This window comes from Hemicordylus capensis, chromosome 2 (assembly GCF_027244095.1).
Source record: "Hemicordylus capensis ecotype Gifberg chromosome 2, rHemCap1.1.pri, whole genome shotgun sequence".
Taxonomy (NCBI): domain Eukaryota; kingdom Metazoa; phylum Chordata; class Lepidosauria; order Squamata; family Cordylidae; genus Hemicordylus; species Hemicordylus capensis.
This window is the reverse complement of record NC_069658.1, coordinates 144,253,327-144,324,878: the sequence shown is the minus strand read 5'-3', so window position 1 is coordinate 144,324,878 and position 71,552 is coordinate 144,253,327. Positions and strand designations below refer to the sequence as shown.

General features: G+C 45.6%; 1 protein-coding gene and 1 long non-coding RNA gene across 6 annotated transcripts; one reads left to right on the top strand and one right to left on the bottom strand.

The window, feature by feature from the left end:
- Positions 1-13,347: 13,347 nt before the first annotated feature.
- On the bottom strand, positions 13,348-44,792 carry LOC128341573 (uncharacterized). Its single transcript, XR_008314461.1, has 3 exons — positions 44,694-44,792; positions 20,107-20,716; positions 13,348-16,288 (listed from the first exon to the last, which is right to left on the bottom strand). It is a non-coding gene; the product is annotated as an uncharacterized LOC128341573 (long non-coding RNA).
- Positions 44,793-46,118: 1,326 nt separating this feature from the next.
- LOC128341572 (uncharacterized) lies at positions 46,119-60,380 on the top strand. Of its 5 annotated transcripts, XM_053287850.1 has the most exons (12): positions 46,150-46,173; positions 55,640-55,851; positions 55,998-56,035; positions 56,313-56,429; positions 56,677-56,756; positions 57,121-57,211; positions 57,513-57,599; positions 58,092-58,202; positions 59,122-59,178; positions 59,381-59,410; positions 59,505-59,579; positions 59,987-60,380. In XM_053287850.1, exons 1-9 carry the CDS (start codon positions 46,151-46,153, stop codon positions 59,161-59,163), a joined length of 801 nt encoding a protein of 266 aa, XP_053143825.1. In that variant the 5' UTR covers position 46,150; the 3' UTR covers positions 59,164-59,178; positions 59,381-59,410; positions 59,505-59,579; positions 59,987-60,380. The 5 variants fall into 5 exon arrangements, with proteins under 5 accessions (XP_053143827.1, XP_053143825.1, XP_053143826.1 ...); XM_053287852.1 differs by lacking the exon at positions 59,381-59,410 and having other exon boundaries at positions 46,119-46,609; XM_053287851.1 differs by lacking the exon at positions 59,381-59,410 and having other exon boundaries at positions 58,098-58,202.
- The last annotated feature ends 11,172 nt before the right edge of the window (positions 60,381-71,552 follow it).

Below are 71,552 nucleotides of genomic sequence, written 5' to 3'. Positions count from 1 at the left end.
GACCTGTTTCAGGCCACAGATGGATCTTAGTCAGAGGAAGCTATACCAAGCAGATATTCAGTCCCATTGAATCCATGTACTGTTTATAATTTACAAATATACTAAAGGCAATACAATTCTAATGGAAGACAGACGTGTATCTTATGGGGGGGGGAGTAAGAAATGGTGATAAAGATGAGAAATCTACATGGAAAAGGAGAAGTGGGGGAGACAGCTGAAAAGCAACTCAAGAGTCAGGATGAGGAATGATGGACACAGAGACCCAGGGGAAGCCAGCAAAACAAAGTACTGTAGCAAAAGCAGACAGACCAGGGAATGGGAAATGGGAGATTAGCTGAGGTCAAAGACAGAGAGAAGGAATAGCTAAACTTCTTCCTCTGTTAGGCCTGGTGAGTGTCGACTCTTCTTCCAAGAAAACCAGAGCTGTTTACGTTTTTATGTGAAGTAGGATGTAGGCTTGTGCATTTTGATTCGGGTACAAAATGTTTTGTGCTCGAAAATGGCAATTTCGGAGGTTTTGTAACCAAAACAAAACCAAGAATTAAAAGACAGAGATTTTTGTTTCGAAATCGAAATGACTGTGTTTCGGACAGAATGCTTTGTTCTTTGGAAAAGCATTGCAATTCAAATTGACTTATCTGACTTTCTCCACTCCAGCTGAGGCACTGTTGTTTTTTTGTTTCCAAATCGAAGTGACTGTGTTTTGTCTCTCCACTCCAGCTGAGGCACTGAGTGATTAGCAGAAGATAAGATATGCAAAAACTGTTGAGCATGAATAGTTTAGTTAAGTGTTGTATTCAGTGTGATTGAAATGCAAACTGACCTTGCAAAGGGATTTGGAAGACAGCATTTTGAGACAGAAATACCCAAATATCTTTGGGAGCTCAGTGCAATTTCAAAGCTCTTGCTAAAAGCTGTGGTATAAATTGTGTGGAGAAGCTTTTTGAGAAGCTGGTTAGGAAAGTTCTGAAATTACGCAGGTTTTTCTTTCCAAAGGTTTAGAAAGAATCTCTTGACTTGTTCAGGGCTCTTTTGAAGAGCTATTTTGTTTTTCTTCTGATTTTTATGAGTTATAGTGGTGTCTAAGTTTTGTTGCTCAAGTTGAGCAGTCTAATGTAATTTAGGCCACAATGTAATTTGGTGGGACATGATGTCTAAGCCAGGGGTTCACAACTTTTGCCATTGCAGGGAAAGGTCATCCACATGGGACTACAAGAGACAAAAGGAGGGGGAAGGGGAATACACCTGTCAGTCTATTGACATCCCCAGGAATCTTAGTTGCTTCTCTCTTTCTTGTAACCATGATCCATGGTTTTGCACTTTCTTAAATGCAGTGATGATAAATCTCAACAATTCTGAACAGTAGGCTGATTTGTTTGGGCTACGGCTCACTCCACTTCAGTTAAATGAACATTTGAAGCTGTTCCATAGTACCAAGGCAGTTTGATTTAATTTTTTTACATTTTATATCCCGTTCTTCCTGCAAGGAGCCCAAAGCAGTGTACTACATACTTAGGTTTCTCCTCACAACAACCCTGTGAAGTAGGTTAGGCTGAGAGAAGTGAATGGCCCAGAGTCACCCAGCTAGTATCATGGCTGAATGGGGATTTGAACTTGGGTCTCCCCGCTCCTAGTCCAGCACTCTAACCACTACACCATGCTAGCTCATTGGTCTATCTTGCTATCTCAAATGACCAGTGGTCACTGTTCCATGGTGAGGGAGTGTTTTTATTGAAAGATTGCTTGAATCCACAAATGGGTTGTGCTGCTGTGCTAGTGCCACAGGGACAGGCTCGCTCCCGCTGCAAAATTCTCAGATAACTGCGCCAAAAAATTAAGTGTTGTAGTTGTTCATCATTCTCTTCACTCTTTCAACTTGTTTATGTGGGGCTTCAGGGGCAAAACAGTGCGTTGGGTGGCAGTGCCCCAAGGGTGGTGCACCCAGATTCCAAATAGGGCAAAGGGCTGGTTTCTTAGGAATTTTTGAGGTTTACACATCTTTAAGATTTCCCCCCATAGGGAATAATGGAGGTTTCAGCAGCCCCATAACTCCACCTGGGGGGCACTGGGATGGACCAAAGTGAGTGGTGGTGTAGTGCACAGAGGGTGCCAACCAACCCCCTGGATTGCTAACCCATTGGGGTACTGGGCTTTGTTGATTCTGAGGTGTTGTGTTTAGATTCTGTGGTAGCAAATGAGATTTTTAATGAAAAACCATGAATCCACTCATATGCTACCAGAGAATCTACACTCAGAACACATCAGAAGCAACAGAACCCAGCACCCCATGGGTTAGCAACCCATGTGGGTGGTTGGCACCCCATGTGCATTACACCACCACTCGCTCCTGTCCACCCCAGTGCCCCCCGGGGTGCAGTTATGGGTCTGCATAAACCTCCATTATTCCCTATGGGGGAAAACCTTAAAGACGCATAAACTTCAACAATTCCTAAGGAATCAGCCCTTTGCCCTATTCCTTTGGAATCTGGGTTGTGGCAGGCACCCCTTGGGGCACTGCCACCCAACCCACTGTTTTTCCCCTCAGGCCCCCTTTCTGCCCCAAATCTGCCCCAAAGACATGTCAACTTCAGAAATTCTTTAAAAATCAGTCCTGTTCCAAATTCCTTTGGAATCTGGGTTGCAGCAGGCACCCATTGTGGCACTACCACCTGACCCATTCTTCTGCCCCCAAATCCCCCTTTCTGCCCCAAATCCACCCAAAACAACATCATCACACATCAACAACAGCAGAGCTTTGCAAAGAACCAGGCAGATTTCCAAAGGTCATGCATATCCACATCCACCCCCCCCCCCGAAATGCAATTGATCTACACACAACAGTGTGAAACAACAACAATGAAATGCACACTGCCCCACTGGCCAATGAGGGTAAATGCACACACCTCACTGGCCAATGAGGTAAATATTACCCTCAAATTTCCTTAAAAAGAATAAGGGGGCAATTGCCAGCAGATCAGCCCATGCTTTCACTGGCCAATCTGCAGGCTGGAAGGGCCAGAGATTCAAACAGATGTCAAAACTCAAAATGGAGACCGAAGGAGAAAGACTTTTCCTGACTACAAAATGGAGTTCTGAAACAGCCGAAACAACAAAACGTTTTGTATCTGAAACAGGGACGTTTTGTTTTGGCTACAACATTTTCTGTTTTGAGCATTGGGCATTTTGTTTTGGCTACAAAACAGCCGAAATGGCCTGTTTTGTGCACAAAACATTTTGTATCCAAAACGAAACGCACATCCCTACTGCATACAGATGAAGCAGGGAAGGCATGTGCGTGTGAGTGTGTGTGCACATGTGCACACACATTTATGCACCTGACAATAAATTAAGCTCCTTTAAGGCTTCCCCTACTAGGGCTGTTGTTCAAAGGGAGATCTTCAAAAGAACTCTGAGTGCAGGCTGATCCAAGCAGAAACCAACAGGCTGCTGTGTCATGAAAAAAAAAAAGCCATTACTCTGACATTTTGGGCACAGGTGCATCACTAAGCACCACTGAAGCTCAGATCAGCAAAGTTTGCAAATCCTATTGGTGTAAAGCTTCTTCGTATGGATTATTGAGTCAAGCTGGATACTTTGTGATTTTGTCGGGTAGACGGATGAGCAGCTGGTAGCTTTTTTGTAGCATGATCCAACGACTATTTACTCCAAAGTCCTACTTTGTTCTGTATGTGTAAGATTGCCACCTGAGACTGTTTGCAGTCTTGACACAAACTTGCTCTCAAAAATTCTCCTTTTCTGGTCTACATTTTGATGCTGCAGAGTCTGTGAATATGTTTTATCCACATTAGACTATAAGAATTGATTTCCATATCTGATTCTTGACATAATTTGCTAGTTGGTGTGTAATATTGTTGTTTAGTACTTTGGACACTATTTAATGGCATGCAATGATTGCCTGGCAGCATCTGATAGATGGCAGGCAATGGTATTTAGTGTTTGACAGTGCTTGACAGTTTATGAGATGTGATGCCTGACAAAGCAATTGAGATGCCAATAAGTCTAAAGCACTCTAATTTTGGGTCAAAATCAGAATTTGGATGATGAAATTAGAAAACCCACTGCATTCTGAATATTTGTAAATACTTGTTTTGGCTCTAGCAGATTCTCTCCTCTTCTGTGGGATGCCATATTGCAACCCAGAGAGGTGCTCAGTAAGGCCTGGTTCAGATGTAACATGGAACCATGGCTCCAATGGACTTGCGGTTCCATGCCCCCTCCTCCACTCTCCCATCCACGTTTGGATTTTGGGGAGAGCTGCCTCTCTGCAGTCAGCAAGATTGCGGAGAGGCGGTGGAGCTGGCTGTGTGGGCTTCCTTCTTGACAGGAGGACAGCCTGCACAGCCAATCGGGCTGGAGTGAGGAGGAGCTTCCTCCCTCAACCCCAGTTCCATTGGGCTCAAACTGCCCAATGGACTCAAACTGCCAGCTTTCGAATGCAATGCTGGTGCCGCAGAATTGGAGTTAAGGGGGCTGAAACTCCACTCTGACCAAAGGTTCAGAGTGCAATTTGGGAAGGGAAACTGTGGGTCCCTTTTCATCCTTAACTCCAGTTTCCTGAATTCAGATGTGCGGTTTAGGAAATGGAGGTGAAGGGCTCTCCAGTTTCCCTGTACACCTGAATTCGGGGCCACTGTGAATCCATTGATGAAGCAAGTAATGAAGCACCTGTGATTGATCTTGCCTGTTTCACCCCTGGTCCTTTCAACCACCTTCTTCCCCCACCTACTGTGCAGCACACCTGGAGTACTTGTTGCTCTGGCAGGTGAGTAGATGAAAGGGCTAAGGGGTGGTGGAAGCCACAGTTGCTTTGTCTCCTGTTTAATCAGCAGATTTAAAAGTCAAGGGCAAATTTCCAGGATGCTCTTCTATTCTGGATCTGCAACTGAATATGCAGGTGGTTATATAGGATCAATATGTGGAATTCAGTTTTCTTTAGCTCCCTCCATCCCTCCCAAGCATGCAATCTCTCTCTCTCTTTTATCAGCTGCTTGTGAAATAAGCACCCTGCTCTCTGGCAAAAGACCTTAAGAGCTCTGCTGGATCCAACCAATCATCCATTTAGCCCAGTGTTCTGTTTCCAACAATGGCCAGCCAGATGCTTCTGGGATTCATCCAAGGAGTTCAAAAGTGGAGCAAGAAGCCAACAGCCCCTTCTATTCTCTCCCGCAATATCTGGTCTTCAGAGAGAATATATTCCTGAACATGAAGGTCCAATTTAGTTGTCGTGAAGGATAATTGCTTATAGCCCCCATCTTGTAAATTTGCTGAATCTGTTTTTAAAGCCATCTTAAGCTAGTGACCATCAGTGCATCTTGTAGCAATGAATTCCTCAGCCTCCCCAGTTGCCTGAAGCACACAGTCTTCCCTGTCCTGAGCTCCTATGTGAGATGTTCTTCTACCCCTTCCTTTTCTCTTGTGGCCTGCTCCTTTCCAGCTCTCCCAGCACACAGTGTACTCATGTTTTCTTTCAGAAGTAGTCTATGTTGGAAAGTAGGCTGCATGAGGAAGCCCCACAAATAGGAATAGCTGGGCTCGTTATATCGCACCCATCACAGTTATATGCCTTGCTAAGGGTCAGCAGTGTGGAATGGACTAAAGGCTTATAGTGATCTCCTTTGTGCATGCACAGCCATTCAAGAGGAATGATCATGCCAGTGGTGTGTGAAGCAGCCCTTGGACAACTCACTCTTCATAGATCTAAGTATGCCTATTAGAATACAGACTAAATTATTTACAGTCATTGCACAGTAAGAACATTTTCAATGGTGAGATTTCTGGATAGATGTCCTCAGCCTGCATGGAATACCATTACCCAGGGCACTGTATTATATATGCACCAATTTTTCTCATTTCAGACTTCTGATTAAAGACATATATGATATATATATGTTTATGCTTCAGATTAATACTTGTGCTTGCCTTTTCAGTGTTTGGACTGTTCTGTCTATTCAGTGTCTCCCGCCTTTCAAATTCAAAAGAAAGGGGGGGGGGATCTAATTATCTTGGCTTAGAGTGGCTTTCACTTTATTAACGAAACTGTAAATTTATTGAATGCTGGGGCATGAGCCCTGATCACATGTTATGTTCATCTGTAAAATGAGTGTACACTCACATGTTCAACACTTGTACAACAAGTGTACTGTACCAGTACATAGGTACATTTATTTACATGTTATGCTAAGCACAGGTATAGCATATCTTTCCAATCAGTACTGTGCGTTTGGTGGGGTCTATACCCTGGTTCACTTTTAAAATGGAAGTAGGGACAGTCATTCGCCAAAAACAAACAAACCCATGTACCTTTGTACAGACATCTGTAGACCTGAACAACATAATGTCTGGATATGGCTATATCATCTTGAGAACCTGATATGCCCCTGACACACAACAATTAGTCATCTTAGAAGGAGATGGGCATCCTTAGTTTCAGCAACAGATGCATCCACCTGGTTCATTGGGTGCAGATGGATATTGTGTGGTAAATCTGCATCAGTAAGAACATAAAAATAGTGTTCCCAGAGTATAACCCTGCTAACTGAGCAAGGAGACACCTTTTAAAGTGGCAATTCTCTTAAATTTAGCAGGGGGAGAGCAACTCCAGTGGCTGTTGCTGGTATCAGCCTTATGTTTCTTTTTAGATTGTGAGCCCTTTGGGGACAGGGGCCATCTTATTAATGTATTTATTTTTCTATGTAAATGGCTTTGAGAACATTGGCTGAAGAGTGGTGTATAAATATCCATAGTAGTATAATGAGATTCCACATTCTCTTTCCAGCAACAGTCAGCCACTCCTGGGACATCAAACACACAGCAAAAAGATAGTAATGTTCTCCTTTATCATCTAGTTTTTGAAGGTATATTGCCCCTAAACAGAGAGATTCAATTTAATCATCATGACTGATAAGTCTATTGAAGGTTAACTTCCAATAATCTGTCTGATCTTTCTTTTATCTAAATTTTAATTGTTTTTTTTTTAAATTATGTTCTGTGTTGCTTTCAAAATTCTTGTAAACCACCTAGAGACATTTTAAGTCGGTAGTATGAAAATGGATGAACTAATGCCTATTACTACATATTGTGGTAGTGAACTCCAGGGCGGCGGGGGCGGTTATTATACTGGGTTAATCAGAACATCTATATCAGCTGCACTCAGGTCCCTTCTGGGTTCAGAGACCAACCCAGGGAGTTGCACGTCAGTTTCTAGAGCAGGCAGGCAACATTAGGAACACAGAAAGCTGCCATATACTGAGTCAGACCATAGGTCCATCTAGCTCAGTATTGTCTACACAGACTGGCAGCAGCTTCTCCAAGGTGGCAGGCAAGACCCCTGCTAACTTGGCAAAGAGGCACCTTTTAACGTGGTGATTCTCTTTATTTAGCAGGGGGAGAGTAACTGGCTCTATTCACACCCAGTGCAGTACCTCCAGTGACTGTTGCTGGTATCTATCGTATGTTTCTTTTAGATTGTGAGCCCTTTGGGGACAGGGAGCCATCTTATTTATTTATTATTTGTCTGTGTAAACCGCCCTGAGACATTTTTGGAAGGGAGGTATAGAAATTGAATATAATAATAATAATAATAATAATAATAATAATAATAATAATAATAATAATAATACAGCAAGTGCCGCCTTTGTAAAGAAGCAGATGAAACCGTGGACCACCTAATCAGCTGTTGTAAAAAGATCGCACAGACTGACTACAAACAAAGGCATGACAAGGTAGCAGGGATGATCACTGGAACATCTGCAAAAAATACAAGCTACCTGTAGCCAAAGATTGGTGGGACCATAAAATTGAAAAAGTGGTAGAAAATGAAGATGTAAAAATATTATGGGACTTCCGACTACAAACAGACAAACATCTGCCACACAATACACCAGATATAACTGTAGTCGAGAAGAAAGAAAAACAAGTCAAAATAATTGACATAGCAATACCACGGGATAGCAGAATAGAAGAAGAAGAAGAAAAGAAAAAATCACCAAATACAAAGATCTACAAATTGAAATTGAAAGGCTGTGGCAGAAAAAGACCCAAATAATCCCAGTGGTATTTGGCGCCCTGGGTGCAATCCCAAAAGACCTTGAAGAGCACCTCAACACCATAGGGGCCACAGCAATCACCACCAGCCAATTACAAAAAGCAACTTTACTGGGAACAGCCTATCTTCTGCGACGATATCTATAACAACAGCAACAACATTGACAATAAAATTCAGCCATCCCAGGTCCTTGGGAAGGACTTGATGTCTGGATAAAACAAACCAGTCAATAACACCTGTCTGACTGCATAAACAAGAAATAATATAATTAATAATATTATCTCTCTCAGCCCTATCTTGGAGATGCCAGGGAGGGAACTTTGAACTTAGATGCTCTTCCCAGAGCGGTGCTCTTCCCAGAGAGGCTCCATCCCACGAGGGGAATATCTTACAGTGCTCACACTTCTAGTTTCCCATGCATATGCAACCAGGACAAACCCTGCTTAGCTAAGGGGACAATTCGTGCTTACTACCACAAGACCTGCTCTCCTGGGGCTGGGCAGATGTGAGTATGTAGTCAGGTCAGGCAGATAGTCACATTATCAAGGGTGACAATATGTGGGGAAGTCAGAGCCAAGGCCATGTGCAGAGCTACTCACTGAGGCACATTTCTCTGTCGGAGAAACCAAACCGGAAGCTAAGCTATATATGCCCAAACAGGCCCATATCGATGCTGCCTGGCCTGGCTGGGATACAGAGCAGCAGCAGGAACCATTCCAGCCATTTACTGAGTAGCACTGCAGTGCAATAAAGATAAGGCCAGTCACTGCTTCTGCCTGAGAAAGCTGACCTTGTGGCACTGGAAGTAAAGAGCCAGGATCAGGCTCTTGAAAACCCTAGTCCAGAACCCTTTCCCTGGTGTCTGCTGGTATGGAAGTCTGTTTCATGGGAGGTTTTCCCTTACTGGATGGAAGCACCCATGAATCAGCCTTGCTCGTACAACCTTCAAGGCCTGATCTGATAGCAGCCAGAGGACTATTTTAAAAAGCAGAAAGACATATCTGCCAATTTGTCTCTATTTTCCCATTCACCTATGGGGGGGGGGAGGGGAGACCTTGGCTGCTGCAGCTTTCCTGCTTGGCTTGGCCTTTTATGCTTTCTCCCCACAGGCATTGCTCCCCTCCCTGTTTATGCTGCCACTTGGAGAGTTTGCACTTGTGAACACACATGACTGTTATTCCCTTCTTGAGGAGAAAAGCACTGAGTGCCCGACCTGTCATCCTGTGCCCTTGCCCTACGGTTTGCTAGGTTTGCGGAGCAAGGGATGGAGTGGGAATTGTTGGTGCCCTGATTGGCGGTGTGGCTCAACAGGCTGGCCAGTCTAGGAGGGGCATAGCAGCATCCTTGTAGCCTGGCAACCTCAGGGCTACATGGCTGACAGGAAGGGCGTGGACCATTTTCTGAGAGGCTGTCAGTGAGAAATTCCAAAAGCATGGAGCAGCCACATTCTCAGGCAGGTCTGCACCACTGCCTCTATGACTGCGGTTTGGAAATGGGCATGAAACTACAGTTATAGCTGAGTCAGCAGTGAGGCATAACACCTCAGCAGCAAAAACGTATTTGTCAGCAGTGAAGCATAGAGAAAACTGTAGGTTCCAATTGGAGTTTGGCAAGGTAAAATGCAGTTAGCTTTCAGCCTGGAACTGCAGTTTCATATGTTTGGCCATACTGCAGTTACAACCTCGGCCAGCTATAACTGCGGTTATCCTGTACGTCTGAACCCGGCCAGAGTGTGCTGAAAGGGTTTGGCTCCAGGAAAACCTGTCTGCCATATATCTGCCAGAGGCATAGGAGCAGGAGGCACCATTTTTAAATATAGGAAACAACCCCTTAAAAGGGATGCACTTCTAAAATGTTGTCCTGTAGAACACAGTTCCAATAAGCATACAATATTAGGTTAAGGAGGTCTCAAAAGCATTCCTATTATGGATGGAGGAAAATCTTAAAGGTCTGCCGCCAACCATTCCTGTAAGATCTTTGGAGACTTCGGAATCTTTTCCAGAAAACTAAATTGTAGATTCTTAAATCAAGAGAGTAATAATAATTATTTATTAACATATCACTGACTGCTAACAGCACATGTGGATAGACACAGAACCTCTGCAGACTCCTGCTAAGGTGCAGGTGGCATTTGCGGATGTTGGGAAGAATCACAAGGCATGCCTGACAATGTTAGTTTTGGGAGGGGACACCTGGAGCTCCCCCAACAACTAGCAGAGAAGCACATACATTGCAGCCACAGAATGCTTGAACAAATGTTCCCAAAGGAGGTCATTCTCCTCTTGTCAATCAACAGGACACAGCCAATAACATTGGAAATTTTTTTTAGTGGTGGGAGGTTGAGAAAGAATTGGGAGAAGGGGATGAAGTAGGGAGGAAAGGAGGGAGCAAGAAACATCATTTATAGTGGGTGATTGTTGACGTTAAGAGTTCCACAAAATAAAATAATAAAAAAGAGGTGAAAGGGAGAGAAAATACCAAACTCAAAAACAAAAAGAAACAATCTTAAAGAACAAAAGAAACAAGTTGTTCTAGTAAGAACTAATCTGCCTATTTTCCTTTCACTATCCCTACAACTAGACTAAATTTGGTTTGAATCGGTTAAGTGGTCCACAAGTTAGACCTCTTGCACCTCAAACATTCCACCATCTCAGACTGGGGTGAATGACATCATTACAGACTACATCATTGAGGTGTCCCTTTGTGTCACTCACTACAACTATACCAGATTTGGTTCAAATCAGTTAGATAGTCCACAGGTTAGTCCACTTGCACCTCCAACATTTACATGTCTGCCATCTTGAATCTGGGTGGATGACATTATTGATTGATTGATTGATTTGATATGATTTGTATACCGTCCCTCCAAAATGGCTCAGGGCAGTTTCCAATTAAAAATTATCACAGACTACACCATTGCGGTGTCCCTAGAACTGTAGCAAATTTGGTTCAAATCAGTAAAGTGGTTCTCAAGTTAGCCCACTTGTTTGTCAAAAGTTTATGTGTCCGCCATCTTCATTCATTCATTCATTCATTCGACTTCTATACTGCCCTTCCAAAAATGGCTCAGGGCGGTTTACACAGAGAAATAATAAATACACAAGATGTATTCCTGTCCCCAAAGGGCTCACAATCTAAAAAGAAAAACCAAGATAGACACCAGCAACAGTCACTGGAGGTACCGTGCTAGGGGTGGATAGGGCCAGTTACTCTCCCCCTGCTAAATAAAGAGAATCACCACATTAAAAGGTGCCTCTTTGCTAAGTTAGCAGGGGGTGGATGGCTATTCCTGGGTAACTGTAGCAAATTTGGTTCAAATCGGTTAGGTGATTCACAAGTTAGCCCACTTGCACCTCAAATGTTTACACATACATCATCTTTAATTGGGGTGGATGACCTCATCACAAACTATGCTGTTGACGTGTCCCTTTGTGTCCTTACAACTGTACCTGATTTGGTTGTATTGGTTCAGGCACTGCAGAGTTGATACCGGGTGGGGGGAGAGACACACATGGACACATGGAATGCCGGGTGATCTCATAAGCCTACTGGGAAGTAGGGTAAAAAGTGAAAGCAAGAAAATACACTGTTTCAGAGAGAGAGAGCTGTTCTGACATGACTCTCCCAGCCTTATATTTCACCTTCTTTATGCCCATCGGTGCTAATGTGTTCCTTGCTTCCTCACCAATACAGCATGAGACTTCAGATCTGACATAACATTTTCATCATGAGTACCACTGATTTGTTTAAAAAATAGGTGCAGTACAACACATAAAAAGAGAGGTCCTGCCCAATGGGCTTACAATCCAATTTAGACAACAAAGTACCAGGTATAACATGGAAGGAGAAGATCAAAACATAACTAGTCATTGGCTGGCTAAAATACATTAGTCTTAAAGTGTTTTCTTACAAAGAGGAAGGGAAGCAGTAAAATGACTATTGGCTGGCAAAGTGTTCCATAGATAAGGAGCGCAACGAGTAAAAGGCACAAAGATATGAAATAGAGGGAAAGAAATGAGGTTTGACAAGCCATAAAGAACTATAAGAGTGCAAAAACCGGGAAGGAGGAAATAGAGAAATCAGAGATGAAAGTTAAGTAGGAGTGAGAGAATGAATAGATATGAAGGTAAATAGCAGAATCTGAAAAGGAATATGAAGAGGAAAAGGTAGCCCATGAAGAGAAATCAGAAGTGCAGATGCATCCATTTGTGGGCAGAAAAAATAAGCTGGGAAGCAGAACCTGTGTTCCCTCTAAGGTGTGTGCGTGCTCACACATTTTTTTTAATATCCGCTTAGTTGATTTTGGATCCCGCTCAGGCTGAATCAGGCGGGTCCCACTCTGAATATACATGCACACACACTGCCTTGATACTGCTGCCCAGAAGAAAACTCATTCCACACACAGCTAAAAAAATTAGAGAGAACACTGAGCAGAACACAAAACAGAAACAAGAATTTTAAGATGGTGTGAACCTCTAGAAGGCGGCTGCAGAAGCAATGCTGGTCAGGGAAAGTGAAAGGAAGGTTGGCCTAGACCAAACAGCTCTTGAACCGATGCACTTCCTGGTATGAAGAGGGGCTGTCAGCACAGGGAAATGGGGTTGCCGCTCTGGCCTCCATAAGGAGTGCCCCTGCCTTTGAGTTTTGTAACTCAAGCAAAGTGTTTCCATGTACAGAATGTTCTGTGGGAAGTGTGGAGGATTGGTTAAGATAAGCTTTTGTATTGTGATGGTGCCTATTCATTATCCTATACTTTATCTTTTGTCAGTGCAGTGACCCAGAACCATTATTAGGGAATTAACAAGGCATTTTGCTTAGGTGAAAAGAGCTCTCATCTTTTCAAAAAGAGGTGGGGAGGGGGACCCTTGGAAAATGCCCTCTTCCCTAGAAAGCTCATTAACATGAAAAGAACCAGTTATTATATAACTGGATAAATAATATTCCTTGTTCCTTTGATCACTATCAAATTGCTCTGTGTTTTGTTCAACAAGGACTTGTCAGCAGGCTGTGCTTTGATGCACTGTCATGTAAAATGAATGTTTTTTATTTTATTTTTTTGAGCTCTGAACTTAAATTGACATCTCAGTAAAATGGAATTGCTGGAAGAATTAAGAGATTTGGCTCTACATGATAAAGTGAAGACCTAGGGTTTGTTTATTTGTTTGTTTTGCACACTTTCCTGAAGGTCAAACTGCTTCCAGTGTTTTTCTTTCTTTTTCCAGTTAAGAAATACATCATTGTCCCCAGACCCCAGCCCAAGAAGACACGTAGACTTATTATGGGTAAAAAGGGCCACAACTTTATTAACAGAAACAACAGACATGGCGGACTGGAACGCCAGGTGATTAATCACCCTTAGAGAACAGTGCGGGCCACTAGGCCTGGGTTAGGACTCTGACGTCCTACCCAGCGCCTTACTGGGCGACACACCCTGGCTCTGGAAACAGGCAGGTACGCCTCATCCAATTCCTTCAAAGCCAACCCCCACTTTAGAAGAGGGGATCTGGATACTTCAAGGTCTTCACCCACCCCGGACTGCACAGCCCAAAGGTTGGTGAAGTCCTGCAGCAGGTTTCATGGCAATCCATTCTCCCCGTGCCGCACAGGCCACAAAGGAGCAATTGACCAGTCAACCTTTTAAATATCCAAGGGTGCTCACCGATGTTCTATCCCTCAACTTACCCCCCAACCCGCACTGTTACTGCCAATGTGGCCGGCCTAACTCTAACTAAACACCTGGGTACAGAACGGAGTAGGCGGAAAAAAACCCAACTGTGGCCAATGCGTTGGGAGCAAAAAATTCCTACTCAGCCCCCTCGGGCGACCAGTCACTAGACCCGCTCTGCACCAGGGAAGGGAGGGAGAGGAATGCCCAGGCCGAACTGAGGAGCCTGGGGTGTGGAACGGCCGATCACGGCCGAAACCACACCCACAAAACTAAAGGGGCCAATCAGCCCGCTTCTTGGGTCTCATGCAGGGCAGGGCTTGGGACAAACTCCCTCCCCTCTGCACGAGGCCAAGGGGAGGGGGATTTCATTAATATTCCTTCCCACCCGCTAGTTTTAAAACCTCACTTTTAGGTTTTACTTGGTCAATGATTTCCCACACCTATCAGAAACTGATTCCCATAATATTTAAGTAGGTTCCACAATCTATCACTAATATTGCTGTTATGTCTGTGTGAGCATGGAGAAAAGTGACTAATTTTTTTTGAATCAACACAAATGTTTCAGACTCCAAAGATGCTATCATCTAGTCTCCTTCCTGGCAATGGTGGGGCTTTCCAGATCTCACCCCACTTGGTGTGTCTTACATGAGACTGGAGAGGGTCTTCTTTATGCCAGGAAAGGGCCTGAGTGATGAGAGGTTCTGGATATTGCTGGATGTTTGTGGTGTATACAGGGTGATCGGGGGGATCTTGGGAAATACATCAGATGTCCAGCCCCTCTAAATTCACCACTCACATGCAGCTGCCTCCAAGGCCTGCCTAAACCCAATGCTCTTCTGAGTATGAATAGAACATCTCTACAACCACTCCGCTTCAATTAACCAGCAAAAAAACATGGGACAGCCCCACTCATGCTGTGCTGGGTGCCAAGCGTAGAGAGACCTCTAGAGATAATGATGAGTGAAATAGAGCCTAGAGGCCTCTCCTCATCTTTATTCTTTGCTAATGCTCTTCCTTTTCAAAGGTAGAATCTTGCCTGCAAGAATAACTTCTTGGCTTCAGCTCACAGGTTCTAGTCTTGTCCCTACTGGACCATGGTTCAAATTCAGCACGGCAGGTATGGTGGCATAAAAGAGGACAAGCCATTAAATATGCTGAGCTTCATGAATGCATTGGCACTCTGCAGGAAGGCCTCGTAATACATTTTGATCTCTTTCTGCCCCATGTAAGGAGAAAGAAATACTTTCCCCCCACTGATAAAATAGTCCTGGGAAAGTGTTGATTCAAATAAGGAATTATGAGATAAAGCATTAAAGTTAAACTCTGGAATATTTTCCATGATATGGCTGAACATAAACTTCCTTAGTTCTTGGGTATGTGGATAGTGTCAGTGGGATATGTATTCTTGCTAGCCTTTTTAGTTTAGAAGAAAAGATGGCAGAGGGATGTTTTAGAGGTTTACAAAATTATTTGCCAACTGGCTAGACACTCTCTTCTGCCCAGGGGTGTAGATAATTTGGATGGGGCAGTCTAGAAATGTGATTGACTGATATAGATAGATAGATAGATAGATAGATAGATAGATAGATAGATGACAAATATCACCAGCCCTCACCAGCTGATATCATCATTTACTGATTGACAAATATTTGCATATCAGATATTTATAGGATATCTGATATATTTCTGATCTGTTCCTTATATATCTGATATAGCTACTAATATATCTGTCACCTGATATCTGATATATCCCTTATATATCAGATATGGGATATCATATATTTTTATCAGATATTTGTATCAGATATCAGATATTTGCTGATATATTTGCTGGTATCAAATATATTTGCTGATATCAAATATCACCAGCTTTCTTTAGCTGAGCAACAGCTTGCTCTCTGCTCTCCACTAGCTGCTTCTTGAAGAAGGTGCGGGGCCAGGGGGACCAAGGGTTCGTCTCCACTTTTTGTCCCTGAGCCCACTACAACCTTGCTATGCCCTTGCTTTTGCCTCTTTCATAATAACAGAGTTTTGGGTTGGGATCACTCAGTGATGACTTAATTTTATATTTATTTATTTATTTATTATTTTAAAAACATTTCTATACTGCCCAAAACTTGCATCTCTGGGCAGTTTACAATTAAAATCATTTAAAAGCCAAGATTAAAACTATTAAAACTATAAATCTAATTAAAAGCCTGGGTGAATAAATGTGTCTTCAGAGCCTTTTTAAAAGTTGCCAGAGATGGGGAGACTCTTATAATGTGGAGGCTCTTATAATCGGAGGAGTGTCCGATTGCATTGGGGTTTTGTGGGTGGTAAGCACCCAGAGGTGCCTACCAAAAGGCACCCCACTTTTGTGCCCCTAGGTGCTCCACAATTGGGGATAATGGGCTGGTTCAATGGCACCCTTAACTAATATTTTGTTGGACAACCTTTAGAGGCAGTCACTGCAAACAAGTGATTCCTGTAGCTCTCAATGAGACTTCTGCACCTTCAACAGGTAGTTTGGCCCACTCTTCCTGAGCAAACTGCTCCAGCTGTGTCATTATACCCTATGAGAAAAATAATTAAAAATACTTCAAATATTCATAAAAAATTGTAGGAGTGTCTGATTGCTTCAGGGTTTGGGTGGTTGTTAGCATCCATGGGTGCTCCACAATAGGGAATAATGGGCTGGCTTGAGTCCCATTATACCCTATGAGGAAAAAATTCAAAAATTCATTTAAAAAATTGTACAAGTGTCAGATTGCTTTGGGAATTGGGTGGTAAGTACCCATGGGTGCCAGCTACCACCCCACCCACTTTTGGAGGTTTGAACCAGTTCAAACTGGTTTGAAACAGTTCAAATTCAAACCAAACCAGGAGGGGTTCATGCAAAACCAAAACCAAACCCAAACCTCCCCCTCCCAGTTTGAACCTGGTTCGAATTCGAACCAAACCAGGCAAACCGGTTTTGTGCACATCCTATACCATAAAAGCCTTAAGCATGCGGGCGTGCTGCCCGTGTCTTTTTGGGCCGTTCTGGAGCGCGGAGCGCATGCCCAGATCAGCCCAAAAAGATACGGCTGCCCAGACACTGGCGGCCATGTTGGAGCCCGAGAAGCGGCGGCCTAGGAGAAGCGGCCGCTGCCAACGGGAGCAGAGTGTTGGTGAGGCGGCGGCAGAGCCGCGGCCTCGGACAGAGGTGGTGGTGGCCACGGCCTCGGACAGAGGTGGCGGTGGCCGCGGCGGGGTGACTGGCCCCGATGGCGGCGGCGGCGGAAGTACGGGCGAGGTGGCAGCGCTCTGGCCCCATCAGGCCCCTTTTCTCTACGCTGCGGTGGGCGGGGGTAAGTGAATGGGCTGATTTTGATGGCGGCGGCCGCCGCCGTGGGAGTACAGGCGAGGCGGCGGCACTCTGGCCCCGTCAGGCCCCTTTTCTCTGCGCTGCGGAGGGCGGGGGTAAGTGCATGGGCCGATTTGGCCCTTAAACGTGGGGGGGGGGGTTTGGATGAAAAAGCAGCTGGGAGGGTGTGCGGCCGGTCGGCGGTGGCGGCCGCGGGGGGAAATACATGGGCTAGCGCCCGTTATTATAACGGGCTTCAAATTACTAGTCCCTAATAACACAAATGAAAACAGCATGGACAAAAATGATGGGACCCTTAACAAATATTTGGTTGGACAACCTTTAGAGACAATCGCTGCAAACAAGCGATTCCTGTAGCTCTCATTGAGACTTCTGCACCTGTCAACAGGTAGTTTGGCCCACTCTTCCTGAGCAAACTGCTCAGCTGTGTCAGGTTTGAAGAGTGCCTTTTCCAGACTGCATGTTTCAGTTCTTTCCATAGATGTTCGATAGGATTCAAATCAGGGCTCGTGGAAGGCCACTTCAGAATAGTCCAATGTTTTGTTCTTAGCCATTCTTGGGTGCTTCTAGCTGTGTGTTTTGGGTCATTATCCTGTTGGAGGATCCATGACCTGCGACTGAGACAGAGCTTTCTGACACTGGGCAGTACGTTTCACTCCAGAATGTCTTGATAGTCTTGAGATTTGATTGTTCCCTTCACAGACTCAAGGCACCCCATGCCAGATGCAGCAAAGCAGCCCCAAAACATTACCGAGCCTCCTCCATGTTTCACAGTAGGTATGGTGTTCTGTTCTTTGAAAGCTTTATTTTTTTTTGTCTGTGGACATAGAGCTGATGTGACTTATTTATTTATTTATTTATTTATTTATTTATTCGGTTTTTAAACCGCCCTTCCGAAATGGCTCAGGGCGGTTTGCCAAAAAGCTCCAGTTTTGTCTCATCTATCCAAAGGATATTCTCCCAGAAACATTGTGGTTTGTCAATATGCATGTTAGCAAATTCCAGTCTGGCTTTTAAATGTTTTTCTTTTAACAGTGGAGTCCTCCTGGGTCTTCTTCCATTGAGCCCACTGTCACTCAAAAAGCAACGGATGGTGCGATCAGACACTGATGGACCTTGACCTTGGAGTTCAGCTTGTATCTCTTTGGAAGCTGTCCTTGGCTTTTTGTCTACCATTCTCACTATCCTTCTGCCCATTCTGGGGTCGATTTTCCTCTTGCGGCCACATCCAGAGTGGTTGGCTACAGTCCCATGGACCTTGAACTTCTTAATAATATTTGCAACTGTCACAGGAACATCAAACTGCTTGGAGATGGTCTTATAGCCTTTGCCTTTAACATGCTGGTCTATAATTTTCTTTCTGATCTCCTCAGACAACTCTCTCCTTTGCTTTCTCTGGTCCATGTTCATTGTGAGACACACGATGATATCAAACAGCAGAGTGACTATGTGTGATGCTAATTAAAGAAAACAGCTAATTTGAAAAATCATTCTAATCAAATTATTTATGATCTTTTCTAGGGGTACTAACATGTGTCCAGGCCACTTTAGAATATCTTTGTAAAATAAGCAATATTTTATCTCTTTTCACACTTGCTTTGCTTTACTCAATGACATATCAAAGGCATGCAGGTATATATGAGACAATTGCTTTTCATTTAATCGCTTTTTAGGAGGCATAAAACATTTTTTCAATGAGCTGTAAGGGTACCAACAAATTTGTCCACATGTGTATATGCTCCTCAAGATCTCTTTTTGCATCCCTTATTGTCTTCTGGCATTTCTTTTGCCAGAATTTATGTTCCTTTCTGTTCTCTTCATTTGGGCAGCACTTCCATTTTCTGAAGGAAGTCTTCTTCCCTTTTATAGCTTCCCTGACTCCGCTTGTTAGTCATGCTGGTGTCCTCCTGAACTTGGTGGTGCCTTTCTTCCTTCTTGGTATGCATTCCAACTGAGTTTCTATTATCATGGTTTTAAATAAGTTTCATACTTTCTAGAGTGATTTGACCCTCCTGACTTTTCCTTTCAGCTTTCTTTTTACCAGTCCCCTCATTTTTGAGAAGTTTCCTGTTCTGAAGTTCAATGCATCTGTGTTGAACTTTCGTGGCATTGCTGCCCTCACATATAAGCTGAATTGGATCACACTATGGTCACTGTTCCCCAATGGCTGTACAACTCTGATATCTCACACCAGATCCTGGGCACCACTCAGGATTAAGTCCAAGGTTTGCCTTCATTCTGGCTGGTTCTGCAACCAACTTCTGTAAGGCTCAGCCATTTAGCATGTCTAGAAATTTGGCCAATCTGTCAACACCTGAACATGAATTTGCCCAGTCTATGTAAGGGTAATTGAAGTCATCCATTATTACAACTCTGAATCTCTTTGATGCCTCTCTGATTTGCTTCTCCAACTCCAGGTCACTCTCAGTGTTTTGCTCCAGAGGGCAATAATGCATCCCTAGTAACACATTTTATTTCAGTCCTCATATTTTCATCCATAATGATTCTGTGGAGGACTCTGTCCCACCTAGGTTTTCTAGCTTGTTGAATTCTATCCCCAGTGCTACTCCACCCTCAATCCACCTCTCCCCTGTCCTTTCTGTAGAATTTATATCCAGGAATAACAGTGCCCCACTGGTTCTTACCATTCCACCAGGTTTCTGGTAAGGCCTTCTATATCTATGTTGTAATTAGCAACCAAGCACTCCAGCTCGCCTACCTTGGTTCGGAGGCTTTTGTTATTGGTATATAAACACCCAAGCAACCTAATGACGCAGCAGGAAATGACTTGTCTAGCAAGCATGAGATTGCTGGTTTGAATCCCTGCTGGTACCCATATCGGGCAGCTGCAATATTGGAAGATGCTGAAAGGCATCATCTCACACTGTGCGGGAGGAGGCAATGGTAAACCCCTCCTGTATTCTACCAAAGACAACCACAGGGCTCTGTGGTCACCAGGAGTTGACACCGACTCGACAGCACAATTTACCTTTTATATAAACACCTAAATGCAGAGTCTCTTACCTGGCATTGGTGTGTGCAATCTCCTTTACTTTCATTTGACCTTTTTGACCAGCTCTTGTGTGCTTCTATCTGCTCCTCCTGGTTCTGCTCCATCCCTTTTTGGTTTACCTGCACCCTTGCCCTTTAAGGGATTTTGCTTGCTGAAGGAGATACTACTCAGTTCCTGTTGGCAACTGCCTAGGCATCATTTAAAAGCTGCTCTGTGACCTTTGTGATTTTAAGCACCAGCTGTCTGGTTCCATCTTAGTTCAAGTGGAGCCTTTTATCTTTATCTCTTCTTTATCTCTTCTTTCAAGAAAGGCTTTAAAGGCTTCCCTTCTGCAAAGCCACATACATATACAAGTAGGAGAGGCTGGTGCCCATTGGCCAGAAGTATTTGTGGAGTTGCTGCAGCTGCTTGCATGGGTGACCAGGCAAGCTAAAACCAGTTGGCCTATTCAGCCATGTGTGCAGCTGTCATGGAAATTTCAGACACCTTTGTTTGTGCAACATGTTCTTCCCCGTGCACTGGTCATCTTCTGGGGGTCTGAGGTTAGATATCAGGCCTGTTCAGGGTGGTGTGGCTTTAGTCCTTCTGGGGTTCCAGGCAGATATAGAAGATGGTTTACATCTAATAAAGTGAAGAATGTGAGACAAATTATATATATATTTTAAATTGCTTTGTGCTCTCTCTTCTGATTGGAACATAGGAAGCTGCCTTGTACCAAGTCAGATCATTGGACCATCAAGCTCAGTATTGTCTACACAGACTGGCAGAGGCTTCTCCAGGGTTGCAGGCAGTAGTCTTTATTTCAGCCCTATCTGGAGATGCCAGGGAGGGAACCTGGAACCTTCTGCATCCAAGCATATAGAAATGCAAAGGTACCACCCTTCCCAAAGTGGCCCCATCCCTGGAAGGGAATATCTTACAGCACTGACACATGTAGTCTCCCACTCAAATGCAAACCAGGGTGGACTCTGCTTAGCAAAGGGGACAATTCTTGCTTGCTACCACAAGACCAGCTCTCCTCCGTCCTCCTGTCCCTTTTATTGTTATTTGGTTGCTGATGACATGCAGGTGCAAAAACAGAGTTTATCAAGCATCTGGCAGGCCTTGATACAGGGCTGGCATGTCACCTACCACCTGAGGCTGCATGTCGGAAGGCTAGCTCTATGCTTAGCACACAACAAGACCCGATCTTTGAAAACACCCTCCCAAAAGGGACTCTTAGCATTTAATCAGATTGCTGAGGGCAAACTGAACACTTGCAGCAGGGGCAGGTCCAGAAAGAGCGGAATGGCTGTGCTTTCCAGCCACAGGCTTGGCAGTGAGCACAGCTGTCACCATGCGTGGGTTGAGCATCAGAAGCAGCTAATCAGTCCTGACTGGCATGTTGACTTCGCATTACTCCTGGGCCAACAGGATTGCAGTAGGGACACTGCACGGCGGGGGTGACTTAGCCAGGTCTGGAAGTCGGCTGGTCAATACATATTTATGAGGAGTGGAGGAGGAAAATTAAATTAGGGAGATAGCTCACTGTGGGGGACTATTTTTTTGGCCAAGGTAGCAGTAAAAATTGCCTATAATAATTAGTGAGACACAGCCTTGGATTAGAAAACAAAATAATGGCCATTTGCAATGATAGCGGTTCCCATTACCAAGAAAATAGTGCAAACAGAGAAGACACACAAAAACAAAATAAAACACACTATTAACAGAAGTGTGTGCCCTTAGCAGCAGCACTGCAGTTTTATCTGCAAAGAGTTATAACTGAGTCAAAACTACTTAGGCTGAGTCAAAACTACTTAGTTTCAGGTTTGTGAATGTCAAAAGCACCTCCCATTTCTCAACATCTGTTATCAACATATTTGTGGTCTTTCAGTGTTGTTCAATCAGGACCCATTTATTCTCCTGGCAGCTTTTGCTGCTCAGTACCATTTCTCTTTGCTCTCACTGCCCTTGGCCTCATTTGTCCTCGTTGTCATTTAATCTGATTGGCTGTAGAGAGACACAGGGTTTTGTCAATGATCTCACAGTGCAAGGTCAGGTCACTACAGCCAAACTGATTAAATGGTGGGGCTAAGAGAAGAAAGTGGTACAGTAGCCGGAGAACCAAAAAGGGCATTGAACAGGGTTAGAACACCAATGTTTGACAAGGTGAGCTGTTTTCTGGGGTGGGTGGGGTGGGGCAATTAGATCAGCTGAATCAAATATACCAATTTCAAAATAAACATAGTGACTGATGTGTAGGGCATGGATATACCAGTAGAGTGAGAGCAGCCTAACAGAACTTCCCAACTAAGTATGTATGTTCCCAATGGGGAAGCAGCAATTTTTGGTGCCCTCCCCTTCCCCAGCAAGCCTTCTGTGCCACATGAAAATATGTCCCCCAGAGCTGCACAGCCCCCAGGGACATATTTTTCAGATGGCATAGAGGGCTTCCTGGGGAAGGGGATGGTATCAAAAACTGCCATTTTCCACTGCACCAGTGGAAAATATTCTGTTAAGTTGCTTTCTTTGCACTGCTGCATCCTTGCTTTGTATGCCAGCCATAGGGAGCTGCTGAAGTCCTTCTGGGGCTCCAGGCAGTTAGAAGATGGATTAGTGAAGAATGTGAGACAAATTCTACTTGGAATCTTCTGCATGCAGATGCTCTTCCCAGAGTGGCTTCATTCCCTGAGGGGAATAACTTACAGTGCTCACACATCTCCCATTCAAATGTAAGCCAACCAGGCCCAGTGCCTTAGCCACCGCCATTGGCTGCAGGCAGCCAGGTCCACTTGTTTCTCATCCCCCAACCTCCCCCCTGTTGGAAATTCTCTGTGGTGAGAGAATCCCTTTCTCATTATAGCAGAGTGCACAGAGGCACAACACAGCGGACATTTAGTTAAGCATGCGTGTGTGCTGAGAGTAAAGTAACTTGGAGCCAATTCATAGTTTCAAATCAATATAAAAGGCATTTATTAAGGAACTCCATTCTAGATAGGAAAGTGAGGAGTTAGGATCTCTAATCTATCTAGCTAGCTGGATGCAGATGGATTCTGCATCCTCTCTGCACATATGGTGCAGGGAGAGAGGCTTGCCATGTTGCAAGGTAGGCGGGCAGGTAGGAAGAGAGAGAGGAAGGAGGAAGTTGAATCTCTAAGAGTAGCAATCTACATTTCAAAGGGATAGCATCAGAGCAGTGGAGAAGGGATGACCAATGTCTTGACTCTCTAGCCCTCTGACTTACTAGTCTGTCCTCCACTGTCTGAGGCAAAGAGACAGCGCAGAGTCCTTTAACTTCCAACACCCCCCCGCCCATGCAACAGGAGATTGGGTAGTGGGTGCTGCAGGCAGGCCATGAGTGGGCTGCACTGATTTTGAGCCCTCCCAGGAGTCATTTGGAGCTCCCCCAATGGTCTGAGACTTCAGACCGGAAGTCTGGTCCAAAGAGCACTCCTGATCATCCTGTCGGTGTATAACATAATGAGTGTCGGAGGGTAGATTAGGGATCACAGTGGAGTAGAAGTTACCTTTGCAGGATGAAGGGCCTGTAGCTTGAAGGCAGTGGTGCTTTGCATCTAAGATAGCCAGCCCTTTTCCAGGCAGAAATCAAACGCTAGCCTCATTTTGCAGTTATTCATTCAGTACGATGTAAGAGACAGAGTGTTGGATTTGAACCAGGAGTATGGATTTCAATTCCTGCTCAGCCACAAAGCTCGTTGGGTGACCTTTGGCCTGTCACAGTCTCTCAGCCTAAGGCTAAACAGAGGAAAGCTGCATTTCTGCTCCTATGAGGAAGTGTTGGTTACAGATATACTGTATCATAAATAATAATATGCCATTTCTGCTGGTCTCTTGAGTTTTGGGAGCACAGCGGTTAGGTCTGTGGTCTGAGCACTCGGATCTGGGCCTTAATTCAATGGTCCCTTCAGATTTCCATAACCCTTCAATTGCTGGACAGTCTTACAAGAAACATTTGCATCTGCACTCCACACTAATAGTGCAACATGTGAATCAGAAGTCAAAATATGACAAGAATTGGTCCCAGAAGGAGATGCTGGGGGAATGCTGTTGCATTCTGTAGCTATTAGTTTACAGAGTCCCATAGGAATCTGTCTTGTTCCCCATGCTGTTTAACATCTATTGGAAGCCACTGACTGAGGCGATCCAGAGGTTGGGCTCAGGTGCCATCACTACACTAATGAGACCCAATTGTGCCTCCCATTTTTGTCACTGAATCCTGGCGAGGCAGTGGAAACTCTTAGCTGGGGTACTTGAAGGTGGTTCTGATCTGCATGAGGGTAAACACACTGATGCTTAATCCAGGCAAGAGGGACATGCTACTGTCCTTGGATGGGGGTGTTCAATCTGCCTTAGGTGGGTTGTGCTCTCCCTGCAGGATCAGGTATACCATTTGGAGGTACAGCTGGTCCCTAGTTTGTCCCTGGATGCTCAGGTGACTGCTTTAGAATGGCTTTAAAGGGGGCTTAGACAGATTCATGGTGGGCAAGTCTGTCAATGGTTACTAGTCTGGTGGCTGTGGGCCATCTCCAGCCTCAGAGGCACAATGCCTCTAAATACCACTTGCAGGGAGTAGCAGTAGGAAAGAGGGCACGCCCTCAACTCCAGCATCTAGGCTTCCAGCGGCATCTGGTGGGCCACTGTGTGAAACAGGATGCTGGACTAGATGGGCCTTGGGCCTGATCCAACAGGACTGTTCTTATATGTTCTAACATCTTCTACTAGATTCAACTGACTTCAGCTGTGGTCCTATCTGGAGAAAGAGGTCCTGCCTGCAGTTATTTATGCCTTGTTTACATCTGGGCTAGACAACTGCAATGTATTCTACATGGGGCTGCCTTTGAAGGCAGTTCCAAAGCTTCAAATGGTGCGAAACACAGCAGCCACAATGTTGGTGGGATCAAGCCAGATGCAACATAGTACTTTAGTTCTGTTCCAGTTTTGTGAACTTCCAGTATGATTCTGTGCTTAATTTAAAGTGCTGGCTTTAACAGTTAATGCCCTACGGGGTGGTGCTGTCATTGTGTGCACAGGTTCCAAGAACCTGTGCGCAGCTGCCATTGGGGCTGCCATGCTCACATGGTGACATCCCCTGGTTCCCTTTTTCTCCCTGCTGCGTGTGTGGTGTCCCTTTCCTCCCACTGCACATGCAGAGGCAGCCTCGGCCTCCCTGAGGGAGCAGCCCACTGTTCAGCTGCCACCGATGCCATCACCATGTGTGGCGGGGAGAGAAGGGGCACCCCATGTGCATGGTAGAAAGTGTAGGGGTGCCGTGGGGGGAGGTCCGCCGCCAGGTTGGGGTGGGAAGGTGCGGCTAAACACGGGCTGCCTATGCCTTCCCTATACTTCTGGTGCCCTAAATAGTCTGGGAACTGGTTACTTTAAGGATCATTTGTGAATGAATGAAATTGCCCAGCCCTTTAGGCTTCAGAGGCTCTGTTCTCTGTTCTGCTATCGACTAATGCTCTTTTGGTAGCTATGGCGAATATGAATACGATGAATATTTATATACCATTTCGCAACAAAAGTTCCCAAAGTGGTTTATACAGATATAATTAATAAACAAACAAAATAAATAAATAATGGCTCCCTGTCTCCAAAGGTACCTTACAATCTAAAAAAGAAATATCAGATAGACACCAGCAATAGCCACTGGAGGGATGCTGTGCTGGGGATAGATAGGGCTAGTTGCTCTCTCCTGGCTCAATAAAAAGAATTATCACTTTTAAAAGGTGCCTTTTTGTTCAGTTAGCAGGGGACAGACAGGTCCTTTCAGTAACAGATCCTCAGAACACCCTATCTCAGGAGATCAGACTGGCTTCCTCTCTTTCCATTTTTTAAAATGGATGCTGACAACGTTCCTGTTTTGGAAGGCTTTCAATATCCTGCTGAACTGACGTTAGACTAGATTTCATGCATCCTGTGATGCTGGTTTGCTTTTATTGTTTGTGTGGATTATTTTGATCGATCGATCGAATAAGTGCCGTCAAGTCGGTGTCAACTCTTAGCGACCACATAGATAGATTCTCTCCAGGATGATCTGTCTTCAGCTTGGCCTTTAAGGTGGCTGTTTGTGCATTCATTGTTGTCGTAATTGAGTCCATCCACTTTGCTGCTGGTCGTCCTCTTCTTCTCTTTCCTTCAACTTTCCCCAGCATTATAGACTTCTCAAGGGAGCTGGATCTTCACATAATGTCTCCGAAGTATGATAGTTTGAGCCTGATCATTTGTGCCTTGAGTGAAAATTCTGGATTGATTTGTTCTATGATCCATTTGTTTGTTTTCCTGGCTGTCCATGGTATCCTCAAAAGTCTTCTCCAGCATCAAAGTTCAAAAGCTTCAATACTTTTTCTATCTTGCTTCTTCAGAGTCCAGCTTTCGCATCCATAGAGTGTCATGGGAACGACCGCTGTCTGAATGATTCTAATCTTTGTAGGTATAGATACATCATGGCATCTAAATATCCTTTCCAAGGGCTTCATTGCAACCCTACCAAGTGCTAGTCTGCAGCATATTTCTTGACTGCTGGATCCTTTACTGTTGATAGTTGATCCTAAAAGGTAGAAGCAATCTACTACTTCAATGCCTTCATTATCAGTTCTGAGGCTGATTGCTGTACCCGTTGTCATTAGTTTAGTCTTCTTTACATTTAGTCATAGACCCATTTTCTCACTGTGCTCCTTGACTTTCATCACTAGAGCTTGCAGATCATCTGCATTCTCAGCTATCAGAATGGTGTCATCAGCATAGTGCAGGTTATTGATGTTTCTTCCTCCAGCTTTAAGACCACACTCATCTTCCAATCCAGCTTCTCTTAGTATACGTTCAGCATATAAGTTGAATAAATGAGAAAGTATACAGCCTTGTTTTACTCCTTTGCTGATCTGGAACCAGTCTGTTTCACCATGTTCTGTATGGACTGAGGCTTCCTGTCCTGTGTATAGGTTTCTCATGAGAACAACGAGATGTTCTGGGATGCCCATTTTCCCAAGGATATTCCACAACTTGACATAGTTGATGCAATGAAAGGCTTTTCTGTAGTTAAAGCACATATTGACTTCTTTTTGGTATTTTTTGGCTTTCTCAATTATCCAGCATGCATCAGCAAGAATGTCTTTTGTTCCTTGGCCTTTTCTGAAACCAGCTTAAACATCTGGCATTTCCCTTTCCACGTAAATCTCTAATCTGTGTTGGATGATCCTGAGCATTATTTTGCTAGTGTGGATTATTTTAGCTTAATTTAAATTACTTTTTCATTTAAATTATATATATTATAATATACACCCACACAAAATGTAATTTAATTGTGGAGTTACTATTGTTAGCTGCTTTTTAAAAAATGAAAAGCAGGCTACACACATTTATTTATTTGCTTGCTTGCTTGTTCGCTCATTCGTTCATTCATACAATTTATATACCACCCTTCCTAAAGTGGCTTAGGGCAGTTTACATTAAAATCAAAAACAAATAATAAAACAATTAAAATTAGAAAACATTTAAACCAGATTAAATCTTATTCAAATTCAAACTAGATATCATAAAAAGCCAGGCTAAAAGATGGGTCTTTAAGGCTGTCCTGAAGGCCTCCAAGGAAGATAATCCTCTTATGTCCACAGGAAGCACATTCCACAATCTAGGGGTGACAACTGAGAAGACCTGATCCCAGATTGCCACCAGATGAACTGGTGGCACTTGAAGACAGACCCCTCCTTATGATCTGAATGAGTGGTGAGGATCTTGTAGGGAGTGCATGTAACCGGCTGGCCCAGTTTGGTTTGAGTCCAGACTGGATTCGAACCTGGCTGGGCCAGTTCTGCCCAGCAGCCCCTCAAACCCCTCCTGTTCAGTCCGGGGGGGAGGGGTTTGTGAGTGTTTGTTTAAATTTATTTAAAGTCACTTACCCCCTTCGGGGGAGTTCCTTGAGGCAGCAGGGGTGGGGGCCACGGAGGTACCCACTCCCCCTGCCAGCCTCTGTGATCACCGCCTTCGGCTTGTTCAGCCAGTTTTTCGGCCCGTTCAGGCGTTTGAACCTCGGTGCGACAGCCATTTTGGATGCCGCCGCACCTGCACAATTGGCCTCTGGCATGACCCAGGCAAGACAGCATCCAAAATGGCCACTGCGCCAAGGTTTGAAGTCCCGAATGGGCTGAAAAACCGGCCAAACGGCCCTACAGAGAGCGCACTGCAGTAGTCCAACCTGGAAGTTACCAGCTGGTGTACCACTGTCTCCAGGTCATTCTCCTCAAGGAGCAGGTGGAATTATTGAATCAATCATAGGTAATAAAAACCATTCCTGGCCACAGTCTCAACCTGAGACACCAAGGAGAGACCTGGGTGCAAGAGCACTCCTAAGCTACGAAGCTGTTATTTGTGCGGGAGTGTAACCTCATCCAGAACTGGAAATTCTATCATGGCTTGCAGATTACAACCCCCAACAATGAGCACCTCTTTCTTGCTTAGATTCAACTTCAGTTTATTATCCCTCATCCAGCCCATTGTTTCCTGTAGGTAGGCATTTAAGGGGCTAATGCCATTTTTTGATACTGATGACAAGGAGAAATTGCCTGCTCTACCCTTAGGCAAGCCCCCTTGCCCCTTTACTGATAAAGGGAAATCCTCACCAGATTCCCCTTTACTAATAGAGCTCTGAGCCAGTTGAACCATATCAGTTCAAACTTGAACAGGGTCCAGTTCAACTGGGTACAAAACAAAACTGGGCTGGGTCATCTTGAACCTGGTCCAGTTTTGTTCACATCCCTAGCATAGACCTTCAGATGGGCTCTATGCTGTGTCTTATCAAATTCAAAATAAGTCCTCCTCCATTTGCACTCCAGTCATCTACCTTGCTGCTTCAGCTCTCATAGTTCTCAAGGAGCTGATTTTGAAGCGAGTTTAGGAGCGATCGTGTCCACTGCCCTGGTAAGTTCCCTGTTCCAGGTATCCACCAGGGCTTTGACAGAATCACCAGCATAACCAATGCCCAAACCCTCTAAGGCCCTTTGGAATCCTACTGGGTCTATTTGAATAGGTCCACCACCCCTGCAGGGGTCAGACATGACTGTGAGATCAACCTTAAACAGGAAGTGGTGTTAAATGAATAAAACAGACAATAACTATAAAATAAACTGCAAACCCCTGGTTTCTTAATATCCATGTCTTTATCCTAATGGTGCCCCAAGAACTGCCATGCACCACATTCATCCTCCTAGCCTGTGAATGGTCAAGCCAAAGTGCTAATCATTTGATACGGTGGAGTCACATGCTAAGCTTTTCCTGGGCAGTACCATTAAGGTTGACAACTTTGCAACTGGCTCTGGTTCCCACAACAGCAGTTTGATGTGCAGCAGGTGCTGTGAAATTCTTCACCTGCTGATTGTACACATCAAGACTCTTTTAAAAGCACAGAAGAACCGTGGCCAGATTTTTTTTCCTTCTGTCCACTTGGCAAGCCTAAATACAATTCAGACTGAAGGTATCATCCTTGATGTTCCCCCGTACCATCGAAAGGTTCTTGTTTAGCCACCTTCTTGGCAGACTTGCTTTTTATGTGTAGGGAGCCTTTTAATGGAGTATATTTCCGACATACAATCCCCCACCTGCAATCAGAATGGTACAATCCATATGTTTGTACTGCATGTATATTGGGCTTCCATAGGGAAAAAAGGATTGGTCTCCTGTACCTTTAAGAGATTCACAGAAGAGGGAATTTCAGCAGCTGCAGATTTTCTGCATGACAAGCTGCACCTGCTGAAATTGCCTCTTCTGTGCTTAGCTATGGGAGAGTTGTCCTGTCTTCCATATGACAGCCCTAATCCGAACATCCTTTAAGAGAAGATGTGGGGATTGAACCATGATCCATATATGCACAGCATGTATTCTGCCATGGTAAGAGAAGGAAGCCATTGTGTTTTTGTATTGTTCACAAAGGAAGGTGCTAACCTTCCTTATTAGGTATGTGGAGATCTTGCAGTTCAGCTACTAAATGTAAGACACAGAGGGAGGGGGGGAGGGACCGCCTTCAGCCATAACGCAGAACCATGGATCCAATGGACCAAGGGTTCTATGTTCCCTCCCCCTGCTCTCCTACCCGCATTCGGAAGAAATGAAGAGCGATCTAACCACAGTCTTGCTGACTGCAGAGAGGAGGGAGAACAGGCTGCCAGCACTTCCTCCTTTAATGAAGAATAGCCCCAGCAGCCAATAGCAGCCAGAGCAAGGGAGGAGCTTCCTCAGTCAAATCCAGTTGATTAAGGGGGAAACTGTAGTGCTAGTGTTTGGATGTAACACTGGCACCACCAAACTGGAGATCCAGTCAGTGGACCATACTACAAACCGCAGGTTCAAATTGGAGTTCGGGGAGGGAAACTGTGGGTTTGTTTATCAACCAACCTGAAGTTGTCCACATCCAGACATACAGTTAATGAAACCAGAGGTGAAGGGTCCTCCAGTTACATGTGATTGGGGTGGGAGTGTTAGTTTAACCACAGCATTGTCTTCCCTTGTTTATCCTATTATAGGGCCTTCACTCTAAAGGCAGGAGTTCTTAAAAGGGGTTCTTATCTGGGGTCCATGGGTTAAGTCCAAGTGGCCAATGGAAAACCTTTGTTGCATTGAACTTAATCTGCATCCTAGTAAACTAGAATAGAGTTCTTGAAATAACTATCCTGAGTGCTTATTCCCCCCCTACTACTTTTGCTGAAGCCTTATGAAATATAGAAACAAGTAAGGTTTATGGATAATACCCAAAATTTCCAATGAAAACTGTTTCTGTATACTTGAGTAGCTGTCCCATCACACTACACTTTTGGGGCCACCTTTCACATTGTATAATAGCCCTGGTGGGTCCCTAATGCCAATGTTCCACTGCATGGAATATCAGCCTATGTCTTTAATGTTTATTCTGCAGAGGAGGCAAAAGCATCCTAATGGCTGTCGCATACAGCCTGAACCATACCGATTCAGAAGTTCCAGTAAGTTCAATGGCATCTACTCCTAAATATGGCTAGAATCACAGCCTTGGACAATGTGCACACTTATCGGGGAGTGAATCCCAATGGAACTCTGTGAGACGTACTTCTGAGGAAGCATGCATAGAACTGGGCTGTTTGCATTGTGATCCTGTGTGTGCTCTCAGAAGCAAATTGGACTGAGTTCAATGGTATTTACTCCCAGGTAAATGTGTATGTAGATAACTCAAGTCCTGTCTTCAGAAGTAAGTCTTCAATGAGACTTACTTCTCTGGGGCTGCAATGTTATGAATATTTTGAGAGGAAGTCTCATTAAATTTAGTGGGACTTCCTTCCAACTAAAAACGCCAGTAGTGGCCTGTACTGGTGGAACAGGGTGGTGGTGGTGGAAAACGAGTTGCAGGTGTGGCTCATTCCAACTCACCTCTCCCCACCCTGGTTAGGAACATAAGAAGCTGCCTTATACCGTGTCAGACCATTGGTCCATCTAGCTCAGTGCTGCAGGCAGGAGTCTCTCTCAGCCCTATCTGGAGATGCCAGGAAGAGAACATGGAACTGTCTGCATGCAAGTAAACAGATGCTCTTCCCAGAGTGGCCCCATTCCCTGAGGGGAATATCTTACAGTGCTCACACATGTAGTCTCCCATTCCAATGCAGACCAGGGCAGCCCTGGCTTAGCAAAGGGGTCACTTCATGTTTGCTACCACAAGGCCAGGTCTCCTCCCATAGACGGCCTTGTTAACCCCAGGCCCGAGGGCTGCTTGTTCACCCAGTTCCCCAACCTGAGCAAATGAGCAGCCTCCATACCTGGGATTAACCTGGTGTATGGGGTGGGGTGGGGAGGCAAGGCAGAATGAGGCAGCTGGGATGGAGAATGGTGAGTGGAATGAGCTGCACCTATGGCTCGTTTATCCAGCCCCCACCTGACTCTGCCAATACGGGCCACTACTGAAACATGCTGTTCATCTTTTTAGACCTCACCTCAACCCTCAACACATGTATTTGGGAGTGAGTCACATTTTCTCCTAAGTAAGTGGCACTTGATTCCGAGCAATCTTGGATACAATTGGACCACGCAGCTTCTAAGTATTCACCCAGTAAATATATGCCTTTGGTGGCTGGCTGTTTTCATTTTGCAACATTGCTTTTCATATAGGGTCATTTGATTAGGGTGGGTTGCCCTGGCTCTCTAGAAAGAAAAGTATCTGCATTAGTAGGGAAAAATACAGACTTGGCTGAAGTTAATCCAGGGATACAGGCCTCCTGCCAGGAATGACTAAGCACAGAATGGAGGTAACATAACATTGTTCTCCTTGTTCTCCATGGCAGAGGGAGGGAGCTGTGCAAGCATTTCTGGAGCACATTTCTCAGCAGTCAACTTGCTACACAGAAGGATTAGAAGCTCTTAAAGGGACCGTCCATTCACAAGAAATGGCAGCAAAATACTGATAGGAGTGAGACTTAGAGGAGTGGTAAACAGTTGATCCAGCCAGGCAAGGCACCATTTTTAAGACTAGGATAATATGCACACTGTAAGCTTTATTACATTAAATGGGACTTATCTCTGAGTAAGCATGCATAGGATTGTGCTGTAAGATGCTGAAGGCTCATTTTGACGTTAATTTTCCTTATTTGAGTCTTTAGGAAGCTGTGGGGGAGTTGGTTAAGTATACAAGTATAGTCTGAATACAGAATTGCTTTGCATTAAATGTTGTTTTGCCTCACAGAGCATAAGAAGATAGGGCTTCTGTACGTCTAAGAGCTGTGTGGAAGAGGGATTTTCAGTGGTTGAAAGAAAGATACATGCCTTATAGCAACCCTGTAATCTGGTGCTATATGCTTTTATAATACCCCTGTATGTGATTACTAATGGTGAAATAAAAATTTGAACAAGCTTGAAATTCAACACAGTTGCAGAATTTAAACTGAATTGCAAACATTTTCAAAATCTGCTTTTGAAATTCAGTGAGGTTGTGCACAAAAGCTTAGCTGCAGGACTGTTGAGGACTGGTGGGGAGAAGGCAGGAGCTTGCCTCAGACGGCTGCACATCTGCATGACTGGCGCAGCAGCAGAGTCCCAAGGTGAGATTGGGAGGAGGAAGTCCTCCTGCATCCCACAGGAAACTGTGTGAGCAGTGGCTTGGGGGTGAGGATACCTGAAGGACCACTTCACTCCCCAGCACCCTGTCAGTATACTGAGAACATCTTCATCAGCCCTCTAGGTGCCCCCATCGACTGTTCTGGCAAATGGTGACTGGGGAGAGGACCTTCTCAGTGGTGGCACCAGAGTTGTAGAATTCTGTCCCCAGGGAGGCTTGCCTGGTGACCAATCTGCTGTCCTTCCAGCAAAAATGGTCCAGACTTTTTTATTTCCCTAGACCCTTAAAGTAAGAACTTCTCATTTTTGAAGTGGTTATTTTATGCTATCTGATGTTTTTTTTAATTATGCATTTAATTGATACAGGTGGTCTGCTTTATCTGCAGTTTCAACAACCACAGTTTCGCGTGTTGGCGGACTGATCAGTTGGCGGACTGATCAACTACTGTGAGTTCGGTGCATAATGGATACTCAACACAATAAGAGGATTTTTAAATCCCGGACATAAATCAGGATAGGTTCCAATATGGAGGGAGAAGCCCAAATTGTGTATGAAGTGCTCTCTGAAATATTGCATGGACTTCTGGGTAAATTGGGCCAATATGTGAATGCATACCCACCCTCCCAAATTAAAGTTACAATCAAGTTGCCGTCTGACAAAGCTCCCGGAGAGCAAGATAGAGTTCTTGATTACTCTTTTTTATGATCCCTCTACCCCATTTTTAGCATGTGTGTGGGGGAACCTAGCCTCTAGATTCCCATAGGGGTAAGGTTTCGTTATTCGTAGTTTCCGTATTCGTGCCTAAGGTGAGAATGGAACCCCCATGAATAACAAGAGTCAGCCGTACTGTCTTGTTTTTTGTTCAGCGGGTTGGTATTTGATTGTAAGCCATCATGGGGAATTTCTACTTGTAGGGCTAGGTTGAAGTTTATTGAACAAATATATGAATTTGTTGTGGAGTGTCAGTTTGCAGGGGGCGGGGTGGGATGAAGGGCACAAGTAGACTTCAATGACATTTGACCTGGGCCATGCAATGCCCTCTATTTCCTGCCTTGGTCAATGGACTATTTAATTAGTCAGCCACACCTTTCATGCCTCTGGTTTGGGCAGCTTCTTGTCTACAGTCCTTGCAAATGTGGAGGAGAGTGTGCAAGTCACCAGATGATTCTCTCAAACTGAGAAGGCAGAAACAGGAAGTTCTGATGTGCCGAGGTGCTGCATTAAGAGCTTGGCCCTAGGACTCTGAGGCTGCTCCCTTGGGTCAGTGCAAATGGCGTAGAAGTGGGGGTGTTTTTTTAAAAGGATCCAGAGGGCTACTTTGGTGGCTTTTTAATGAAGAAAAATATAGTGCATCTCAGTTCACATCTTTCCCCACATTTGGAAAAGTCCCTCATTCTGCCCAGTGACAGGGGAAGGCCCCAAAGCCCAGTGGGTAACACATCTAAAGAGATGGATGGACTGCAGATGAGGAGAGTGTGCCTACAGAGAATGATAGCAAGCTTCCCACACTTCACTACACACTCTTGCTCTTTGCCTTTGCAATCCTGCTCCTGTAAAATGGGGGCAGGGAACTGCTTTCACTAAAAGCCTGTTAATCTTGTTAAATATCTTATACTTGGAGTGGGAGGGAATTGTTTAGCATAAATAGGTTGGAGCACTATTATTGCATTCCATTTGTGTGTGTGCGTGCGTGCATGGTTTGGTGGGCAGAATGTTCTTGATTCTACTAAAATGAAAATGGGTAGTTTGAATTGAAGGGCAATAGTTATTACAGATCAATTTATATGGACTGGAAGAATACATGAATGTATTGATGCATTGATCAACCATATAAAATGCATACTGGGTACACAAGGGGAGACTTGTTCTGCAGCGGCAGGTGCTGTACAGTGCAACATGGGATGCAAAACATACACAGTCAAATTCACTAATCTGGAATAACTTAGCCCCATCTGATTCCATAGTCCAAATTGCTCATCTCCCTTTACAAGCTCTTTAACCACCCTGACACTGGTTAGCAGGTTTGATCAAGACTAACTAGCTCACATTAAGTGACCATAATACTAGAAGCCCAGTTAGATTGTATACCCAAAAGGAGGAAAGGTACCACTAAGTCCAGGAGGATGCCAGCATGGCTAACGGGTACCATCAAGGAAGCCATAAAAGGGAAGAAGACTTCCTTCTGAAATTGGAAGTCCTGTCCAAATGAAGAGAACAGAAAGAAACACAAACTCTGGCAAAAGAAATGCAAGGTGAAAATAAGGGAGGCAAAAAGAGAGTTTGAGGAACATTTAGCCAAAAGTATCAAGGGGAATAACAAAAACTTCTTTAAGTACATCAGAAGCAGGAAACCTGCCAGGGAGGCAGTTGGACCATTAGACAATGAGGGAGTGAAAGGGATTATTAAGAAGGATATGGAGGTTGCAGAGAAGCTGAATGAGTTCTTTGCATCTGTCTTCACGGCAGAGGATACTGAGCATATACCTGTTCCTGAACCAGGCTTTTTAGGGATGGAGGCTAGAGAGCTGAGTCAGATAGAAGTGACAAGGGATGATGTTCTAAACTGTCTGGAAAAACTGAAAGCTAACAAATCACCAGGGCTGGATGGCATCCATCCAAGAGTCCTCAAAGAACTCAAATGTGAAATTGCCGACCTCCTTGCTAAAATATTTAACTTATCCCTGAAATCGGGCTCTGTACCAGAGGACTGGAGAGCAGCAAATGTAACACCGATTTTCAAAAAGGGATCCAGAGATGATCCAGGAAATTACAGGCCAGTTAGCCTAATTGATGGAAAGCATCCTCAAGGATAAAATTGTAAAGCACCTAGAAGAACAGTCCCTGCTGGGAGTGAGCCAGCATGGCTTCCGCAAAGGTAAATCTTGCCTCACCAACCTTTTGGACTTCTTTGAGAGTGTCAACGAGTGTATAGATCAAGGTGATCCAGTTGATATAGTATACCTGGACTTCCAAAAAGCTTTTGACAAAGTTCCTCATCAAAGACTCCTGAGGAAACTTAGCAGTCATGGGATAAGGGGACAAGTACATGTGTGGATTGCTAACTGGTTGAAAGACAGGAAACAGAGGGTAGGTATAAATGGAGAGTTTTCGCAATGGAGGGAAGTAAGAAGTAGGGTCCCCCAGGGATCTGTACTGGGACCGGTGCTTTTTAATTTATTCATAAATGATCTAGAAGTAGGGGTAAGCAGCGATGTGGCCAAATTTGCAGATGATACCAAACTCTTCCGGGTAGTGAAATCCAAAACGGATTGTGAGCAGCTCCAAAGGGATCTCTCCAAACTGGGTGAGTGGGCGACAAAATGGCAAATGCGGTTCAATGTTAGCAAGTGTAAAGTGATGCACATTGGGATGAAAACCTCCAACTTCAAGTATATGCTGTTGGGATCCAAGCTGTCGGTGACTGACCAGAAGAGGGATCTTGGGGTGGTGGTGGACAGCTCGTTGAAAGTGTCGGCTCAATGTGTGGCAGCTGTAAAAAAAGGCCAATTCCATGCTAGGGATCATTAGGAAGGGGATTGAAAATAAAATGGCTAACATTATAATGCCCTTATACAAAACTATGGTGCGACCACACCTCGAGTACTGCATACAATTCTGGTCACCACATCTTAAAAAGGACATTCTTGAACTGGAGAAGGTACAGAAGAGGGCAACCAAGATGATCAGGGAGGGGCCTAGAGCACCTTTCTTATGAGGCAAGACTACAACACCTGGGGCCTTTTAGTTTAGAAAAAAGACGACTGCGGGGAGACATGATAGAGGTCTATAAAATCATGCATGGTGTGGAGAAAGTGGAGAGAGAGAAATTCTTTTCCCTCTCACACAACACTAGAACCAGGGGTCACTCCATGAAATTGATTGCCAGGAGGTCTAGTACCAACAAACGGAAGTACTTTTTCACACAACACGTGATCCACTTGTGGAACTCTCTGCCACAGGATGTGGTGACAGCCAACAACCTGGATGGCTTTAAGAGGGGTTTGGATGACTTCATGGAGGAGAGGTCTATCAATGGCTACTAGTCGGAGGCCTGTGGGCCACCTCCAGCCTCAAAGGCATCTATCTCACCTGCAGTAGTGATCTACTAGTGGTGGTTGTGCTTCTGGATCAATTAAAGGAGAATATAAGGGTGTGGAGAATATAATGGAGAATATTAGGCTGTGCAGAAGTTACCTTAAGCATGTGGAGTAGGGTGTGTGCTGTCCTCATTCCTGATCGCTACACATTTGATTTAATGCCTGTACTGAGCCCTGTGCTCATACAGTTACACACATGGGAAGCTCTATGCTGACATTGTGGAAGCTGTGAACGCACTTATTTTTGTCTTTAAAGTAGCACCACCACACAGTCCTCCTTTTGTCTGCCACATTTCACATGCTCTGGTGTGATGCTAGAGTGCATATTTAAGATTACCTGCCCTGGATTAATTACTCTTGATGCTGCTGGGCTCCATCCTCAGGCCTACCATTGTTTACCAGGCCGTGCCTCTAGGTCCACCCAGGTTTGCATGCCTAGGAGTGTCACTATGTCCATCTGTGAAATGTTAGAAGACTTCACCTATACTTTGTTTCTCCCTTTCCTAACCTTTCTAGATTGGAACCAGATCTGATGTGACTGGTGTGTGTGTGTTTGTGTATCTGCAAAGACAACAATAACGTGGGATGGATATGAGGGGGGGAAACAAGTCATACGTACTGAGGTTATGTTGTAGTCTTGGATTTGGTCCTAATTCTGGCTGGATTGTACCTTTTATTTGCAGTTAATCAACAGAAGGAGTGCATGGATAGACATAAAAAGCCTGTGTCTCTGCTTGCTATATGGAAGGATTAGGGAAATGTGTGTTTGAAGAATATGCAAGCTCACCTGCTGATACAGGGCATGTGATAACAATTATTCTAGCACCAGCTCTGTGGGTGGTACCAAATTACCTGCTAGCAAGTGACCTAGCAAGATAATTATGTATAGATTTCAAAAGTTGGTTGGACTAATCTCTTTAAAATATGTGTGCACGTCTCTTGAAAATGTGAAAAAAACTGAAGGGTGATTGGACATGAAGGCAGATTTTGCATCTAAATACAAGATCAATGTGCACTGTGAATTAATTAAAATGGTGCCTTGCTAATCCAATAAACTAATTTTGTTAATCTGGAGGCCTGCAAGTGAAACCAGTGAGGAATCCAAGTGGAAGAACGGTAGAGGGGTTGAGCAGAGATGCATTTGGCTAGAAGCTATAAGGGTGAAGAAAGCTAAACTTCCCAATTAGATATGAAATAACTAGCAAAGTCTCCTAGTTATTTCATATCTAATTGGGAAGTTCAGCTTTCTTCACCCTTATAGCTCCTGGCCAAATGCATCTCTGCTCAATCCCTCCCCCCCCCCCCAATTTGGATTCCTCGCTGGTTTCTCTTCTCCTCAATTCTTTCAGATCAGTCTCCTATCCAACCTCCTCTTCCCTGGGATTCACTGCTTATCTTAACCAGTTAAGAAATTCTCTGCCACAGGATGTGGTGATGGCCATTAGCTTAGATGGCTTTTAAATGAGCTTAGACAAATGCATGGAGGGCAAGTCTATCAGTGGCTACTAGTGTGGTGGTGGCTACAGTCCACCTCCAGCTGCAGCGCGTGATGTCTCTAAATACCAGCTGCAGGTGAGCTTGAGAGAAGGCATGCCCTCACCTCTTGCTTAGGAACATAGGAACTGCCATATACTGAGTCAGACCATTGGTCTATCTAGCTCAATATTGTCTTCGCAGACTGGCAGTGGCTTCTCCAAGGTTGCAGGCAGGAATCTCTCTCAGCCCTATCCTGGAGAAGCCAGGGAGGGAACTTGAAACCTTCTGCTCTTCCCAGAGCGGCTTCGGGGATGAGGGGAATATCTTGCAGTGCTCACACATCAAGTCTCCCATTCATATGCAAACAGGACAGACCCTGCTTAGCTAAGGGGACAAGTCATGCTTGCTACCACAAGACCAGCTCTCCTCTCCTCTGCTTGTGGGCTTTCTAGAGGTATCTAACTGTGTGAAAATAGGATGTTGGACCTGAGAGGCCTTGGGCCTGATCCAGCAGGGCTGTTGTTATGCTCTTACGTTGTTGCTTTCTCCAGCCTCTGCCTCCTCCTTTTTTGGGGCTCTGCTTCTTCTGCCAGTCCTAAGAGCAAAGGAAGCTGCCATATGCCGAGTCAGCCCATTGGTCTATCTAGCTCAGTATTGTCTACACAGACTGGCAGCGGCTTCTCCAAGGTTGCAGGCAGGAATCTCTCTCAGCCCTATCTTGGAGAAGCCAGGGAGGGAACTTTGAACCTTCTGCTCTTCTCAGAGCGGCTCCATCCCCTGAGGGGAATATCTTACAGTGCTCAAATGTGGTCTCCCATTCAAATACAACCAAGGTGGACCCTGCTTAGCTAAGGGGACATGCTTGCTACCACAAGACCAGCTCTTCTCTTTGCCCTAGACCTTTCTGCCTGCTTTGATCATCTTTATTATGACAGCAACCCAACCAGTGGCAGCCAACTGCCTGCCTTTCCCTCTGTAATATTAAGGCTGCTCAGCCAATTATCACAAGATGCTCACCAGCACCACCACCATAAAAGCGTTAGACTGGGTTTAGGGAGAGCCTGGCAGATTGGTCTTATCTTCAGACTGTTGGATGCTCTGTTTCAGATGAAAGGACACTTAGCATAAGTGTAGATGAGCCAGATGTTTTTGTTTCAAAATTCATTTTTTTTTAAAGTGATTACATTCAAACCTTCCTGATTGTCACTGTAGGGATTGAAGAAACAATGGGACCGTGAATGTGTGTACCATTTTTTTTGTTCTGTCAAAGCAAAGTGGGGACTCTCTTCATTGTTTTCTCCCATGTTGGCTATTTAGGAAAAAGAAATGTTGATTAACTTGTTTTCCCACATATTCACAGCTGCACTCATCCATCTTAATGAAGTGCCACGTCCCCTTCACATGATTGATGGTGGAACAAGATGGGGAGCTCTTCCTAGATGAGAAAACATGTGCCCGTTTCCACAGTTGTCTTGGTTTTCCTCCTGCACTCTTTGTAGGTGTTTGATCTGCTTCTCTTCCCTCTGCAAATTGAGTCAAGCACCATAGTTGAGACATGTGCACAACTGCTGAACCCAGGGACAAATGGCTCCTTGATAAGCCACCTATTTTTGTTGCCTGCCTGGGACTGCAAAAAAGGGTGTGTGTGTGTGTGTGTGTATTGCCACTCCTGCGCAACTCATTGCAGTGTACGTGTGGGTGCGGAATTGTGCCCTGCCCAAAGGGAGGCAAGATGTATGGTGCCATCATCTGTGGGGCAAGCACATGATTTGCATGCTCAGTAGGCGGCAGCAGCAGCAGCAGGGGCCACTTTATATGGGCAGGCCCTGCGTCTCCACTGCCATTCTGCACTCAGCTTGGCACCCCCCCCCCACCTGCTGGATTGTCAGGGGCAGACAGCCGGCTGTCTTTGTGGAACCAACTAGGAATTTTTTTGTTTGCGCCTGATTTGCCTGTGGTAGAAACCTTTTTGCCTATTCCCCACTGAAAGCAGTTCTGGGCCTGTAAGTTAGAAGTGGACTCTTTTAAATTAGTGTAGTTGGTCACACTGGCAGGTGAGTGCAGGCTTTGGGAAGGTACTTTGCTTTAATGGTATCCTGCCAGAGGCTAAGGATACCATTAGGATACCTCAAGGAGACCTCAACCGAGGTGGGGTTCGGCACCACGGGGAGGGTAGCCATGCGTGGGAGCTTTAAGAAACAGGAGAGCAGGTCCTTACTTGCTCTCTGCCACCTATGCAGCTTCCTGCTGGGGCGACGCATGTCCCAAGTACCGTGTGTGGCGCCAGCATGTGCATGCTGTCTGCGCATGCACATACACCATTTGCATGGTGAACAATACTGTGCAGACCATGCAAATGGTACCCGCGCATGCATGGACTCCATGTGCATGCTGGCACAGTGTGCGGGTACTTGGGACACATGCTGCCCTGGTGAGAAGCTGCAATGGGTCAGTGGAGAGCAGGTGAGGACCTACTCTCCTCTTTCTTAAAGCTCCCACTTGCGACTCCACTCCCCACGACGCTGAACCAGTTTGGACCTTGTCCAAATTGGTTCGGCACCAAACCTGTGCTGGAATCTCTGTTCTCGCACATCCTTACTAGAGGCATCCTCCGGTCATTAGGCGATTCATAGAACAACCCCTCAGAGTTTTGTGGCCTGGGGTGGTTTGGAACAAAACCTCTTTGGGGAGTTGCTCAGCTCACCCACTCAGAGCTGAGCCCGGTTCGGGTGGACTGACTCAGCATCAAAAGGGAGGCAGTAGCGGGGTGGGGAGAGAAGTAGTTTAAAGTCCTTACCTGCCTGGTGTGGCTGCCGGCGCCACCACTCCCCCCACCTGGGCGCAGCCCAATAGCAGTTCCGGCCTCCATGGATGCCTGAACAGGATTCCCCTTTACAAGTGTAGCCCCTTGAATCGCCGAACCGGTTCAGTCAAATAGTACTTAGCACTTACATTTTATATACCGCTCTATAGCCGAAGCTCTCTAAGCGGTTTACAATGATTTAGCATATTGCCCCCAACATTTCTGGGTACTCATTTTACCGACCTCGGAAGGATGGAAGGATGAGTCAACCTTGAGCCCCTTGGTGAAGATCGAACTTGTAACCTTCTGGTTACAGGGCAGCAGTTTTACCACTGCGCCACCATGGACCGGATCAGTCAGTCGGTCCAAATGTACTGGTTCACGACAGCCAGTTCAGTTTGAATTCAGTCCAAATTTGAACTGAGCCATGATTTCAGGTGCATGCACACCCCTAGTGGGGCAAGAGAAGTACCTGGCCTGGGTATGTTCCAGGGATGCAGCTTTCAAGTTCACGTAACATACTGCACAGTGCAGGAGTTCTCAAACTTCGGTCCCCAGATGTTGTTGGACTTCAACTCTCATAATCCCCAACCACAATGGCTGGGGATTATGAAAGTTAAAGCCCAATCACATCTGGGGACAGGGGCGTAACAAGGCTGGAGTGGGCCCAGAGACAAAATTTTAAAATGGGCCCCTCACTGATACACACACACACACACACACACACACACACACACACTTTACAATATATAGTCATGTGACTTGCCTCTGGGGGGCCCCTCGAGGCATGGGGGGGCCCCAGGCAGCCACCTCCCCTTGCCTAATGGTAGTTACGCCCCTGTCTGGGGACCCAGGTTTGAGAACCCTTGGCATAGTGCCTTAGTACTGTGTACCCAGCTAGGTGTAGATGCACTAGCTACATGATGCCTTCACCCACCCACTTGAAGTTGCCATATGGAAAAGAGGACAGGTCTCCTGTACCTTTTAAGAGACACATAGTAGAGAATGAAGCTATTCCTGCAATTGCCCAAAAGCGGGCTAAGGGAGCCCAGCCTGCTTTGGGGTGATGGTGCGCTGCAGTGGGAGCCATGTGGCTCCCTGCAGCTAGCCACGATAAATCCCCGTCCCCTTAAATGTGGTTAACAGAGCGATCGCTCCGTTAACCTTGTTTTTATGCTCATGTGTTGCCGCAGCGCATGGCGACACACGAGTAGACCCCTGGCCGGGAGGCTGCAAGCAGCCTCCTGGGCTCAGGGGTCTCTCCAGGATGCCCCACGCACTGGTGTGGGGCATCCTGGAACCTCTGGGTGCCACGTGGCCCCTGATCCCTGCAGCTACTGCTGGCTCTGTGATGGAGCCAGCAGCCATGTGGGCAGCCAATCTAAGGCGCCTCAGGATGTCAGCAGGCACAGCTTGTCATACAGGGGGAAGAAAAGCTGCACCTGCTGAAATGCGCCCCCCCCGCTGCAAAAGACCCGTCCTCCTTTCCATATGACAGCCCTACCCTCACTTGGAGATTTAATTTATAGACTCAGAGGAGGGAGCTGAATCCTAAAGAAGGGCAACTCGAGCACACGTGTGGAAAAAAATTGAAGAAGACTAACCCCAAGTGGCACAAATAGAGGCAGAGTGCAGAAAACAGGGACAGATGGAGTCTGTGATAATGAGTTATTAAAAGAATAGTGGCTGACATCCAGACTAACCTTCCGCTGATGTGCCAGGTTTTTCCATTGCTTGAGGGGAGAAGGGTGATTTCTGCCAATTCTCCCTTCTCTCTGTGGATGCTTCCCAAACTATTTGTGTTTTTCCAAAACTATTCCCTGACAGTAGGGGGACCCTCAGGGAGATAGTTTCGGGAAACACAGGTAGATTCCGAGGGAAGAGGAGATAGTTGAAAATCCCTCTTGCAGTTGAAAATGTAAGTAAGCCACAATTCAACACAAAGTTAGATATGCTGAAGACTTTTGATTTCAGTTTTATTTCTTTGAATCATTCCTATTCCATCTTCTAGCTGCATGAGCCCCACCAAAGTGGTTAACAATCATATGGGTGGCCCTTGTTATCTGCAGTGGTTTCTTGTCTCTGTAGATAGGTCTTAGAGACCCAGTTTCTTTATCCACAGTATATAAATAGGATAAAATCCACCTATTTGTGGTTTTGAGTGGCCGTAAATGACCCTGATGTGACTTTGACTTCTGATGTGAATTTCACAGTGCAGAGCCATTTTGTGACTCTTTTAAAAAGGTTCCTGTGATTTTTTGTGAAAATTAGAGGAATTGGAGTGGGGGGGGGGCATTGCTGGAGACCTGGAGAGCAAGGTAGAGCACTTAATTTATCTGAGTTATGCCCCCTCATTCCATTTTTAGCCTTTTTTGTGTCTAGGAACTTAATCCCTAGATTCCCATAGGGTAAGGTTTCATTATTCGTGGTTTTCATATTTGTATCTATAGGCAAGAACTGAGCCCCTGTATGTTTAAAACCCTGTAGACTTCTCCCAAAGAAAACAAAAGGAACAGTCACCTGCTCTCACTAAATGAGTGGCAATGGTTCTTGGTATGCTAGCCATATCTGTAATCATGGGGAAAGTAAACATCTCAAGAGCCTAGAACTCTTAATGCTTAAGCAGAACCATTTGCTGCTGTGTTGGTTTTTTTAAGAGGTGACCCTCGTTATTCACGGGGTTCCGTTCTCACCTATAGACGTGACTACAGAAATTGTAGTCACACATCTCCTCTGGAATGGAGGTGCTGCATTCATATGTTGGCCAGATTTACCCTGAAGTCCCTGCAAGTTATTGGAGAGCAGTTCACACACAAGAAAAATAAAATAAAATAAAAGCACAACACATGCTTCACAGTTCTCACTCAGACCTTCTGGGTTGCAAAACAACTTGAACATAAGTGCATTTATAAATGAATGAAAGAAAGAATGAATAAATAAATATTTGTTCCAGAAGTGTTTATAATTTTCTGACATGAAACAAGCCACTTATAGGCCTTAGATAGTTTTTGTTTTTAAAGCCAGCACATTTTTCAGTCTGTTTTAAATTAAATATTCAGAGACTTCTCAGTCTCACCCCACCCCCCATATCAAAGCCCTATCTATGGCAAGCAGATCCCTATATATGGGGGTAACCACAAAAAGGAATTCACAGCCTACCTTGCAAAAGCTGCGCTGGATGGTCTGGTCTGCTGAAGGGAGCTCTGCCAGCCTCCTTCCTGGCTTGCTGGGCCTGCTGAGTTCAGGCTTCAGGGAGGCCTACTCGGAGGCCTCTCTGGAAGCCCCGCCCGGCTACTCCCATCCTAGGCCTCGTTGCGGATCCTAGGCCGGAGCTGGAGGCAAGTGGCTGAGGGGCCCTGGGGCTGGGCAGGTGGGCAATGGGGTGGGGGTGGCAGGAACTGGCGTGGCGCCCCCACCTCAGTGGCGCCTAGGGCACGTGCCCTGCCTGCCCCCCCAGTTCCACCCATGGGGGGGGAGAAAGCAAACAGATGTGTGTCCCCACAGGTGTGAATTGGTGTCAAGATGGCACTGAAGGAAGGAGTCCTTGTGTCTTGCAGAAACAAGAGCAGACCCCAGCCACAAAGGTGGCTGTTTAGATGAATGGCAGTGGATGGAGGTGGGAGTGTCTGCTCTGAGGGGCCTGTGATGGTGTTGCTTTAAACATGGTGGTCAAGAGAGCCCTCTGATTTCTCAGAAAAACAGACATTAGAACATGAAGGGTGAGGTTTGAAAGAACTATTTCTTCTTCTTCTTCTTCTTCACCTCTTTTTGACACAAGTTTCCAAAGCAGTTTACATAGAGTAATAATAAAGAAAGAAAGATAGATTCCCTGTCCTCAAAGGGCGCACAATCTAATAAGAAACATATGATAGACACCAGCAACCATCACTGGAGGGTTACTGTGCAGGGGGTGGAAAGAGCCAAGTGCTCCCCTCCCCGGCTCAATGAAGAGAATCCCCACTTTGCCCTCCACTCGGGGTCCTCTTGCCCAGTTGGCAGGAGATGCCCCCAAGTCTTGAAGCAACCTCTAGAGGCAAGAGGACCAATGGCCATTGCTGAGGCTCGTGACACATCCTCTAGAGGCAAGAGGACCAATGGCCATTGCTGAGGCTCGTGACACATCCTCTAGAGGCAAGAGGACCAATGGCCATTGCTGAGGCTCGTGACACATCCTCTAGAGGCAAGAGGACCAATGGCCATTGCTGAGGCTCGTGACACATCCTCTAGAGGCAAGAGGACCAATGGCCATTGCTGAGGCTCGTGACACCTCCTCTTTTATGACACCTCCGGGGCTCAGCTGCTCTTTCTGGGAGAGTTAGGCGAGGAGGGAGGAGGTGAGGTGGAGAGGAGCAGGAGAGACAGAGAGGAAAGAGAGTGTTAGAAAGTCCATTTCTGTTTCTATCATATTTATTTATTTATCCATCTATTTTTTCATCCATTCATTTATTTATTTATTCAGTGTTACAGTTAGTGTTAGTGTTTGTTATTTTGTTGTTTGTTTGGGGTGATTTGCGGAGGGGTCTGGGGGGGAGGGAGGGACAGTCAGCTTTTAGTAACAGGAGGGATAGTTAGTCGGGGGGGGGCAGAGTTAGACAGGGAGGGAAATGGGGGAGAAGATGAGGAAAGACTTCTTCGCAATGTAAGTTGGATTTCATCATAGCTTTGCCTGTCTCCCTCTGTTCCTGGGCCAGGTCTGACTAGAGTCCCCTGCCCACCCAATTAGGAAGGGCAGCAGCTGTGAACACGCCTATTGTGATGTGCTCATAGGCAGAACGGGGGGGGGGGCAGGCAGGGCACGTGCCCTAGGCGCCACTGAGGTGGGGGTGCCATGCCAGTTCCTGCCACCCCCACCCCATTGCCCACCTGCCCAGCCCCAGGGCCCCTCAGCCACTTGCCTCCAGCTCCGGCCTACGATCGGCAACGAGGCCTAGGATGGGAGCAGCTGGGCGGGGCTTCCAGAGAGGCCTCCGAGTAGGCCTCCCTGAAGCCTGAACTCGGCAGGCCCCAGCAAGCCAGGAAGGAGGCTGGCAGAGCTCCCTGCAGCAGACCAGACCATCCAGCGCAGCTTTTGCAAGGTAGGCTGTGAATTCCTTTTTGTGGTTACCCCCATATATAGGGATCTGCTTGCCATAGATAGGGCTTTGATATGGGGGGTGGGGTGAGACTGAGAAGTCTCTGAATATTTAATTTAAAACAGACTGGAAAATGTGCTGGCTTTAAAAACAAAAACTATCTAAGGCCTATAAGTGGCGTGTTTCATGTCAGAAAATTACAAACACTTCTGGAACAAATATTTATTTATTCATTCTTTCATTCATTCATTTATAAATGCAGTTATGTTCAAGTTCTTTTGCAACCCAGAACGTCTGAAAACTGTGGAGCATGTGTGGTGCTTTTATTTTATTTTATTTTTCTTGTGTGTGAACTGCTCTCCAATAACTTGCAGGGACTTCAGGGTAAATCTGGCCAACATGTGAATGCAGCACCTCCATTCCAGAGGAGATGTGTGTTAAAGGGCTTTAAAAGCCTCGTGTGAAATACCTCCTGGAATCAAACTTGACTGAATTTGTTCAGTATTCTGAGAAAACAAACATAGGCTCACCCTGCATGGTTGAAAGTCTCCTTTGCTAATCTCAGCGAGGGGGCCATTTTAATAATTAGCACTGCTAGTGTGTTCTAGACAATAAAAGTAGCACAAATATATAGTACTTAATGTATATCACTATATACTGTGAAGTGTGCATGTGTGTATTCAGTGAAATGTATTTCCAGGCAGCATACTTATTTTGAAATATCAGACTTAAATCCTCGGGGGCCTGGGATGTGTGGAGGCCCTGGTCTTTGAGAGGCTGGGGGCCCATTTTAAAATCTCATCTTGGTCCATTCCAACCTTGCTATGCCCCTGGCGGTCACTACACATGGGTTTCTGCACAACACCTGCACAGAAGAAACTTCCATGTAGAAAATGTGTCTCTTGTAAATTGACCCTGAATTTTCCATCCATGACTGGGATATTTGAGAGTTAGAGTCAATAATAAAAGAACAGCACGCTGCTTGTGACAGGAAGGGGGCAAATTACAATGATTTCTTAGTCTGGCAGGGGCTGGTTTTGGCCCTGGCAGAACTTGGCTGTCTGCTCCTGTTGCAAATGCCTCTGTCTTGTGTGGCAAACTAATGTATCCTCCTCCCTCTTGATGTCAAAGTTAGCACTGGTGTGGTGAATACACATATACCCCATCATGAGCCAACAGTCATCATAAGACAAAGGCTGGCAGGAATCATTCACTGGTTTATAGACACACACCCCCACCTTCTTCTTCTTCCCCTATTTTGCTAGTGGCTATTTGGGCAGGTGATCCTCTAGGACAAAGTCATGTTTTTTAAAAAGAATGAGATGAGACAGAGAAAATGACACTTGGAATCCTCGCATAACTCCTGACTGTTGTTCTAAGTCTTTTACAGAGATGGCTCATGTTTTCAGGTTTTGATCAACAATCATGTCTAGATGGTACAGTGTTCCTTTTAACAAGGATTTCCAGATATTGTTGACTACAAGTCCCATCATTCCTGTTTGGACAGGGGCGCAATTTCAGTGCTTGCCCTAGGTGCTATTTTCCCTAGTTACGCCTGGATGTGCTCCACAGATGTCCCAGTTATAGGGGAGAATTTGAATCCACCCCTCATTTAGCAGTTGGATGAGAACAGAGCTCAGAGAGGAGGTCTGGAGAGGAGTGTTTTTTAAAGTCTAAAACAGCAACAGTTTGTTTAAAAGAAGTTACAAACTCAGATAGAAAGCCTGCACCCTGTACTAACTAGCTCATGGGGAGGGAGGGAGGGAAGGAACAGAGAGAACAAGGAAGAAGGGAGTGTACCAGGAGTGTCAGCCCATCAGATGAAACTCAGAGCGAGAGAACAAGGGGACAGTCTTACACTCTCTGCCTCTGTTCCTAATCTATGAGTGCTGAGAATCGATGATTATGGAGTCACATTTCCAACATGGGTCCCATCAATCTATGGGTCCCATCATCTCTCATCAAGTGTGAAGATGGTCTCTTGGCAGTGGCTTGGTTAGTCCATCTGCCACCACCTTTTCTGCTGGACAATCTTTTAGCTCCACAAACCCTTTCTCTTGGACTTCCTACCGTCTTTCTTCCTGGAGGCGGCTCTGTGAGTGTCCATGTATTATTTTTGTGTAAATAATCAATTCCTTCTTTTGCAGCTTCTCTCCAATTGTGACCTTCACTTGCTGGTATTTCATCAATGTCATCAAACATGCAAGATTCTTCTGACTTTCCTTTTTAGCAATATATGAGTCTATTCAATTAAATCCCTTTGCTTGGTCTCATTAAGTGCCTCATTTCCTGTTGAGTTTCAGTGTCTCCTTGTTCGAAACCCTTCACTGGCACTAAACTCACAATGAGCTCTTCCTTTGGTTTGTCCAGTCCTGTAGGGATGTGCACGAATCATCACTGTATTTCATGTACTGGTTCGTCACTGAAACAGTTCAGACGAGGTCCAAATCAGTTTGGTGCTTCAGGGAGGGAAGTGGTGAGTTGGACCTTTAAAAAAAGAGAGAGAACAGGTCCTTTCCTGATTTTTGCTGCCTGCCACATGCAGCTTCTTGCTGTGAAGCAAATCATCATTGGCCTCAATGGTGCTTTTTGAGTTCCAATCGAATTGACCCTGATTTGAATCCAATCGATTTGTTGATTTGTGTTGCCATTTTGTTTGCCTGTCATCACAAAATCTGATTGGTTTTCTGGCAGTGATTTCCGATTGACTATTGATCTCCTTGCTTCTTGGTTGACTAGTTATGATTCCAATCCATTGTTGGCATGGGCAACTGTGCCCCCATTGGCTGGTGGGAGGGAATATTAGGTAGGTACTAGGACTGTCAGGAGAGTTGGGAGCAGGGGTGCTCTTCCCTCGCACATATCACTGACTGCATTTTAACTTGTTCTTCTTGTCGCTGCTCTGTTTGGAAGCTGCTGTTTAACTCTCTTCTGGGGGAGGGGGTGTCAGTTTTGCTTTTTGCATGTCTTTACAGTTAGGGTCTTCTCTCTCCTCACAGCTTCAGCTCCTCTCCAGCTTTGCATATGTGTAAGGTTTGTTCCTGAGCTGATGGATTTACAATACAATCATGTGCTGAAGTTCTAAGATAACAGAGCCTGTGTTTCCCTCTTCTTCTTTCTGGTGGTGTGAATCTGGGGGTGGGCTTCCAGCCCAAGGAAACAGCAAGAGACGCCACTCACTCACGGTGTAAAAATTCTGATCAGTTTGTTTAGAGGAAAGTGCAGGGAGTGGGGAGGAAAATGCCAAACAAGCAGGAAGAATAGATGCTTCTCTCTATGTTGACTCAGATCTCCCTTTGCTCCTCTGCTCTTGTTTTCAACCACTGTTTCTGCTGTGTGTGTTCATCTTCTCCTTTTCAAAAGAGGGAATTATTTAGGGGGTGGAGGATGTAAAAACGATTGCATTCAGCTAATTTAAGTGCCAGGACTCTCAATGCAAAATATGGTATGTACAGGTCAGTGGGAAGTATCGTCTTCATAATTTTTTTCTTTAGAAAGACCCCTTTTGTTCAGTCACATTTATTGCAACACTGCAAGAGAAGAGTGAAGCATCTCGAACATCTTGCCTGCTTTTCTGAGTGGTGGGTCTGCTTTCCCACCCAGCCCCCTACGCTGCATGAAAACGCAATAAAAAATCCCACGGTCTCCCTCATCCCCCCTCCAAAAAACACACAAAAACACAGCCTTGTTTTTGACATCTTTACATTCTTGCAAATGCAGTTGCTTAAATATCGGATTCTTTAGAGACGGGGGGAGGGGCAGGGCGGAGTGCATAAAGAAATATGTGAGATGGGACTATGTTCCGTTGTGTGTTGAAATGTCTCTGCTAATGTATATTTGCATAAATATACTTTGTTTTATATTATTACATTTTTGTGAGTTCAGTTGCTATTTGTGCCCTCAAGACCCCATGTGTTAAAAATACTGCGTGTGTCACTGTGTGTGTGTTGTGTGTGTGTGTGTATAGGGGGATGATGCTTAACTTCCGGGGTCGGGTCGGGGTGGGGTGGGCGGGCTGCTTTAAGTCCAGGCTCCAAAATTATCTAGGTGCAGCAATGGTTGGGAGAGTATCTCAGAGAAGCCACAGGCTAATCCCTTCCACCTTCCCCTTAGATTCAGCCCATTGTTGTTGCTTGCTCTTGCCTCTTGCTCTCCCCCACACCAATAAAGCCTGCTCTTTATTTTGGGGGATTTGATTTTTTTAATGCCTGTGTGTGTGCTATACAGGACTATAACACTGTGTGCATGGTGGTGCACACAGCATATACACATAGACCATCACCACCCTGACCCCACACACCTTGCTTAGATGCCCACCTTCCCCCCATCCCCTTTAGAGTTAGGGCTTCAATTAACATCCCAAAGATGTTGGGGAGGGTGTGAGGAAGATCTAGGAGCAAATTGCCAGGGAGGAGGAGTGATGCTGGTCACAGTGGGGGTGGGGATGACAGGTGCCTACTCTCAGGGGCATAGACCTCAATTACTCAGGAGGGCACATGGGGCACATGGGAGGAGAGGTCTTGTGGTAGCAAGCATGAATTCTCTCCTTTGCCAAGCACGGTCCTCCCTGGTTTGCATTTGAATGGGAGACTACATGCGATCAGTGTAAGATATTCCCTTTAGGGGATGGGGTCATTCTGGGCAGGGCACCTGCATGTGTAGATCGTTACTAGCTTTCGTCCTTGTGATAGGACTTCTAATCAGAGGATCATAGAGTGAAAGGGCTGACGATGAACTTGAGCACAAGAACTTGTTGATGCAATCCGGAGGAGAGCTTGAGTCCTGCTGCCCCCACCTGGCAGCCCAGCTTTCTCTCATGAAGTTTACGCCCCTGCCTACTCTTGCTTTTTCCAGCTTTTTCCCAGGCTCACCGACTTGGACAAATCAGCAACACAGAAGGTTCTGACCTGTCAGGGAAGATGCTCTTCCTGTGGCAGCTGTGGAGGAGGTGCAGACTGCTTTGGCTGCTAGCCCAGCCAGATGGGTCTCACAATCCTCCCCAATCCCCCTTAGCAGTGCAAGCCCCCAGTCAGAGGGTGAGGAGGAGGAAATCACCATGCTGCCCCTTCCTGGACCTTCTAGTCCGTGGACAAAGGGCAGCGGTGGCAGTGTCCCTGAAGGAACCAGAAGCCCCACCATCATTGAAGCGGCCATGGGCCAGTGAGCATGGTGGCAACATTATTTTATTTTATGATTTGATTTCCATACTGCCCTTCCAAAAATGGCTCTGGGCGGTTTGCACAGAGAAAAAACAGACAAATAAGATGGAAGCCTTTCCCCAAAGGGCTCACAATCCAAAAAGAAACACAAGATAGACACCAGCAACAGTCACTGGAGGTCCTGTGCTGGAGCTGGATAGGGCCAGTTACTCTCCCCTAGCTCAATAAAGAGAATCACCACATTAAAAGGTGCCTCTTTGCTAAGTTAGCAGGGAGAAGGAGGGGTGCTGCTGGTCACAGTGGGGGTGGGGGTTAACATGGGGTGGGATCACTTCGAGCTCTGCCTTAGTGACCCTACACGTGCTGTCTGCTCCCACTACAGGCCATGATGGGTCAGCAGGAGAAAGGACCCCAAGGGTCTTGCGACAACGGTGATGTGGTTGCACCTGCAACAGTGTCACCCCGGGATCCTTGCTCCTGCTGGCAGCAATAGGCCTAGAGTGCCATTGACTAGCGGCAGCAAGGCAGATGTTCCTACTCCCAAGCAGGAGACGTTGTCTGCATGATGGGTGCAGTCATTGGGCAAGTGGTCTGATCACCCCAAAACACATCTCATAATCCCAGCTATAGGACGATATTTGGATGATCAGCCATCCCAGATGGTGGAGAATGCCAGTTTCAACTGGCTGTTCCACCTGCTTACCCCTACTACTAGCTTCCCTCACACACCACCTTCAGCAGGCGTGTGGTGCCCTTCTAGTACCGGCCGTGCAGTGAGTAAGGATGTGCAAACTGATTGGGGTACAAATAGATTCGTACCTGAATCTAGCTAATTCAGGTGATTTGGAGACAAAACAAATCACCCCTGTGGCCCATTGGCTAGATTCGGGTACAAATCGAATTGTGCTTGATTTGATTCAAAACGATTCAAGATTTGGATCCCTCCTATTAATTCCCCCAGATTCCCAGATTTGATTTGATTTTTTTAAAGCTAAGCTCTAGCCCTTGTACAAGTGGAGTTATGGAGCAAAATGTGTGGTCACTATTTTTCAAGTGTTTGGATTCTTTGGTGTATAATAACTTTCCTTCACTGAATCTCTATGAGGATTGATTGCACATCTTCATTTCTTCTATTCATTTTGACTGTTTTTTGATAGTGCCAACTGTCAACTGACATGTGCCAACTACACCCCACTCCCACCCACAAGGCAGTAGAGTACTACTCAGGTTATGTTCCAGGATTTTTTTTCAAGTCTTTAGGCTCTTTGGTGTCTAATAACCTTTCCTCATAATGAATCCCTATGAGGATTCATTACACACCAAAGAGTCTAAACACCTCAAAAATTCCTAAAATATAAAGTGAGTACCCAGTGGCTTGTGGCTTGTGGTGTAATTGGAACATGGGATGTCACTAATTCTCCACCCCCACCTGCAAAGCAATGGGGTCAAAATGAACAGAAGAAATGAAGGTCTGTAGTGAAGACATCAAAGAATCTAAACACTTCAAATATACCTAAAAAATATAAACTGAGTACCCCAGTGTGTGTGTCGGCGGGAGAGTGTGTGTAGTTGACACATGTCAGTTGACAGTTGGCACTGTCCAATGATAGTCAAAATGAACAGAAGAAATGAAGGTGTATAATAAATCCTCATAGGGATTCATTATGAGGAAAAGTTATTAGACACCAAAGAATCTAAACATTTCAATATTCCTAAAAATTAAAATGAGTATCCCACTGACTTGCAGGTGGTGGTGGTGGTAGGGTCTAGTTGGCATAGGACAGTTGACAGCTGGCACTATCCAGTGACAGTTAAAATGAACAGAAGAAATGAAGGTGTGCAATGAATCCTCATAGGGATTCATTATGAGGAAAAGTTATTATATAACAAAGAATCCAAACGAAAAATAATGATTGCACATTTTGCTCCATAACTCCACTTCTTTAAGGGCTAGAGGTTAGCTTAAAAAAAAAAAAAAGAAATCTGAGAATCTGTGTTAGGGTTAGGATATGGCAACTTCGAATCCCCATTGTTTCCTATGGCGGAAATATTCAAAATCAGTAAAAACGAAAGAAATTCATTAAAAATCAACCAAGTGTCCCACTGCCTTGAAATTTGGATGGTAGGTGGCACATATGGATGGTAGGTGGCAGTCTGTGGCCATGGCACACTTTTATCCACACACATGGATAGGTGTGGCTGGAGTTCTTTTCCAGGAAATTTGTTACTTTGGTTTTCTTTTCCTTGCTTTGCCTCTGGAGAGGCAAGGAAGTTTGATTTGGTGGTTTTCTTTTTTCTGCACTGAGTCTAATGCCAGCTATAAGTGTCTGGTTTTTCTGGATATCAGTTGGACAAAAGCAGTACTTGGGTGCCTGCCTTCCTGCCTTCCTAGAGTTGTGATTTGGTGGTCTGTTTGTGAGTTGGTGTTGTAGCGAGAAATGGACAGTGGCCGCTCAGCTCTATGTGTCTGTGCATAATATTTCTTGGTGGTTGCTGTGCTGAGCTCCATATCTGGCCTTTAGAAACTGTGCTTCTCTCTGCTCTGGTCCACTTGGCAATCTGCATCCTGCTTTGCAAGGTGCACTCATTCAGTCAAAATGTGGCTGAAGATATTGCTGTATTTGAGCTGATGACTATGGTTTCTGGCTGCTAAGAGTGCTGCTGTGCTGTGGCAGCTGTTGCAAGTGAGGACGGATTCATAATTCTGTGTGAGAGCAACTTGTGCCTATGATGTCACTGCAGCACTGGCACTGTGACTGGCAGTGGATTCTGGGCCAGTGTGATTCCCCCCCCCTTTTTTCCTTTGTGCCATCTTTGGACTGTCTTTGAAATGTTTGTTCTCATGTGTGTTGGGAGGGACAGCTTGTGAGTGTTCTGTACTGTGTTTCTCCCATAGGGAACAATGGGTACTCAAAACATCCCATTGTCCCCCATGGGTGGCTTCTAGGGGCACCACAGTGAGTTGGGTGGTTGCTACCCACCATTCAACCCACAGAGCAATCAGGCACTCAAGTAATTCTTAATGGTGTTTTTTTTAATTTTGTCAGGGTCATTTCAGGCCATTGCCATACTGACCCAGATAAAATTCAACGTGGGGAGAGCTGGTCTACCAGTTGGTTTTCTGGGAGGACTAGTCTAACCATTAACCCAATTGGTAGACCAGCTCTCCCCAGAAAAATGGTCCTTGACATAGCACTGTTTTTCTGGGAAGACCTGCTCTATCAATTGGGTTTAATGGGTAGACCAGCTCTCTGTGGTAAAACAGAATCGATTTGACAATGGAGTGCCTACTTCTAGTATGCAGTCCACACCCAGCAGCAGTGTCATTTCCACTTCCTAGTCCAGCAGCATGGTGTCCCTAGCAGCGCCAATGCAGCCAGCACACCAGTGTTAGTTGCAAGTGAAAAGTGACTCCTGTCTAAGGCACTGGCCTTCACTTCATCTTGTGGCAGCATACTCCCAAAACTCATCCCAAACATGATGCACGATAGTGCACCTCTGTCATGCCCCCCATTCCTTTCTTCTTTCTAAATGAAAAGGTCCCAGTTGCCTCCACCTTTTCCCTTCCGGGAAGGAGCTGCACACCTGAGAGCTCTTTCATGGTCCTTTTCTATACCTTTCCAAGCTCTAACATAAGCTTGGTAAGTTGGGTTGAGCAGAATTGCACACAATGTCTCTGCACCAAAGCGTTTTGGCAGCTGTCTCTACTTAATTCCTCAGCCGGAAAGAAGACAATACAATAGCTAGAAACATATTAGGCTACTTGTCTTGCTGCCCCGGTTGTTCTGCAATCTTTCCCTGTCCCATTGGCCCCCCTCTCCTCCAAATGTCTGGTTAAAGGTCTCTTTCTCACCTTGTCTCTGCTCTCTTCTAGGTTGCGAAGGGTCTGCAGCTGCTGCAAGGAGCTGTTTCAAGCCTCCCCCTCATGTGACTCCATCATGGGCAAGACCCCCAGACGGAGGTTCTGGAAGAGGAGGAACCGGATTGGACCCCCTCCGGCTCCTCCTCCAACTACAGCTTCTCCTCCAACTCCATCTTCTCCAATTCCACAAGGGGACTCCCAGGCATCTTCAGGAGTCACAATCGGTGAGGAGGTGCCCCAGGCTCCTGGGGAATGGTTGGGTCTGGGGGTGACTGTTTGAGGAGGGTGGGATAGCTATTGCTTAGCAAACTGGCAGATTTGTGGACCTTCATTTAAAATTGATGGGCCTGAATTTCTTCTTCCCTTCCAGACTTGAGCCCTGCAGAGAAGATAAGAGAAAGAGATAAGGTAGGGTATCATTGAGTAAAGGGCAGTCCTCCACAGAGCCCAGGTCATTTCTGTGAGAGGCATTTGCCCCATAGGGGATCTGGGAGCACCCACCCTCTGCTCTGATCCCTTTCCCAGTTCTGCAGTCTCCCTGAGAAGCAGCAGAATAATCCATGGAGGGGGTGGGTTCTCAAGAAAGGACTTGAAGCAACCCACAAAGTAAGGGTGTCTGGTCCATTTCCAGGAAGTCACAGAGAAGTCCTTCCATCACTGACAGCTCAATGCTTCTAATTTTCAGGTCATCCTCTGGTGGACAACCTTGCTGGATTCCATTGTGGAGAGCGTGCAAGAGGCTGAGTCCAGGTGCCAGGATACAGTGGAATTCAGCAAGGTGAAGGTTGTGAAAGCCGTTTTGGTGAGTGAGATGCAGCAGAGAATGGAAGAGAATGGCCAAGCGCAGGCTCAGTCTCAACCTGACTTCCAAGACTGTGTGTTTGGGGCATCATCTTGTTTGTTTCTTTGTTGTTCTATTTATTATTTCTCTATGTAAACAACTTTGGAAACCTCTGCTGAAAAACAGTGTGAAAATGTTGTTGTTGGAGCTATCCCAGTGAAGTCCATGGGTACTGATCAACTCTCCTCTGCTCTTTACCTTCTCCCAGGAGATAATGGAGGATGTTACAGTGCATCCGGACCCTGGCTCCTTCTTCAGAAAAGCCATGGACACCATCACGGAGCTGAGGTAGACTCATAGTCATCAGGGATTAAATAGGAGGGGTTTGTGTCAGGAGAGGGCAGTGGCAAACTAGACAAGATCTGTAACTGGATCTGCCCTTTTTAAAAAGATGACAATGAATTCTAAGGGGGTTTGTAAAATCTTGTTAAGTTATAAGGCTAGAGGTAGATAAGGCTAGAGGTAGCCTTATCTGCATCAGGGCCTCCCCAGGCATGGATTTTTCATTTTCGAAAAAAGAGGAGAAACCATCACAGACCAACCATTTTTACACTTGCTTTCTTGCCCTGTTCCTATTCTCTACATGAGCTTCCCTTGGCTGAATCACTAGCCCTGCTCACACTATGAACTCTTATATTCCACCCCCCTCCAGCAAAATGAAGCCAGCGTTGCCCCAAGAGCTCTGGTTGGCAGTGCTGCACGTGGCGGTGTCCGGGGCCAACTACCTGGAGCCAGGGACCCAGGTAAGTTCTCATTGAGCTTTTTCCTCCTGCGGCACAGACTCCTGCTGCTTCTACTCCTGGGGTCCTTGAAATGGTTTGACTGCCTGCAGAGGTTCTTTCGTACATTTCTGATATTTAATGTGTAAACTCTTCTTCCGGGATAATTGTGCGTGGCCTTTCCTACTTCCAAATATCCTGGTTTTTTCTCGGCCCAACTGGAATCAAACACGATACTGCCGTAAGCATGAGTGCTTTTTCAGTATTGTGTTCTCAAGACAGGTTGTCTCTCCTACTCATGACTGATCTTCTCTCTTCCCCCTAGAATGAGACCTTTCAATGTCTCCAAAGCATGCTTAGGGGGTTGCTGGAGGAGGCCCCCTTGGCTCACAACTTGGCCAGCATCTTGAAGGTAAGTGCAATTTAATGTGTAATGTGCAATTTAATGAGTAATATGCCCTATTCAGACATTAGGCAGTATGTGTGTATAGGTGTCTGAACACTTGGACGTGATTTTGTCTGCATGACTGTAGTTGCATTCCTTTAAAAAGTGAACCGGGGTAGAGGCTCCTCCAAGGCATGCTACAAATGGAAAGTGTCTAGCAGTGCCTGTCTTCCACAGCCTGTATGTATACGTAGCTGTCCCTGTGTACACTTCTGCACCTGTGCACTGTCCACTCGTCGTCCAAATGTTGAAGATCAGGTGTGAATGGGGCTTCTGTCTTCATCCTTTACTTAACTTAATTTGGGGGGATGTTTGTACAGGAATAGATTCCTCTGAAACTTGTTTGGGCAGTCAGTCAATGGGTATCCTGTAATGGGGCAAATTCCTTCCAGGCTTAGCTCTCAGTAGCATGGCCAGGGATGATTTAGGCCAGTGCAATGACTGAGCTGCTCTTTCAACCCACAGGAGCTCCACAGGTACAGCAGTGCTAAGGAGCCCCAACTGCAGGCTCTGGCCCAGGAAGCCTGCAGCTGTCTTCTGGAACATGCTGCCAGCCTGCCAGGTTTTCATGTAAGTACCCCTCTGTGAACATGGCATGGCTCTTCTTCAAAATCCTCTGGGACCCCTGTCAGGTTCCAGGTTCAGAAGAAGACCTCCTATTGGTCTCTGGTCACCCTGGGGCTACCTTTTGATACTCATAGACATGGAAAAAGAAGTCCAGATATCCTCTCTAATAAAACGCTTGGTGTCCGTCCGTGGACGGACACCAAGCGTGTGTCCGTGCCTCCCTGCCCTGTTCTGCGCCTGCGCAAAGCGCAGGCCCAGAACAGGGCAAGGGAGACACGCTCGCCGGCACGGGGGCGGAGCGGAGGCCATGTAACCTTAAAAAAAAAATTGCTCCCGCGGCCGCCGCCGCCGACCGCCCACCCTCCCTCCCAGCTGCTGAGTCCACCTTACCCTGGCCGACTGCTGTCGGCTGAAGACTGCCCTCAATTTAAGAGGCAGAGAGGAGCTCGCAAGCAGAGCTCCTCTCTATGCAAAGCCTCTTGCCGAACTGCCGCTTTGGGCGCTTGCGTCCCTTGCGCCCAAAGCGGCAGTTCGGCAAGAGGCTTTGCATAGAGAGGAGCTCTGCTTGCGAGCTCCTCTCTGCCTCTTAAATTGAGGGCAGTCTTCAGCCGACAGCAGTCGGCCAGGGTAAGGGGGACTCGGCAGCTGGGAGGGAGGGTGGGTGGTCGGCGGCGTCGGCCGCGGGAGCAATTTTTTTTTTTAAGTTACATGGCCTCCGCTCCGCCCCCGGTCCCGGCCTCCGTCTCCCCGGCCTGGCGGGGGCAAGTGCCTGGGCCGATTTGGCCCTTAAAGGTGGGGGGGGGCGTATGGCGGAGGGAGGGGGAATGGCGGCGGGGGGCCAGGAGCGCCATTACTAGCGCCCGTTATTCAACGGGCCAAAATTCACTTGTTTAATAAATAAAATGCATCTCTATTTCTACAGCTGACAACACTGAAGTATCCTTTGCCAAAAAATAAAAAATAAAGAGCAGCATCCAAGGTAATTTGGGCTATTTCCAGGGAAGCGGGGAGGGCGGAACTATATCCCTGTTGACCCTCCTTCATTTATTCAATATACACAAGTCCCTCCTTACCTCTTATCAAAGTCAGTTCAAATAAGAAAATCAAGTCCTCTTCTCTTCTCTTCTCTTCTCTTCTCTTCTCTTCTCTTCTCTTCTCTTCTGATGACCTTGTGTTGGAAGAGTTCGATGAGGAGGAGGAGTTTGGTAAATGTATGAGAATCAGAAAGGAGAGAGTGGGAATGATTGAATAGCCATTTGATATAAGCCAGAGACTTAATGTTTTGTTTTCTGTTTTGTTTTGTAGGGTGAGAGATATGCTTTTCATAAGAAAAAGCATAAGAAAAAGAACTTGTGTCCATAGCACAACAATTAAACCAAGGTTGGTGCAGGGAATTGTCCAAGATGTGTTCTCCAGTTGACTGTATCTTGGAAATGTGGTTTTTACAACTTTTACAACCCTTCCAGAGAGTTTCAAAAATCAAAATCTATCACAGAGAGGTAGTAAAAAGCAGCTTTTTAAAGGGAATCTCTTCCCCTCCAGATTCCTTTAGCCCCTTCCTTACTGATCTTCAAATCTCTATTGAAGTCTTTTCTTTTTCGCCAGGCTTTTACCCTGTAGTTGACCTATTTGCTTTTGGTTAGTTACTTTAGTTTTTAATTCAGAATGTAATTTTTAATGTTGTCTTGCTTGCATGTTTTTGTGTACCACCTGGAGTCTTTGGAGTGGGCAGTATATCAAATGTTTCAAATAAATAAATAAGACAGAAATCTTCCCCTCTCTTTCAGATGTACCCTGATGAGGCCTCTCTCGACGCTCAAATTCAAGGAAAAAGCCACGTCACAGCTGCATCAAGTGATGAATATGTGTATGTGAATTAGCTTTTAATATTGTTTGCTTTTGTGGATGGGGGGGGGGGCGGACATTCTTTTAATTTGGTTCTTGCATCTCTACATCTCTTCAAATCCACTAGAGACTTCTCTCTCAAACTGGTAAAGAGGATACATGTGCAGAGGTGACAAATTCAGATGCAGCATTTTATATTTTCATTGTATGCCAAATGTGTATAAATGTAATCTGATTTTATATTATCATCTTATTATTATTAGTATTATCATTGTTATTTTAATATTGTTGTATTGCTGGTCTACGACCGAAATAAAGTTTTACTTACTATTTTCATTGCTCAACTGCAGTGCCTATTTTCAATGCATATTTTGTGCATATATTCAGTGCTCAACTGCAGCCTCCCTGAAATATTGCATGCAGTAAAGAAGCAGTTCTTTTCTACTCGCATTGCTTCTGCAAGCTCACGTCCAGCAGAGTTGTCTAGGGTTGTGAGAGGGCTAGTACATGCTTCTCTCCAGCAGGGGCGTAACGATACGGGGGGCAGGGGGGGCACGTGCCCCAGGTGCCACTTGGTGGGGGGCACCACAAAGTGCCCCGCCTATCCCCTGCCTTGGCCCTTTCCCGAAAAAAATTAAAAAAAAATTTTTTGGGGGGGGGAAAAACCCCTCCCCTCCCCCTCCGACGTGCCGCGTGACTTGCCAGTTGCGAGATCTGTCCGGGCGGGGCTCCTGGAGAGCGGAAGCAGAGTCCATTGCAGCGGTGGAAGGGTTAAAACTACGGAGCTTTCCTCCCTCCCTGTTGGCAGCCCCGCCCACTCCAAGCAGCTGCTGGTTCTCCTGAGCTCTGCCTCGTGCTCCACCCTCCTTAGTATGCAGCCAGTCACGGCACAACCAGTGACCATGTGGATGTTGGAGAGAGAGCTGGGGGTTAGCTCGTGTGCTGACTCAGTCTGAGTAAGTAAACTGCTCTGAAAATGAAATGTCCGTTGTTGCTAAGGCAGAGTTATCGCCCAAGAAGTCAAGCCCCCCACCCCATTGCAAGGAAACTGGACCCCGCAGGAACAGCGTTTAAGAAGCGGCTGCCAGTTGGTTTCACTCTTCGTGCTTCTCTGCCTTTGCCAAAGGAGCAAGAACTGCATGCAGTATTGTCTATTAAATAAAAAATGGGGCGGGGGGCATGGGGGTTAAGAACCGGTATCAGACTCAGACTACATCTGAAGTAAGGAAAAAAACAAACCCCATTTATTTATTTATATTTTTAAAGCACACAGCATTCTGGCAATATCAAACAGCCTTGATTTTTAAATATACCTTGCCTCCTCCACCCCCTTATAATTGAAACCTCTGTATATATAATTTTCTGGAAGCCATTTTTTTCCATGTGAGGAAAGAACCGCTTTCCAGTTTGCAGCCCTGATCCCCTATGTGTTTCCTTCTCGGAAGGAAACTGAAAGCAGATGGGGCTACTCCCATGTTTATCTGCAATCTAGGTGCTGTTAGTTGGGGAACCAATCTGATTTAAGTGAGGGTTGGTGGTGAAGGGGGAAATGTGTAGTGTGGTGCCTACGCATGCCTCTTGGAGCTGGGCTGCTGCCATCTTTCTTTGTCCTCTCCGCGCATTTCCAGCCCATTTGGGAGCGTGCCTTCTTTGGGAGCACTGGGGCAGGCTGAGGGGAAAGCATGCAAGCTTGTTGCATCGCGCCCTTTTTTCTCTGAAGTGCCTGTCCGTGTGCAAGTGGAAGGGGTGAAGGGCTTTGTGTCCAGGCAGCGAGCAATTGGTAACCTTCTTCTTGGATCCCCTCGCTTCCTACCTTGCTTTTCGAGTTTACAAGTTTGGAGAAAGCAGGGGATTTCGTACAAAACCACCAGCAGCTAATTGGAAAAGTCATTCCAGCTCCATTGTCTGCAATTAGTCTTGCTAAACTACTAAACCCAAACTAGCCGGTTTGAGGTTTATTTATTCATTTCCATTCCTTTTGCATTAACAAACAGACGTCGAATCAGGCTGAAACTTTTCCAGAGCTTAGTTCACGCTTGGTTTAGGGCTGTCAGCCTGCTCTGAACAGGAGCACTTTATATGATGTGTATGTGATATCTATCTGTCTATCTATTCACATGCACGCGCACACACATGAACACAATATAGTGGGGGAAAGGCTGCCCAGATTATTTAAAGGTTAAAGGTTTATTTAAAGGTTATTTTAAAAACACCAACAACCTTTGTGTGACTTCCCCATCCCCACCCCATGTATGTTTAAATTCAGATTGATTTTTTTAAAAATGGGGCTCATTAGTAGATGGCAGAACAATGAATCTTGTATTGCTACATTAATTTTGTATTTGTTGGTGGGGAAGGTGGGATCTAATTGTACTAAAATAGCTGGGATTTCAGACTTTGAAAGTGCCTGCCTTTAACTTGTGTGGTGCTTAAAAAAACCCAAAACCACTTGTAAGAATTCACCCCCAGAAATGTTGCTTGACTTGTATTTTTGAGCTGATATTATAGCAAAGTTATCTGAAAGATGGGTGTCAGATTTTCTGGTGCTATTTTCCCTAGATATGCCTCGGGGGGGGGGGGGTGCAATTTCAGTGCTTGCCCTGGGCGCCGTTTTCCCTAGTTACGCCTCTGCTCTCCAGTGAGAATTGGATTCATCAGCTACTTGTTGTGATGTATTTAATGAGTTTTCTGTGGACAAAAGCTCTTGTATTCGATCTGAACTAGACTCTACAGGTACTGCAGAGCCTACGGTGGAGGTGTCCAGAAGCTCCTCTTGTAAGGTGAAATTAGATCATTTTCAGTTTGTGACTTTGCAGGATGGGGACAAGCTGCTTGGGACACTTCACCTTATTACCTGTTGTGTTGATGTTCACCTGACATGATTTATATGATCAAGCAGAGAAGTTGTTGGAGAGGGTCTTGTTAAGGTCATTAATGCTTCTCTGAGGGCAGGCAGAATGACTTTTTGTCTCAAGGAGGCAATTAGACCCCTGTTGAAGAAACCTACATTGGCTCACTCAGAATTATTTAACATACTTTTATACTGCCCAAAACTTATGTCTCTGGGCGGTTTACTACAGAAGAAAATAAATGACAACAAAAATTTAATATATTAGTCAAAATAAATGATAGCAGAAAAATTGAAACATTAGAACAAATTAATTTTTTAAAAAACAATGTTAAAACTATTAAAACAGTATTTAATTAAAAGCCTGGGTGAACAGATGCATCCTTAATTTTTTTTTTTTAATTGTCAGAGATGGGAGGTTCTTATTTCAGTAGGAAGCACATTTCAAAATTTTGTTGCATGATGTCACGCACATTGGGGGCATGGCCTCGAGCTCTGGATAGCCCAAGCGAATTCTTCTTCATGGTCTCTGTGCATCACACATGGGATTTGCACCTGCGCAGGTCTACCATCTGGAAACTTCTAAAGCTTTACCTTATTAGGAAAAAAGAGCGGGAAAACCAGCTCCCCCATCTGACAGCTTGCCTGATTCCCTCAGTCTTTCCCTCAGTTTTAAGATGTGCTTGCACTGCTCCTCCAAGCTTCCTTCATCTGACAGACACGCGCTTTCCCCCCAGGCTGCTTGGGGGAGACACACTGGACGGATCTCTGCTTGGTTTGCTGGGGCTTTATTAAGGGGCTTTATCAGACCGCTCGCTTTTGGGCATTGTTTTGGGCAAGAGCTCTCTTAGCAAGCTCCTCTGTCAAGGAGGCTTCAAAGAGTGTAGTGCTTGCTTTGTGTCCTCTCCCCTCTACGGGAGGACCTTGCGCTCTAAGCCAATGCACACACTGGAGCAGCTCTTCACTCTGACCCTGATATCTCAACTGCCTAAAATAAAAAAAAATCTCAGTCATCGGCTCTGATTCCAAAAAAGGTGTTTTCTACCTAAGCCTGAACAGGGACTTCCAGTCCGAGACATGGATTATTATGAACTCAACAGAGCCTCCAGAGACTGCTCCACTCCCAAAAAAGGGAGACCAGAGAAGCCACACCAACATCACCCTTCAATCCTGAACATGACGTAGAGCATGATCTGGTTCACTTGGAAGGCGATACCATCAACCCTAGCTGGTCTCCTCAACACTGACCTCCTCCGGACTGAAGAGCCTCTCCTATACGATACTCACGATAAGAAGAGAGCCTACATGATACCAATACTCTCCGGGTGGCAGGGAATCTCCTTGCCGTTGGTACTCTGCAAAACACTAATCGGATTTGGTATATTGTTACTGAGAAAGTTGACACTGAGATTACTCTACATTTGATCATGCCTGATCATTACACTTACTTCTTCGACAACAGATATATGGCATTGATCATAGGGAAAACGGTCTCCACCCTTGCTCTTGGGCTTCACATCAGCACCAATATCCAGGGAGATTGGACCATCCAGACTCTTGGTCCCGATCACACTCTCCTCAACACTGCAGTACTTGGTCTCAGTCAAGAGATAAGAGAACTCACCATGTAAGCAGCCGGATGTTGACTCTCTACCACCGGATTCCTTGACTGAAGAATCTGCCTCAGAGGAAGATACAGAAACATCCCTGAACATTTCATCAGGTTCCACACCTTCAGATCTAATTGAAGATCCAAAGCCTCTGTCTCCATCGGAGTACCTGAAGCCCTTCACTGACCAAGTGGTCCATATGGCTAACTCTTTAGGAATCCAGATTAACAAACCTCCTAAATCTTCTCCTGATCCCATTTTTGGGCCAATTGATGCGGACACTTTGCACTCTATCTTCCTACCACTGAATTCTGCTTTAATGGACATTGTCAAAGCTTGCTGGGGGAAAGCTGCATCGTTGCCACCTACTTCTAGGAGGCTGGAAGGTTTTTACAAGGTTCAAGCTAGGGACAGTCAGTTCCTTCTGCACCATCCTACTCTGAACTCCATTACAGTTGAAACTGCTCAGTTCCAATCAAAGAACAGAATCCTTTTGGCACTGGCGGTATGATTCATTCAATATCTGCTGTGGTAGCTCTGCACCAGCACACATGGATGTGTTCAACTAGCTTGGCACCTGAAACAAGAACAAGAATAGTGTCATGGGCATGCTGGAAGACTCCGAGGAGGAGTTGGAAGTAGAGACAGAGCAGAGTGCAGAGGAGGGTGGGCAAGGACCAGAAATTGCAAAGGAGAGTGGGTCCGACGCACAAGGAGTTGAAGATGAGTTAAAGCTGGGTGAGGCAGCTCTTGTGGAGGAGGCGTGACCAGTCTCAGCTGTGGAGAGGCGCCGGTCCAAGAGACAGCAAGAGTTAGGGAGCCACATGCATAGAAGAACAGGCAAAGCTGCTGACTCAGCAACTCTTAATTAACAGCACCCGGGGTCAGCCTATATAAGATGCTACCCTGCTGATAGCAACAAGAATTTCCTGCGAGCTAATCGGCTGTGTTTGTGTATTATTTTGACTGTGTTTGGACCCTGCACTGTGTTGACCTTGCCTGTGGATTTCGCTTTGGACTCTGTTGGATTTATTGGATTGACTCGGACTGGACCTGGTTTGGAGAATTTATTCCTGTTAGATTGTGCTGTTCTGCTTCTGCCTTTGTTGCGCTTCATCTGGCTAGCCTGACAGATTTACGACAAATAGAGAACTTGCCTCTTGATGGCCATGCCCTTGTTGGAAAGGATACAAAATGGAAAGGATACACAAACTGAGAAATACAGGGAAATCTATGAACTCTCAGCAACCTCCCTACAATTTTTCAAGGGGTAGCAAATATTCCTGCTCTTCTTCTGCAACATCATTTTGTCCTTCCAACTACTCTCCATCGGCCGACCATTCCCTTCATCCTTCTCGGATCTCCCAGTTTCAAAAAAGACAGGACTCATTGGGAAAAGCCCAACATCCCAAATCTAAACCATCAATGTACAGCTCATGACTCAAGGATCTGCAAATATTATTCCTTACAGCAATGATGTGGACTTGGGGTTTTTTGTTCATGACTACACGACCGATATTTTCCCAGTATTTCAGAAGGCAGGATTACTACTAAAGCACAAGTTTGGCAAGACTGGTGGATAGTATACAACTGCTTGTTTGTAGTATTTTGCTCCTTTTGGGTAACCCCTCCTTTCAAAGTGTCTGTAATACAAATTTACCACAAAAAGTTAAAGGGAGAATGTTTTGTGCCCTCGTCCTCACACAACATTTGTGTGCACAGATACCTCAGGAGCCCTATTCAGACATTATGTTGTACTAGTTCAAGATATCTGTACACTTGTATATGGTTTTCTGTGAATGACTGTATGGGGTTCATTTTAAAAGGGAACCTGGGTACTGGACCCTCAGATGATACAGATAGGAAGTATACTGCTGTCCCTGTGTTCAATGTAACATGTGTATCACTCTAACTGTACACAGATCTTTATCTGCGTACACTGTACCCTCATTGTACAGATATTGAACATAACATACGAATAAAGCTACTGAGTCCTCAACCTTCTGTTGAACTGTAGCATGCAAGAAGCAGAATCCATGATGGGGCCATGCAGATAGGAGCAGACTTGGTTTTGGTTTAGCTGTCACCTCACTGACGTGCCTGAGTGTACCTCCTCACTTTTCCCCACATCAGTGCACCATTTCTGTCCACTCCAATGAGCAAACATACAGTGCTACACTTGGAAACGCGATTGCTCTGAAGGGAAAATGTCCCTTCTATCCAGATGCTTCGTGTCCCAGCCCTCAGTGACATGGATGCATCAAGGTCAGGGTTTTGTTAGTCTCTAATCTTGTGCCGTTTTGTGCCTGAGTTGTCTCCTCTAAAAGGAGTACTGGCGAATGTTGATGCTGTGGGTCTCAACAAATTCAATGGCATGAGCATTCTTATATACAACAAACACTAGAGAAAAAGCAGTGTTCTTTAAAGCCTGATTCTTCACGTTTACTGTAAAATGGATTCCCTTTCAATATGATCTTGATCCGGTAGGTGCTGCAATTCTGTGGGTTGATGGCTCAGCTCTACCGTCATGTTGAAAGGCCTGCCGCCAGCTGGACAAAGCAGGTCCAGGTGGGCAGTTCCCTTATGCAAAATGGCTGCCTGACTAAGATCGGGGGCAACAGGTTTGTGTGAAGCTGCTGTGCAATGAGCCCTGCCCTTTGGTTGTGGGCCTTTCATTACATTAGCAGCACCATGGGATGGATCCCAGGGAAAACAGTTTTCTTCCATGTGTTAAATGTCATGTTTAAAAGGGGCAGGAGTTAAGCTGAATGTTCCGTCTGGTAGGTGGGCTCAGGAGCAACTGGAGCTACATCATCATCATCATCATCATCATCATCATCCAATATCCAATAATCCAATTCATGATGGTCTTGTCTATATGCATTTGAGTATAAAAATGTCCATAAAGTATATTGGCAAATGAATCCAATCTATACCTGGGGCTAACTTAGAAATAGCTGGTTATTTCCATTGGAGAGATAAAATGTACCAACAAGTACTGAGGTCCTATCTGAAACAACCATGTTTGGGGCTACAAACCTCAAAAGGCAAATGGAAATATCCATTGGATATTTTGAAAAATATCATCAAAGCCTGAAAATATGGACATTATTGGTCTGGGAAAGGATGTAAAGGAACTGAATAAGATATTGTATCTAAAATTCCTGTGATGTGAGTGTAGTGACCTTCCACTTGCAGATAATCTCAATGGCCATTAAGCAAGATTGAGAAAAACAGGCATACTCTGTACGTCATTCTTACGTAAGATTGATGAACACTCCCTGCCGCTTCACGGCGCCCCCTCCCCCCTGAGCCAACTATCAAACTGCTTTCCAGCTGCCCTCCCAACTCCTTGCCGCTCCAGAGCTCTCTCCCCTTCTGTCAGCCAATCACCTCCTTTCTGCCACATCCCCTTGCATGGCCTGCATGGCCCATCTTGGAGAATTAATTATATAGATAGATGCTGCCACAGAGGTCATCATGCCTGTTAAGAGTAGATCTGCACCTTGTAGATTGGTATTAAGGTGGTTTGAGTGGCATGTGATGTCTGTCACAAAGGCCAAATGACAGATCCACTCCTCCTGCTTCAGTTCTGGCACAGGTTTGCCTTCACATTCAAGGCAGACATAAATCTCTGTCGCAATATGTATACAAATACCACTGTATAAAGAAGAGGAATGAATGTATAAGGATCAGTGGGTTTTGTTCACCTAAAAAACCTGATGAGCTGTGCCTGTGGCCACCAGTGATTTGACTGGCATTTGATTAATATCCGGAACCATTAAGATCCCACGACACAATGGTGTTCTAATTAGAACAGCAAATTGGTCTCCAACCGTGTCTTACCTCATAATTAAGCAATATAAGCAATCAGCGTAAACGGAGAGCTGCCTAAAAGTATCATCAAGCAATAACTCAATCCCAGTTAGAGATTTGGTTGCTGAGTGGCTAAGGCCCTGCTCCACTGAGAACCTTGAGAGCTTGGGGACGACATGTCCTGTGGGTGAGAAATCTGGAGGACCTCTAGAGGTAGCATAGTGTAGTGATGAGAGTGCTGCCCTACACTGGGGAGACCCAGGTTCACTCAGCCATAAAGCATACTCAGTAGCCTTGGGCCACTTACTTTCTCTCAACCTAACCTAGGTCACAGAGTTGTGAGGAGAAGAACCAGGAGTGTAAACAATCAGGTATGCTGCCCTGAGCTCCTGGAGAAAAGATGGGATAGCAATCCAGAATACATCTTATTTGTCTCCTGGTTAAGGAGATAGTGGGCTGCTTCACACATAACACAGCAAGTATGTAGCAGGAAAGCACCAGTTCCTCCCAGTGCATGCTCCCACTACTTCAGCCCTTCCATGACATCCGAAGCTGCCAGCATCAGGCAGGTGTGTAATGGAGAGGGGATGTGCAGGGATGGAGTGCTGGTACTTCTCATCTTCTCTGACTGTTGGGGTGGGCATGGCCATGGGGGCTGTCATGGAGCACACCCACACTTCTGAATTTGCAACTACATCACTGGTGTCAAGTGGAGAATGTTGATAACCCATCTCAGCCCAATGTTCAGAACCAGGCATTTGAAGTCAGCTTGGCAAAGCCAGGCTGAAATGGGTTGCCAACATTCTCCACCCAGCACTGGTGGCTTCAGATATCCCTATCCACCCCCAGCACAGTAGCTCCAGTGACTGTTGCTGGTGTCTGTCTTATGTTTCTTTTTAGTTTGTGAGCCCTTAGGGGACAGGGATCCATCTTATTTATTTTTTATTTCTCTGTGTAAACTGCCCTGAACCATTTTTGGAAGGGCGGTATAGAAATCGAATAAAATAAATAAATATCATAGAAGCGGTGGCATTACTAGGAGTGTGTACTCGGTGGGAACTGGCGGTTTCCTTCTCCTTAATTGTTGCATTGCCTGTGAAGCGAGACAGTGAGTAGACAGAGAAGCTATTCACACGATTGTTCAAAACCGGGCTATGGGAGGTTAGCCTGCCTAAAACCCCCTACCCTAAATGAGGTTAACCTCATTCTTTCGCTCGTGTGTCAGCCACGGGTGCCTGCAGCCACAGCTGACACACTTGGGGTTGGGGGGGAGGGGACCCCAGGAAGGCACTGTGCACTCACATGGTGCCATCCTGGGGTTCAGGGGGCTGGGGTGCCACGCGGCAGTGCTCCCCTTCCTCTGACCCCTGGAGCTCCAAATGGAGCTGCTGCCGGGTGCGAGAGCGCCCAACTGGAGCATCTGGTTGTCTGGCCGGCCAATGCGGCTGCCCAGCAACAAGCAAGTGCTCGTGTGCAGGGAGAGCGTGCTAAACCCGCTCTCACTACACAAACCCCATCTGGCTGCACTTCACACTCATCATGTGAAGCGCATCAAAGAGAGAAGATTAGGCAAGGGAGGGGACCCATGGGGAAGCAAGGCTGGGAGTTCTCTCTGAAGGTACCCCACTTGAGGAACAAAGCAAGGCAGCATAAAGCAAGTGGTTCAGGCAGGCGTCCTTGTCCAAGATCTACATCCCTTGCAGGTTACTAGAGTAAAATCTGCCTACTAGTTTCAGCTTCCTCTCGCAGTTCCTTCTCTATCCCAGCTTTTGGGAGCCCAGGTGAGATAAGTGTGCCTTCCTTTGCAGCTGACTGTCCTGCTGCCCCACTCTGGTTTGGACTCCTCCCCTCTTTCTGGCCCTTTTCTCCAGCTCTACCCTGTTATGTCTGCCACCATATTCTTGAGCTACACTGGGTGAAGTAGACCAATGTTCCTGTTGAAGTCTGGGGGCAAGACAGTCTCCAGGTAAATAGATATTGGGGTGTGCATGGAAGGCATCTCATTAATGCATTTGATTCTTAGAGCCAATTCAAACAATAACAAGTCTGGAAATTTTGTATGCATGTGTGTGCAGCTGCCACAATGCATATAACATAACATAATTAATATAATATATAGGAACCATGTACACATGCATCCAAACACCAACTCAAAAAAAGGGGGATCACATCACAAACTACTGTGTCTGCATGATGCAGGGGAGACTGTCCCTCACTACATGTGGAATTTCCAGGTAAGTTACTGTCGAAACTGGCCCAGGGATAATTGATGAGGAAGTATGTGTGCTTGTGTATAAGGCATGCCACACTGCTGCAGATTATCCAGCATCTCCATATGCACAGAGTTTTTCTATTCTTTGTGGACAGATATTCTGAAGCACGAAAATTCCATACAAATTCTGAGTGGCTAACAACCTACTATCAATCATCAGGCAATTGTCCAAGGTATTCTGTTGCTATGGAGATGGAGGCCAACCCTTTTCCCCCTTCTCCGCAACTTCTGAATGGCCTTTAGCCAAGGGCAATGTCATTGATATGTTGAGTCTTGATCCAGCTACACCTACTGCTCCCATCTGTAATTCCAGTCTCTGTGGAAAAGCAGAAGAAAGAGTTTCAGATGAGTGGGTTCAAATCTCTCTCTCTCCCTCTCTCTTTCACTTGTAGTGAACACGCACAGAAGTCTTTTTTCTGTTTCAGTCTTTTGAGATTGATATACCACTAATCTTTGACGTTTTCAGAGCCCAGGCCCACCATGAAATCGAGTGTGCAACATGGGACCCACTTTTAATTGTTCTTCCTGTATCAGACTTTCTGGTTCTTTTGTTTTTCAGCTTCCCTCTCTTTCCTACACTCTCTTGCCTTTTGTTCTTTTTCTACCTTCTTAATAACACTCTCCCACCCCCCACACACCAATAAACCAAAAATGAAAATGGTGGTACTGTGCAGTGAACCACCTTAACATGTCAGGACACGGCCTACTTGTGGGTCTGGAGCCTCTTGAAGACCAATTTTTAATATAAGGAACTCATTAGGTTGCCAACTCTGACTGAAGCTATTCCTGGAGATTTCCTCTGCCCAATATTATTTCCAATTTTTTTTTTACAGTATCCGGCCATTTGAATCTCCAGGGTTGCTTTAAATGGTCACCAGAAGAGTGATTTGGATTCCAAACCAGTCCTGGAGGGATAACCACCCTAAAGCCCATGGGAAGCCTTTGAGATATCCTCTCATTTA

What these genes read in the sequence shown, in the direction of transcription:
- LOC128341572 (XM_053287849.1), top strand. Translation starts at nt 46,151, where the DNA reads ATGAGGAAAGACTTCTTCGCAAT. An exon ending in ATCTTCAGGAGTCACAATCG is followed by an intron (nt 55,852 to 55,997) that starts GTGAGGAGGTGC and finishes CTTCCCTTCCAG; the next exon opens with ACTTGAGCCCTGCAGAGAAG. An exon ending in CCAGCCTGCCAGGTTTTCAT is followed by an intron (nt 58,203 to 59,121) that starts GTAAGTACCCCT and finishes CTATTTCTACAG; the next exon opens with CTGACAACACTGAAGTATCC.